Below are 72,089 nucleotides of genomic sequence, written 5' to 3' on the forward strand. Positions count from 1 at the left end.
CCATATAATTCCACTATATCATGCTCTGGATTTGTATTCCAGTGTTTTTCAAAAGTAACCCAAGTGTCACAGTAACATTTATTCAATAAATTCTTTTTCCTACCATTTTTAAGAATAACTTCATTAAAAACTAGATGCTCATAATCAGACTTGCAGAAATTATTTTGAAATTATTAGTAGAACTTCACAACTTTCATAAATATAAAATACTACGAATTAACTTTATTCTGAACAAACTCCATTATAGTGTTTTTAGATGAAAATCTTGCCTACCATGTCTTATGTTTCAAAGTTTTACAAGTGACCTTTAATGGATGCTGAGCATTGATTTGAATATGCTGATGAAATCACTTGGCTTGCAAGAAACTTGATAGAAAAATGAAACCTTAAACTATCAACTCTGTTTGAACAGATGATGTTTTTCTACCTAATGCACCAATATTCATTAAATAGAAGTATGTGCCCAAAGTTCAGGTATGAATAAAAATGAAATGGATTTTCTGAGTGCTTACAAGTTAATCTGCATTTGGTCATCGTTTCTCAACACTCTTATGATTTGCCCTCTGTTCTTCAATACAAAAGAAGCAATTAAAATAAGTCCCCATGAACCCAAAAGAACTTTTGTTCTCATTACTATTCATTTTTAAGCTAGAATTCTGTAGTTGGCTTTACGAACTTGCGTCATTGACTAATTCTAGGAACTCATTCTACTCCTTCTACTTCATGTTTCTTATCTCCTTAATTTTTCTCCCTAGATTGTGGATACTAAATTTAAATAAAATAATACTAGGAAGACTAATTTAAGAAGATTAAAAGAGATTTCTTTGTAATATTTTACCTTGCCTTTTCCTATACTTTTCTTTTACGTGTATCACAAGTGAAATAAGAGCAGGATTCCCTCTTGTATAAATCCTGCTTGTGTCCTACCTACAGAGTCACTAAATTCTCAAGGGATCTTTTAGACTCATGGCATATGCTCAGTCCTCTACTGTCTCTCCAGTTCACTTAGCCACCTCTCCCCTTCCTTCTGTTTTTCTCTCAGTGATTCCAATCTATTTAATCCCTTGAATGTCTGTAGAGTCAGACTCTTAAGAAGAGTAAGATACCTGTTATTTCCCTGCACACTGTTAGTGAAGACAGAAGCTTACTAAGGGGAAATGCATTTTACAAAATAATTGGATCATGTTTTTTATATTCTGTAAACATTATCAATATTTTTAATCATTCATTATTTGCATCTTCTGAATTGCTAAATGAGGAATTCATTAGAAAATAATTGTCATAAACAGTATAACATACAAAGTATTTAAAAATGATCTTATTTCAGGGAGCGAAGTAATTAGATGGCCCTGGTCAGATTCAATTTTATATTTTGCTATCTTACTCCATAAAAACTCACTTTTTAATGTTCATGTATCTGTATTATCCTAAGCTTATCTATGATATTGACTTCGTTTATTTTATGCATTTAATTTTATTCTATACGAACCTTTCCATGTAGCTTAATTGTCTTACTTGGATTGACTACTTATTATCATTTAAAATTCAAAATTTAGCTAACCCAGTTTTACAAAATTTTGTCCCGCACTGTGTTTCCACCCTCTATGTTCTCCAAGAACCGTGGGAAAAACAGCATTAGCCCCAGAGGTAGTTCCTCCCTGCAATGTACAGCAGAGTGGTTTTCATTTGCACACTCAATCTAGTACCAGGCAGGTGTCTGAGTGAGAGAAATTCTAGTTTTATTTACCTTTTATTGAATCTTTCAATTTTTCTTAATTAAACATCCAAGTTTCTGTCAAGAACTATGTAATTATATTTGTTTTATTCAGAACTCTAAGGTCTAGACAGCAATTAATCTCATACACACATATACATACACACAATGAAATACATATATATTTCATTGCTATTGTCTGGGGCATGAGGAAGAATTTTCTTACAAATTATCCAAATCTGCTCTCTTCATTTTTCCCTTGCATAGACAAATATATCCTACTTACTCAGTGTGAGACTCAAAGAATTAATTTGAGTTTACCTCTACCACCTTGTTCAGTTTCTGCACTGAAATAATTCCAATATACGAGAAAGATTAAGATTTTCATTTAAAATACAAATCAGAATATTTGGGTTTTTCTGTAACAGTGATAAAAAATACAAAAGAAGAAAATTGCTTTGTAGCCAAAAAACAAAAATGATAAATTCACATTTTAGTAATCTAACAATGTTGTCAAAATATGCAATAGATTAGCATATCACTTAGAGACCACTAAAATTACACTAATTTAAGTAATATGTGAAATAATAATGTATTTCAAGGCATTTTGCTAAAATGAGGAATAAAGTAGATGTTCAATAAACACTAAATGAATCTGATTTTGGGTTCAGAAAAAAAGTCTTACTATGGAAAAAATAATTTTATTTTTAAATAATTGGTCATTGAAAAGTACTGCACAAATACATACCAGGAACAGTTCTCAGCAATATTTTAAAATATGTTCCCTGGGATTTTTTTCAATAATTCAATTATGCTGCCATTAACTTCCCCTACATCTTTCAAACAATTAACTTTTTTCCTATTTGAATTATAAATTGAGTAAGATTTAGCTCCTTCTCTTTTCCTTAGTGATTCAAATTAATAGAGATTTATAAAAGTTTAGATTATTACATCCATTCCTCAACAGTAGGAATGGAAACTTAAAATTACTTCATCAACCCACAACATTCCTGCATGGGAACCAAAAAGAAGAAAAGGGAATAAGTTATACATCATAGTAAACACACACATACACACACACAGAAGAATAACTAGAAATGGTGTAGACTATTATTTGAGGATAGCTAATCCTAACATAGAACATGGTAAGAATCCATCTTTTAAAAACCTTATTCTTCACTATGATTTGTTTTCCTTCACTTTCATAATTTTTTTTAGCCAAACACTATATGAATTATACAAAAATTTCTGAATATCTCTTCCACTTCAACAATAGTGATAGGTAGATGGATTTTCTTAGCATAGTCCAGGCCCCCTCAAAAACACAACAAAACACAGGGGCAATCCCAAATAATCAGATGTATCCTTTGATCTTCATCAGAGGAAATGAAACACCTTTCTTCCTCCTACTTTGCACCCCTGTTCCCTTCTAAAATCCCACATTAGATGATCTTGTGTCATGTACTAAGCCATAGCCAGATGATTATAATTAAATAATCTCATTGTAACTAAAACAACACTCTGCTTCTTTCATCTTTAGAGACACCTGAAAGAAAAAGCAGGTAGGCTCACTCAGCACAATATCAATTAATTTGCTGTGTTCTGCATTTATTTCTTATTACACCATATGATATCCTTGTGTCACCCAGTAAGACTACTAAGGAGCTAATCGTTTTCCCCTTTTTCCCCCTACATCGTGAGTTTAAGGACTGAAAGACTTCTCATTCAATCTCAATAGTAAACATATCTCTTGTGAAAGATTTATACACTCTGAAATATACCTCTTTGCCTCACCTATTAATGCTATGTAATGAAACTCAGAGCAAAGAGGTTTTCCAATTTAATTAACCCAGGCACAGCAGTATATTGTTTGGACAAGACTGAATCTGTTTAAGTGTGTGAGGCAAATGATAAATCCACCCATGAGCTATAGTACAACAGAGATATGGTCCTTATGGGTGAGTATCATTCCTAAGTCAATGTCTCACCTTGACGTTTATTTTCCATAAGTTACAGGCTTACCCTTTGGACAACGTTATGAGAGCATTCATCTTCAGCAAGGTTGCAAGTCTTTGACATAATGTCTACCTTGGGCAATAAAGAACTTTAATTTCTGGGCGTGAAAGAATCTAAGCAAGAATGAACTGCATAATGTGAACATTCATTGCTGCGTTCACAATCAATAAACAGCCAAACATGGCATGCGTGACTGATATGTGCTTTGAATAATGTGTGCTTCCAGTGTGACAAAGCCCCTTTTCAAGCCATATGGCTGAATAATCTTTTCTTAAAAAAATCGCTTTGAGTAAAATTCATCACCTTTTCAAAAGTTATGAGTTGTGGGAATACTACATTTTATTGCCACTTAGGCTAACTGAATTAATTAATTTCGATTCATCTTCACTTTCTTATCCACCTGGGAGTTCTTCATCTTAATTCCTTCCTCTTTATCAATTTTTTAATATCAAAATATCTACAACTTGATCTAGTTCAAAGTGATTTGAATTGCAAGTTGGCAGAAAAAGAATTACCAACATTGATTGAGCATATTATATCACAGGATTACTTTATTCAGATTACTTTTTCATTGCCCCACAAGAAATATTGCCCCTGCCACACAGGTAATAGCGCTCTGTACTAACCCAGATTACATAGAAATGCATGTCCTAAAAAGATAGAGCATGACATCCTTTACAGAATTAGCTTTCCGTCCATATTTTCTCTCTAAAAGTATGTGACAAACAAAAAGTCTACACACAAAGACTGAGACACAGAACTAGATTTAGATAAATATCAATACCAAAAAAACTTTTCCACATATAGTAGAAAACAGTATTGTGTTGAATGCTTAGGCTTTAAATGGCTTGGGCTGTTATACTGGTGGATCACTTATTGAATGGCTTTTGGTAAGAAATTAATCTGTCTGTGCCTCAGTTTCTCAGTCTGTGAAATGATGCTTATTTTACCATTTCAATGTGAAAATCAAATGAAATAAATCAAATAAAGCACATGGGCTAAATAAACATAAATAATTGTTACTACAAAGCTTTGCATATTAGTAATTGCTAACATTTACTAAATATTTCCTATGTGTCAGGCATTGCTCTACGTGAGTTGAGTATTAGTTTATCTCCATTTGACAGATAACACAAAACACTGAAAAGTGGTATTACTTGCCTGTAATTCCATAGTTTAAAGGTGTAATGTTCAGTATTAAACTCAGACAGTTGGCTCTAGAATCTGCTGATGTGCTGAGCATGTTATATTGCTCTGAACTAAAATTTAAAAAAAATGTACAGAAACTAGAAAACAAATATGAAATATTTGTTTTCAAATATTAGCTATTATTACCTAGAAATTAATAAATTAGGATATTATAACTTAATAAGATTTTTTTCTGGGCTTATATATTTTTCAAAGTGTGATCATTCTTTCAAAACTAAGTGTATTTCAAAAACATAATCATCTTCTCAGTTTAAGAAGAGCTACAGTGACTGAACTAGGTTAACAAATATTCCATGACCAATAGTTTTCTTCTATTTATTCTTTTATTACCTTAATTTGAAGTAGTCTTTTATAGTTTGTCTAATATTTTTAAATGAGTTATATTTTTCATTAATATCTAAACATTTATAAATGAACTCTAGAAACATAATGAATAGATTAGCTTAAAATGTCAAGAGGAATTTTGTAAGACTCAAAATTATGAAAGCTAAAAGTAAGGAAATAAGCCTTTGGATAAAGAGAATTTTAAAATTTAAAATCATTAAGAAATGAACAAAAGAGAAGATCAACATGTTTAGCTCTTACAAAAAATATTGTGGATGTTAAGGTCTAGCACAACTTTAAAAGACAACTGAGAAATTAGAAAAAAATTAATCATAAATTGAAAACGATGAAAATTAATATATTTAGTATAGTTCAAAGCATACAAATGAATAATAAAACTGTAGGAATGGCATTAAATAAAATGGCAAAATACAGAATTAATTAACAAAGTCATAAATATAAATAAGCTAATATAAAATGAAAGGATAGCATATTCACAATCCAAAAATCCGAATAAAACAATAAAATGCCATGGTTCAATCAGACTGATAAAGAATAACTACTTAGTTTTTACTACTGACATTAAGAGTGTAAACAATTTGTAGTTCCACCAATGGTGCTGACATAAGATTGTATAACAGCATCAGTCATATTTGAAGTGTCTTCCCAGATTATGACCTATCCCTCTCTCTACAAATACCTACATGCATTCAGGGCAAACCCAATCGTTCCTAAGTATGGACCAACAGGAGCCAAGCTTGTGCTTCTGGATACTTCAATAGCCATGCCCCAAAAGAATATTTCTGTCATAAGTGTAGATGAAGAAACTCCAAGATCATTCCTTTGCCTACTTGAAAGTTTAAGATGATGTATGAGGTGGCCACGGATGAAGCACAGCCTAGGCTGTTCGGCAAAAGGTAAGAAAACAGAGACACAGAAGAAAAGAAAATAGAAGAGGCGGACAGCTGTGCCAAAAGGCTTCCCATTTCCCTGTGGAGTCGTTCCCTGTGGACTGACTTCCTTTTCTGTGAGTTCTAGAAAACTCCCATGTCCCCTGATAATAAGCAACTGCTTTTTACCCAAACTTTTCATAATATTTGAAAACAAAATCTTAAGAAAACGAATTATTTTTAAAATGACAGAAGTTTGTAAAACAAACTGTCTACTCCTACATCTCAGAATCTATCTTTAAGGGAGACATGCAAAAAACATCCTGTTATATTATAAAAATAAATCATTAAAAAATTTTGAACAGTAAAGCTAATTACATTCTTGTTTACAAAAGTAAAAAGCAGAAAGTAACACAAATACCAAAAATGATAATTTTTTTTTTTTTTTTTGTGGTGATGGGGATTGAACCCAGGGTCTTATGTATGTGAGGCAAGCACTCTACCAACTAAACTATATCCCCAGCCCTAAATGATAAAATTTTAATCTATACATACAATATTATGTATTAAAGTTATTTACAAACAACTGATAATAAAATTGATAAATGAATAGCTTACAGTATTGAGACGATTATAATGGAAACGTCTTTTTCTTAGCTTTACATCATTTTAACTCTATCATTCTAGTTTCCATTTCATAGAACAGGTGTTCAATTTTTTTCTTTTTCTCTTTTTTTGCAGTACTACAAATTAAACCCAGGGTCTTGCACATGCTAGATGCTAAGCACACTACCACTGAGCCACAACCTCAGTTCTTTTTATTTGATTTTTGAGGCAAGCTCTCCCAAGTTGCCCTGGCTGACCTTGAATTTGTGATCCTTCAACTTCAGCCTTCAGAATAGCTGGGATTACAGTGTTTGCCACAATGCCTACCTTAAACTTTTAAAATTATTTTATTAATCAAGTCTGTCTAATATTGCAATTTCATAATTTAAATATTATGCTAAATTACTAGGAAATATTTTTTATTTGCTAGACAGATTTGATGGTACTTCCATTACTTGATTGATATAATTTACAAAAATATTCCCATGATGTTTATATAACAATAGTAAAATTATTAAGGGTGATTTTCAAATTGTAAGCACTATAAATATCATGTAGCTTAATCTTTTTAATAAGTCATTCTCAATAAAATTACTTGCATTTAGTTTCCTTAGCATAGTCATTTATAAACATAATGGAAAATTATGTTTTTAATATGCTTAAAGCTGAAAATTACTAAAATTCTGCAAAAGTATAATAAATACTCTTGGTTTTCTGGGGTTGTGACTCAGTGGTAGAGCACTTGCCTATCCTGTGTGAGGCACTGGGTTCAATTCTCAGCACCACCTATAAATAAATGAATAAAATAAAGGTCTATCAACTCTTGGTTATCTAAATTTTTAATTAGAGTAGATTAATAGAGTTTAAATTCAGAAAGAAAAAATATTTCTTTTTAGAATAGTATTTTTTAGGCAAAGTCTAATGATTTAGACAATCTTTAACAAATTGTCCTGCAAACTATCAATTGATTACTAACAAATTGTTCAAGTTTTTTGAAGATGTATTCTTGTCAATATTAACGTTAAACTTAACCACAAGCGCCAATTCTAACTTATTTTGAACATTCCATAATAAAAAACTTCATAGTCTAATGAAGCATGACCTTCACATCAGTAATGTCTAATGTCTATCAGGCCACTTTTGCTATTTTATCCTAGCATATACACTATAAATAATATTGTATCCACTCAGTTATAGATAAAGAGCATGATAGTTAAAAAATCTTGATGCTTATATTTATATTTGAATCAACTGTTTTTGGTATTTTTTTATTCCCATATAATATCAATAAATTCAGTGTGAGAAGTCTGCATTCGATGCTATCATGGTCACTCCAGGCTCTGTGGTAGAATGGTCAAGACTCACAGTCTGGCTTAATGAGGATGGCCTGGTCCGTAACACACAGAGGTGCTGTGAGATTTGCTTGACATAGCTATAGAAATTGCCTTTGAATACTGTAAGCATCTAGTAAGAGCTTACTAAACATTAGTTGTTGATGAGTAAATTGAAATCAAGGGAAATATATGAACACTCATGTTCATCTTCTTTGCACATTACTACGTTTTACTCCTTTGTTTCCATTTTCCACTTCAATACAGTAAAAACTTAATTGCTTGTCACTGTTTTTCAAAAATGTGCATTGTTGAGCTTAAATTAGTAACAGGCAACTTATTCATTCTCATATTTAGTTGCATCTGCTTTTTTCAATAAGTGTTCTCCAGTAACACTTAAATATTCAAATTCTTAACATTATGTAGTATTTCTCTTGTTTTGTGTTATTTTGCAGGTTTAATGATAAGTTAGCAAAAAAGATAAAAACATGTCATATCTATAAATTTGTAATTATGTTGTTAGTGGTCAAAAGATACCTACTATTTTTAAATTAAGTGTAGGATTATTTCTTTAAGAGACACTTTTTCAAAGTTCTTGAGTCCTCTCCAAAATGTCTGGATTACTGAAGTTGTCAAAGTTTCAGATTTCTCCTGTCCCCTCAAGCTATCCCCCAGAACCAGCTTCCTTCTTGGGCATGGATATGTTTGGGTAAGAAAGGAAGACAGTTCGGGTTGATAAAGCAATACTCCTGGGAAAAGACTATTAACATGTATAAAGGGATTTCCTTGCAGTATAAATGCTAGCACGCGCCCTCCTGGTGCCTCAGAGCCTTCTTGATGTATATATGCAGGTAGGGAGAATTGAATCAGCCCTTTAATACAGTAATATAATAAAACCCTGATTTGGGGAACAGCGGTTCTTCTTATTTTTCTACTCTCTTGTGGGAATGAGTTGCCAATCTTTTACTCCGGCTGATACGTTTTTACCTCTGAATTCTGACGCTTCTGCGACTCTGCCTCTGATAATGCATCACAGTGCTGCCGAGTGCCTACCAGTCTCCAACCATGCCACCAATGTGATGTCTACAGGTACTGACCCCTATGACAATTTCCATACGGCTAGGCCTGAAGTTTTCAGAATGAATGCTTTGACTCTTGGAAGTAAATAATCTTTTGCTTCTTTAATATTTTCCCTTCAGTTTTATTTGGCTTAAGTGAAACATTAAGAATATTTTAAAAACCAAAATGCCAAAGATTTTTAAAAGAAAATATTAGTAAGGGAAATCATCTAGATTATTATTGGTTTTATTATAATGAAGAAAATCTCTTTTATACATATGAAAGCAGTGAGTATTTTTTTAATCTGAAAAATATTTGAGTTGAAACAGTTATGGATAAGAAAAACATGGAGTATTCTAAAATAGTTTAATATTTAATAGGTACCACTCCTTTTTATTAAAGATTTATTTGGTTTTTAAATCACATGTGGGACTGTTTAAAAGTCATAAACTTCATAGTAAATACAAATGAATAATTTCCAATGCCAACGACAACAGATTTTAAAGAATAAAGTAATTAAATGTTTTAATAAACATGTTTTAGCATAATATTAAACAAAAATCAAAGTTAGAAGTAATTAACACTTAGAGTCCATGAACTGAGTTAAATTTCTTAAGACTGAGCTCCGAAGAGACTAACCTGTAAACTAGATCTTATGCTTTTCTCATCTGTCTTAAATAGAAATTAAACTTAGGAATTCAAATATATTGACTCACCACAGTCAGCCAAATATGTGTGCTTTCCTACTGCATTCATTCCTTAACTATGTGGTAACACACAGCTTCGAAGTTGATTTATAAATGGATAAAATCTTGAATAGAGTATATCTCTTCCATTAAATAGCAATACACTATTCACTTTCTGCTTGTTCTAAATGGAATTTGCCTCACATTTAAAAATGAAATAAATTTTATACATCCAGAATCAAAATTTGAGTTCATAAATTTATGTTCTGTTTTAAAAGATTTAAGGTTTATCTTTCACTGTAATTTGAGAGTGTCCAAACATATATGTAAGTTTGACATTAATCTCCAGAAGAATTTTGAAGAATCTAGAGATTAGATATTTGGACTTTGATAAAAACACTCAATGTAGAGTTTTTTTCATCTACAAAAGGTTCTTATAATTTAACTCAAAATACAATATTGGAAGTATCCTCAACATATTTTTGAAAAATGTAACCAAGTGTTTTAATATAATTATTGTTATATATATTGGTTTATGTATGTACATACAGTTATTTATACTTTGTACATATACTACAAATTTATCTTAAAAATTGCCATATAGTTAATCATATATTTTAAATAATAAATCATTTTATAGATTGGAGATAAGAATGATACATTGCTTCTTTTAACTACAGTTGTATGAAGACAAATTAACCAGCATGAAAAAGACCTTTAGAATTGAGGTAATGATCTAGCAAAGGGATCTTATTTTAAGCTCAAAATCCTATTGATTCATTTGTTTATAAGCACAAGTAGAGAACGTTTTTAGAAAAGCAAGGATTATTCTGTCAAAGGGAAAGAGGTCAGGCCCTCTCTAGAGTGAGAAGCTTATTTATTTAAGAATTAAATAACAGAGTATTTAGTAAATTAGTTCATTCTTTATCTAATTTCAAAAAACCGAAGTCAAAAATTATTTAAAAGTTGGAAGTAAAATAATTCATTACCAGTAAAAATGCTAAAAAAACCTTAAAATGTTTTAAATTGATTTATAGTTTTTCTATGAAATTATATGTACCTAGTTGTCTAAGTAAGGAATTAGAAAAAATGGTTTTAATTAGAAGATTTGGGCATTAAGTGTGCTTATATTTATTTGTCTAAATTTTGAATACATAGTAAGATTTCGATGTCATTATTGTATTACAAAACAACTTAATTACTTTTGATGTCAGTTATAAAATTACTTATTCAGATATTTAAGAAGATTGCTCTATATTTAGACAAAATACATTTTCTTTTCTTCATGAAGAGACCTCATTTTTAATCACTAAGTCATATCTTAATTTATATGTATATACATATATATATTTATTTTTATTTTATTTTTTTTCCTTATTCGGTACCAGGGATTGAACCCAGGGGTGCTTAACCCACTGATTCACAGCCCCAGATTTTTTTTTTTTTTTTTTTTTGAAACAGGGTCTCACTAAGTTCTTAGGGTCTAAGTTGCTGAGGTTGTTCTGGAACTTGTGATCCTTGTGCCTTAACTTCCTAAGTTTCTGGGATTACAAACATGCACAACCATGCCTGCAGTCAAAAAGAAAGAGTATGGGTCCCTCTCTTTTCAAAGGATCCTAGTTCTATACTATATATCTCATTTGTTCAAGAAGATTGGTTTATGGTTTATTGGTTTATATCCAGATATGAGGGAAAAATGAGAAAATAAATAAAGAAACATTGACAGCTTAATAATCAATAGTCCTTGCTCTTAGTCAACTTGGTGACATGTCTAAAACTTGATAAAAGTTTAGTAATTCAGATTTTCTTTTACAATACACATTGACTCCATGAAGCATATAACTACGAATAAGATTATGTTTACACAGAGCTTTATGTGTACCTTCAATTGATAAGAAACTTATTTTCCAATTGACTTTATCATAAAAATGTTTGAATTAATCATGTGTGCATCGATAACCTGCATAAATACATCAAATACATCATACATTTTCACAGGTTTTATTGAACACCCTGAATGCAGTGGTGGTGTTATATTCGTATACACTGGAAGGATACTGTCATTTCCTCTTCTGTGAAAGGAAGTTGTTAGAAAAATAAGCAAATACGCAGACTATTCAAGAGTCAATTTCAATATTCATTCTTCCAGAGAAAAATCTCTAGTATGACAATGTTAAGAGACTCTTATTCTCCAGTTGTTGTAATGTCTATATTGGATGCAAGCTATGAGAATTTTAAAACTCCCAAAAGGCCAAGATCCAAACTGGTCAGTCACACCTTTGTGGGGTACTTGTAGCTATAGCACAGATTGCAAGATAATTAATGAAGGTTAGAGTTCATCTGATGACTTAGAGCTCATTACCAGAAGTGAACTTTGATTCTTAATTTTACCTACTCACTAAAAACTTCTTCCAAGTGAAAATAAATTATTGGCTTATAACTTTAAGAATTGCATAAATGTGTATCTTTGAAATGAACTGAATGTGTCTTGAATCCTCATACATTTTCTTACCAGTCCCGTCTATTTTGTCTTTGATCCAAACTCCTAAATGTTCTTGCACATATTTCTCGGTGACAACGTTGGGAAATACAGCAACAGGACTTCATTATTCTGTTCCTTCCTGTCATTATGGGAACCAGCCATCAACCTATGGAGTGATGGCAGGTAAGAAAAAGTACCTTTGTACATGATATTGAATTTGGGATAACTAATGAATTTTCTGGGCTTTTGGGTATGGTAATCAGCGTATAACATCAAATTCTCCTGATATCTTAACCTTGGAAGTTATTGGTAAAAGCCACCACTTATTTGAGATGTTCCCTGATCTCAGAGATCATAGGAGTTATTCCTGATTGCCCTATTCTACACAGTCCTAAACTGCTGTCCTTAACTCTTGTGTTTGCCTTGTATTTTTTAAATTTGAATTCACAGCTGTCAAACTGCCAATTGCCACCTGACGCTTTTGCAGGCTTGCCTTCAATTGTTATACAGTAGATAATAGCCTCACATTGCTATTTAAATTTAAATGTAAATTAACAGAAATAAAATAAAATTTAAAATCAAGTTCCTCATGTGCCCTAGCTACATTTTGGGTGCTCATATCAGCCATAACAGATTTGATGAACATCCTCCTCATCACAGTATTTCTTTTGAATATTTGGTCCATAAAGGTAAATAAGATACTGACTGAAAGCTGACAGTAATCTGCAGGGAATTTAGTGATAGCTCTTTGGGGCTTTGTCTACCCTTTCTGAGATGCTTGAAAGTGTTAAATGAGAATAAAATTAATGAGGTTATATACTTGTCTCTCTGGATAAGTGAAGCATCAGTATTTAAAGCATAATTGTTGATTTACTTATGCTCATATGAACACACCATAGCATGTTTTTTCATTAGAGTATTGTACATAGTATTTGGGTTCATTTTGACAAAATAATATGTGCAAGGAATTTGATTTAGATGCTGATTCCCCTGCCCTCCCTCCCTCTGGTTCTCCTTCTATTCCACTCATCTACCTTATATCTTCTTGATATCCAATCCCCTCTCCCACTGCCTTCTTTCCCTTATTTTGCTGACTTCTTATATGAGAGTAAATATTTGGCTCTTGATTTCTGAAATTGGTTTCACTTAGCATTGTTTTTTCCATTTCCATTCATTTACTAACAAATGTCATTATTTCTTTCTTTATGACTGAATAGAACTCCACTCTATTCATATCTCATATATCTCATGTATATATCTCATATTTTCTTGATCAGTTCATCTGTTGATGGGCATCTGGGTTGATTCCATAACTTGGGTGTTGTAAATTGTGCTGCTATAAACACTGAAGTGTCTGTATTGCTTAAGTATGCTACTTTGAGATTTTTTGGATAAATACAATGGAGTGGGATAGCTGAGTCATATGGAGGTCCCATTTCTAGATTTTGAGGAGTCTCCACACTGCTTTTCATAGTGGTTGTACTAATTTGCAGTCCCATCAGCAATGTCTGAGTGTACCTTTTCCCCACGTCCTCTCCAACAATTATTATTGTTTCTGTTCTTGACAATTGCAATTCTGACTGGGATAAGATGAAATTTGAGTGTAGTTTTGATTCACATTTTAATGATCTATAGCATAGTTTTTAAGGAATGGTAAAAATCTGGCTAAGAGATCTCATGAAAGAGCTCATTATTCATTTTAGGCATGATCAGGTAAAAGATTTTAATGGTTAATACAATGCACAGTTTGTTATGCATAAATTTTTTATTTGTTTTTTTTTCTTAAAGAAATTTGTTAATCTTCTATGTTATTTCTGCAGCAGGAAAAGAACAGCCATCAGTTACATTAAACTGTGTGTGTGTGTGTGTGTGTGTGTGTGTGTGTGAAAAAGAGAGAGAGAGAGAGAGAGAGAGAATTATACTGAGAAATTTCGGATGAAGGAATCATACGTTTAACTTATAAGTCTCTTTTAACTTACGTTTCATTATAATCCAAACAAAATCTGAAATGAAGAAACATGAATTTATGCCTATAATTTTGAAATAAAATGAAAGGAATACTTTACTTCACTAATCTTTAATTTCTCAAAGTGTCTCAGTTTAAGATGCAATAGAATGTTAAAACTTAAAGTATTTCAGGAAAAGATTAGCTTTTTTACATTCTGTCAAAAGCATTTCAAATAAACTAGCATCCTCACTTTCGTGGTAAAATGAACCCTGATATTCCTAATGATAACCTGTAAATCATGACTTCTCTTTCTAATAATTAAGAAATAGAGAAAGCCAAAGATACCCTTCATCTTCGAGAACTGATCACTTATGACCCATGTCCACAGTTAATCAGTGTTCATAGATGATGAGTACAGCCTTCTTCAGGGATGAACTACTTCCATTATAAAATGGTCAACTCTGGGCATTGAGCTGCTGCAGGTGCAAGTGGAACAATTTATTTTGCTTTCACAATATTTTGATTATGTAGGCAGTAAATGAGAAGCACATAGTGAAGTGCCGCTGTCTCCTGGAGGGAAGTTCATTGCCAGTGACTTCCAGGAACCAAGGGCATACCTTTTGTTTCTCTCTTACTCCAGCACAGAGGTAGTCTCTGCCTGCTGATAGAGGTTAGCACAAACAAAAAAACAGACACAGCCCAGGGGCCAATAATCTCTTGCCCAAAGATCTTTAGATCCTTGATGCTACCTCTTTTCTTCTACCATATCAAAGAAGGCCACTGCAGGCCCAGTAGGTGTGCAGCTGGCCTCAGAATCCTAACATCCATGCTGCTCCCAGGAACTGGAGCCAACGGAGGTGTTCACATTAGCAGTCAACAAGCAGCTCAAGTTTTGTGGGTACATGTTCCCTCAAGCAGGCACTCAACAAACCCTCTTTCACTAATCCTTTCTTCATCACAATTAAAAAGGAAAAATTCCCCTGAGAAAGCCTTTCAGTCAGATTTAAAGTCTGACTTAGTGGCTTCAAGAGCAAAATTGTTGATTTGCAGGTATCATTGTAGCCTTAAAATTAAATAAATTTTGTCACTGAGTGAAAAACTCACTATGGCAAGCATAGAGTTGTATTTGAATATTTCTGAGAGGAATATCATTAAAATGTGATATGCTTTATATTTTGTCAGAATGCCTGTATTTTGACATGTATATTCAGCATTAGCATTTTCTTCATGGCAGATTAAATCTTAAAGAATCTATATTTTCATGCCTTCATTCTCAGAAAAGCAGCACAAATTGTGTTATAAAATACAGGAATTCATAAATAAGAAAGAAAAGACACAAAATAAATAATAGAAATTCGGTTGTTATTTGAATTTTCTGAGGAGTCAGAAGGTATGAGTCAGTCACTTTCTCTCTATCCACAGAAGCATATTATCAACAACAAAGACAGATTGTATCATATGCTCTGCATGAAAGTGAAGCTCTAGAAAGAACTACATTTCAAAGGATGTGAAATTACTATTTTAATTTGTTTATTTTATTAGCCATACTCTGATGTTTTCATTTGATCATTTTATTAAATTAGCCCACAGAAAGGGAAGAGCTACAGCTAATACCTGTCAGTTTGGTATGGGGATTTTAATTATCAGATGAATCCATTGTACCTCCTAAATCCAGGGAAAGGCATAAACAGAATGACTAATTGGGAGCAACAGCCACACCATTAACTAATTACTAAACTTTCCAAGTCACATAGCACCTCTGAGCTTCAATCTCTTCATATCTAAGTTACAAGAGGTACTACAAATCTATCAGCAAAAAAATTGTATTGACTCAACCTCTCTGTTTTGATCTCTTCATAAATTCTTGCAGCAAAAATTCCTTCTTCTGTTCCTTCATTCCTAAGAATTTAGATAATTCAACAACCTACAATGCAAATAACAGAAAACAGAGAAATACAAGTACTACTCCAAATCTTCTCTAGATAAACACAGAACAAAATATTAACAAAAATCTTGAACACTGATGCTTGGGTATCTGAGATTGTGTTCTCCAGTTTCTAAAGTAGGGTGAAATTTATCTCAGTGGGCTGTCACTCTTTCCCAGGAGTCTAAGCAAATCACACTCCTATCACTGAATGTTAAACCTAGCATAAATACATGACAATGGCGAACCAAGAGTTGGTGTGATAGTTCTTGTTTTAAAGTTCAATTTTAAGAGGAAAGGGAAAAAATGTTTGGAAATCAACCAAAAGAATGAACATCCATTCTCTTTTGATGGGAAGTGGATAATAAGGGAAAGAATTATTATGGCTGAAAATGTCCTCCTCCCCACCTGAACTAATAATACTAAAGGTACTGAAATTATTTCAGCCACCAAGATGGAAAAAATAGTCTGCTTTCAACCCACTTCTTCATTTTTTTTAAACTTTTGCTTTTAAATTTCTTTTGTCCAGTCTGTTCTTTCCTCTCTCCCTCCCACCCTCCCACCTTCCTTCCGTCCCCCAACTCCTCTCTCTCATTTTATTTTAAACTAAATTTTCCCATGGTTGTTTAGAATTGTCTATTGCTGAGGGAAGTAGTCATTGCAAGGTCTTTTGCCTCTCAATCAATCACTAAAGGTCTTTCAGTAACAGTAACATGAATATTTTCCCTTCAAGACTACATGTTGGTGACCTTCTCCTTTAAGGAATCAGACAGTAAATATCTTACGCTTTCTAGTCTCTGTTGCAACTGCTTGATTTCCTTATTATAGCTGGAGAGCAGTCCCAAGCTACATGGGCATGGCTGGGTTCCAATTAAACTGAACTTATAAAAACAGGCTGTGGACCCCTGTTGCACACAGGTATTCACAGTGGCAATAATGGTGAAAAGATCACAATGAGGATTTATGTTTTGCTTTCAATTGTTTTGCATAAGGAAAAAAAGAGGGAATAAATAGAGATATTCAAATACATGTTAAGATATATTTCTGTGACAGAGTGGTATATATTAGTCTACTTCCCCAGTTTGTGCACCTAGCTTATAACCTGAGAAGTTGCCAGCTAGCCACATGCTACAGAAGAGCAGTTTGCCCCATACCATGGTATGGAATCAGCATCCTGCTAGGCAAGCCCTATCTCTGTCCCCCCACCGCCTGCTTTAAAAGGGTCACCTCTGTCCTTCACCTCTGCCAAAGAGAAATACAATACATATGTAGAAATCACAAGGGCTGTGGTGGCTTAATCTGCAATGTGAAGATCTGTTTAGGCTATGGAGAAGATGAGAATGGGTCTGAACTATTTAAACGTGTGCTAGCACACACTCCCTTTAGACACTTTGTCTAAAGACAATGTTGCTTTTATCAATGTTTCCAAAACTGCTTGTGAGACCTTTGCTGCACAAGAATAGCACATCTTTTTCTTTCTGTTTTTCTTCCTCAGTCATCCAGACTCAAAAAAGATTTGAAAAATTTCTTGCCACAAATACCATACCAATTACTCCCCACTTCCCTTAAATAGAGAAACATGCTAGAAATGGCACTTTGGTCATACTTGCAACTAGTATGCTGAATTGCATAAGTTTAGTTATTCTCTGTTATAACAGAGAATTTAAATGTATTGCACATCATGTCCTCATTCTTACTTTGGATGCCACACTCAAAGCATAGTATTTCTTGTGCACTTTTCATGAACTTCATTTAAATTTATTTTCTTTTTCCATTTTCTTTTTCTTTTTTATTTTTTAGTTGTTGATGGACTTTTTTTTTTTTTTAATTTATTTATATGCGGTGCTGGGAAACAAACCCAGTGGTTCACATATGCTAGGCAAGTACTCTGCCACTGGGCCACAACCCCAACCTCAAATTTATTTTCTAAATGTCCACTTTCCCACAGTATTTTTTAAAATTTTTTTTTTAGTTGTCAATGAATCTTTTTAATATTATTTATTTATTTATTTGTGGTTCTGAGTATCAAATCCAGGGCCTCACACATGCCAGGCAAGTGTCCTACCACTGAGCCACAACTCCAACCCTTTCCTGAAGTACTGATAATGTATAAACTCGTTTTAAATTTTCCTGGAAATAGGGATAATACACTTCTATTTTCGAAACTAATTATAATATTTTTGTCTGAAAGCTTTCGTTTAATGTACTCAAGTGTGTTTAACCCTAGGAAAAACCTTTAAAGGAAAGTCATTTAACTTACCTGAGCATAGACTGTTTGGAAAATGAACTAGGCAATTGTTTTGATGTGGTTTATTTGAGTGCTTACTAGAATTCTGTTTATTTACTACTGAATAGTTCATCATGGCACTGGAGGAAAACTATTTAATTTTTGTCTTTTTAAATTTCCTAAATTTTAAATTTGGGTGAAAAACACATGTTCTAACTCATTTGTTTGTATAAGGATAAGGAACGTGACCATATAAAATGAGCCCAAAGTATCATATAGAAGATTTGCAGTAGTAAATGATTATGATCAGAAAGATAAATTGAAAATAGTGATCAAAATTGCTAACAGATTCAGACCTTATGGTATGCTTATGTATAAGATAGACAACAACTTAACTGGGTAAGTTTGGTTTGTAAATGCACACATTTTTCAAAACTAATGTCTCCCAAATCTTTTTCATAACTTCGAAGCTGCCAAATTTATTTAATACCATTTTATTTAATCTCTTCACTTGTATCTTTATTTTTTGTTAGGAAAATGATATATTCTACTTGATAGGGGGTACACTTTATAATTACATGTTCTCATATAAATAATACAAGTCAACAGTTTGCTGACTTAATGATAGTTTTAGTCCTTACATACTGATATATTAATCAAAGGTTTATTTATTACATTATTACTCATGTCTTTGATTTGTGAATGTTTATGGATTTATGTATTTTATAAGGAGCATAACTCTTGATATATTTTCCACTGTTTTCAAGAATAACTATTGCACATATTTTATAATAATTTGCTTTTAAGTATTTTTATTCACAAATATGAGTACTTACTCAATATTTCTATACCAAAATGTCTTGGTTATACTTATCATTTAAAATAAACAGAAGTGAAATCTTTGCCAATAAAAATAGTAATGTACCAATAAAGAAAGAGAAAGTATTTTGGAATTTATTTTAAATGCCATACTCTCACCTATCCTCCTATATTGAGATAGACTCCGTTTTTCTAATGAAAAATGAATTGGAAAGCATTTTCTAAAAATATCAGAATAGTTTGCCATTTTTATTATCATTTAACAAACTAGTCAATGCTCATCATTTGAGTGATTACCTTTCATATCTAGAATTGTACTTCCTTTGCCATTTGTTTTTGATTTTCCTGAAATAATCAAGAAGTTACTCCATTCTATTAAAATGGTGTTAATAAATAAAAATGCTACTTGGGGAGACTGAAAGTAAGAAGAATTGAGAATTGAGGAAGAATTGAAACTGGTCATGAATAAGGGGTTCTAACAGACAAGACCGTGGCTTGTATGAAAACAAGGGGTAATGACAAATGACTTGTGCTTTTCTCTGTTTGCTCACAGGCAGTTTAACTCCTTGTCTTTACAAGTTTCCTGATCACACCCTGAGTCATGGGTTTCCTGCCCTCCACCAGCCTCTCTTGGCAGAGGACCCCACAGTCGCTGAATTCAAGCAGGAACTCAGGCGGAAGAGCAAATTGGTTGAAGAACCAATAGACATGGATTCTCCAGAAATCCGAGAGCTTGAAAAGTTTGCCAATGAATTTAAAGTGAGAAGAATTAAGTTAGGTATGTGTTTGTTAAGAGCAAGACAAATGACTTAATATGCAAATCCTACTCTGTCACTGTGAAATTTCTTATACTCTGTTCAAAAGTCTAAGACAGTTCTCACTGTGCATCTCTACTGTGGATTTAAGTTAGTCAATTTATGAAAATCTACAAAAAAGATTATTTCCTTGTAAATCCTTAATAGCCAAAACACATGTGTTTTTTTGCTTGAGTTTTGATTTTTTTTGTTTGTTTGTTTTTTAAGTAAAGGTGCTGTTTAAAACGTACCTACCTTAAGATTAGTTTGGGAGTACCCTTTTAATCTATACTTTATGTGAACATTTGAATAGACCATACATCCGTAGGGTTCAAAATTTGTTTAACAATGTGGTTAGTTTCTTCTGTATGTTTCCAGGTACCTTGAGCATATATGTTAGCACATATTCTTTCCTGCAGTTTTATTTAGAAGAGTTTTGGGTTTTTTTAGAGCTTCTTTTCTTGTGTGGATCTGTTGACCTCCATTCGATTAAATATACTACAATTTATTCAACAGATCCTCTTCTGGTAAAATTTAAGTTTCTTATCATCTGCTGTCAAAAACAATGCCACATTTACTAACTTTAAAAAATATGCATTTAACACCTACATAAACATACATATAGGAAAAATGTAAGAAGGAACTTCATTGATTAAAAACTCTATTTGTAATTTTAATAGAGTTTATCAAACTGCTCTCTACAGAAATCTACCAAATTTTACTACCACCAAGAGTGTCTCTTTTGCACCCTCACAATATAAGGAAGTAGATTTTTAGTAGTTTGTTTGTTTTGCTTATTTATTTATTTTTGTTACATGTCTTTAATGGTGTATCCTCAGCATCTATTACAGTGACTAGAATAAAGTCAATAATGATTGAAAAAAATTACACTGTTAATCTTTTGTATCTTTCAAACTTTCAAAACAAATAAGTAAAAATGGCATCTCACTGTAGTTTCCCTACCTTTTTTTTTTTTTTTCCCAATGCTGGGGAGGGAGCCCAGGAACTGTACATGCTGGGCAAGTTCTCTACCACTGAGCTACATTCCCAATCCCTCTCATTTTAGTTTCATTTCAAATTTCCCTTCTGAGTGAAGCATAGTCTTCACGTATTTGATAATCAGTTGTATTTTCTTTCCTGTGAACAGTCTCTTCAGTCTCTTCATTTTCTATTGAAGTGTCTTTAACATAATAACAATTAATTTCCATTAAAATTCATGAAGCAGTTTATTTTTAAAAGTGGGTTGAAGTGACAGTTTGAACCTCTGAACTTGTAGAATCAACTACAGAGAATTTTATAATGATGTTTCTTGATGGCATCATATGTAATCATTTTATAGATATAGGTTTATAGCTTTAGGCCCTGAAAATAATATGCAGTTACTACATGTAATAAACACAGCAGTAGAAATCTTTATAACATTCATTTTCAGTCTTCTGTTTATATTGCTGTGAATGGTTCAAATTACATGTTGATGGTTTATTTCAGCTTGTATTCTAGAAATGTTTGGGACAGTCAATAAGGATCTTTTGCTTGGAGATAGAAGCATTACCAAATAATAAAATAAATGTGCTTGAAGGTATGCATACAATGTATCATCATGGCTTCATTATAGACATATTTTTAGGGAAAGTACACATATATCTTAGTTTTATTTGGTACTTTGCAACAATATAGTTGGATATTTCACTCTTACACTTGGAATTAAAATATCTATGACTTACCATATTTTATGCTTGATATATTAACGGTTTTTTTTATCATATATCCACCGGATATTTAATAGTCATGATAAAAAGATAAGAATACTTTCTTATAAATTGTTTATAACACACCCATCCAACTTGACTAAATATTATGAATAGCACATGTTCTCATCTGAATTCTTTTGGCTTCTAGAGAAAAGTAATTCATTAACTATAAGGCGTATTCTTTGAAGTACTGGACAATCCTATACAGATCCTTACTAAATAATTTGAATTGTCAGAAATATATAATTTTTAAAAAGTAATAGTTGACAAAGAAAGATGCACAGATATGTGTGATAATGAATCAAAACTGATGCCCTTTAAAAAGCTGAAGCTAATGATATTTATTGCCCTTTCACAGGATACACCCAAACAAATGTTGGGGAAGCCCTGGCAGCTGTGCATGGCTCTGAATTCAGTCAAACAACCATCTGCAGATTTGAAAACCTACAGCTCAGTTTTAAAAATGCATGCAAACTAAAAGCAATATTATCAAAATGGCTGGAGGAAGCTGAGCAAGTAGGAGGTACTAAAGCTAAGTCCCTGAAAACTGTGCTGAGGTTTAATCTAAAAGTATTCACATTAATGCTACCAGCAAGAGTTTTGAGGCTCCCCTCTCCTTTTCTCTTTGAGATGAAAAGTAAACATCTTGTTACATACAAAAAGAAATAGGAAGGAAGGAAGGAAGGAAAGAAGGAAGAAGGAAGGAAGGAAGGAAGGAAGGAAGGAAAAAAGGAAGGAAGGAAGGAAGGGAGGGAGGGAGGGAGGCAAAGACCAGTGCAAAGGAAGTATAGAAAAAAATTATTGAGGACAGAATAAGCTATGTAAGGAAAACTTTTAGATAATGTGACATTGGAGTAAAGTGGTGAAATATTCGAACACACCCAGATGTTCTACATTGCTGGTTCTACTGGACTTAACAGTCATGAATACCTTTTACAGCCTAATATTGGTGTATGCAGAGCATTTGTATACACCAATCTTCCAAATAAATAACATAAACAATTGCTCAATGAACAATTTAACACAATACCATTTTCTAATCAAACTAATATCAACACCAGATATAGAGCAAAGTTTGAGAGCACTTACAGCCATGTTTGGACAAAAGTAAGGTGAGGATATGATTTATAGAAAATTGTCTTTGCAAAGATAGCACTTATCTCTGTTTTGACTTTTTAAAAAATGGAATGTAAAATAAAATGGCAAAGACTGCAAAAATTTCAGACAAAAATGCAGAGTAATTTTATTTTTATTGATTCATGAAGAAAATACGAAATCCAAATATGATAGTTTGTTTTAAATGACTTTGTAATTGTCTCTCTTCTACATTATAGCTTTGTACAATGAAAAAGTGGGAGCAAATGAAAGGAAAAGGAAACGGAGAACAACTATAAGGTATTACTTTTCAACATTATTATAGGAAAAACAGATATTTTACAAATGTAATCAGCATTTTAATTATAATGTAGGTGCGATATACCATACATATAAAATGAATAGAGGTAACTAAAAGATAGATTAAAAAACAATTTAAACACTTAATAGTGAGCAATGGAAATCTGGTAATTTTTAACAGTTGATGTAAAAATATGTATTGATTCAAAAACATTTTAGTTCCAGAAGTTTTGGATAGAAACAAAACCCAAATAATCACTTCTAAGAGAGTTCTAAGGGAACCTTTCAGAAAATGGTTATGCTCTGAGGATGTTCTATCTGACTAAAAATGAGAAAAACTAGCCATCACCATCAGTACTTGAGTCTGTAAAGTTCAACATGACATCTTGTATTTCAACCCCAAAATAGTTTTTTTTTTTTTTTTTTTTTTTTTTGTAATTTCTGTGTGGCACACATAGGAAATGATAATGGAAAGGTTTTGATTTGATTGGTTAGTTGTTTGCAAGATATTTCATTTATTAAAAATAGCCCAAATTTGGAGGGGGACGGCAATATTTATGAATGACTAAAGCTCATTTCCTTTTCCAAGATCTTGGTGCCCTCCTGTGGCCAAAAATGGTATAAACAGAGAAAGGCTAAGACTCCAATTTTTTTTTACCCTGACTTCAGTATTGCTATCTGGAATACAACAAACATCTAAATGTTGTATTTGCAAGTGTTTTGATAACTTTAGAGTTCTTTTTTCATATCAATATATAGAAAATTCAACTTAATTTTGTTCTACCAAAACATTCACTAAAATCAACATTATCTCACTCTCACCTTTACCCTTCCATCCTAGTATTGCTGCTAAAGATGCTTTGGAGAGACACTTTGGTGAACAGAATAAGCCCTCCTCTCAAGAGATCATGCGGATGGCTGAAGAACTGAATCTCGAGAAAGAAGTAGTAAGAGTTTGGTTTTGCAACCGAAGGCAGAGAGAAAAGAGGGTAAAGACAAGTCTGAATCAAAGTCTATTTTCTGTTTCTAAGGAGCATCTTGAGTGCAGATAAGAGTTCCTATTGTGTAACAGTCATTTTTTCCCTACTATTTTTCATTTTTTTTCTCTTTTCCAGCAAAAATAGAAATTAGGTACTTGGTTGACTTCAAATTTATTTTATATCTATAACTTATACAGCTCTATGTTTTTTAAAAAGAATCCAACAATTTAAATTAAATCATTTTATTTAAAACAATTGTCCTCAGAAAGGAATGTACATTTTAAACAAAAGACACTAACTGGAATAAAACAATGAGACTCCCCCCCCCCCCCCCCCCCCCCCGGTCTACATACATGCAAACACAGACATCAGTTTGTGTATGTTTTTTTAGGGTATTTTTTTTAAGCCGGATTATTAGCTTTGTCATTTTTAAATCAGTAACATATGTAATGAATATGACCAAGGAAGATCCAACTAGAAGATTCATTAACCAATGTTCTATCACCAGAGATGTCTTAGAATTTTATTATTGCATGTAGGAATAAACTCAATCAGAATTGATGCCTTTGAATCTAATATTTAGGGCATAAAGGCCACAAAAGTCTTTCAAAAGATGTTTATAGAAGCATAGAGGTAAAATCTTTTTATTTTCCCCAAACATTAGCTTTTTGATGTTCAGCAATAGAAAATACATGGGTAAGGAGTGTGGCTCAGTGGTAGAACACTTGCCTAGCATAACAGGCTCTGGGTTCAATCTCCAGCACTGCAAAAAAAAAATTTTTTTTTCCTACGTGTGTGTGTGTGTGTGTGTGTATAATTTAAGCTATATTCGAGCCCCAAACTATTAGTCCATAAGCAGCAATAGGGCAGTGAAGGTACCTGGCTTGTTTGCTGTTATTTACCAGTGCCTGGAACCTGTTTGCTCATAATAACCATGTAATGTTTGTCAATGAAGGGATATACTGTTAAGGGTGCTGTCTAATTTAAAAACAAAATGTATTCTTGAGATCTCACAATCCTGAAAATCATCGGGAGTCTTATAAAAAAGAGACTGTCACTTTTGGTAAAATCAGTTAGAATCTAATTATTGATAATAAAGTTTGATATTTTGAGCTTTTCAATTCCAGGAATTATATCTCAAAGAAGATACTTATTTAACTTTTAAAAATGAACTTCTTTGAACTTGCAAGTAGAAGCAAACTGTAATGTGATATAAATGTATAATAATGATTTTTAAAAAATATTTTGAATGTTTGCTGGCAAGATTGCCTAACTTATTTTATATATCAGTGGGAAATTGCTGACATAGAATGCTTACTAAATTATTCTGTACAGCCTCTTATTTTTTATATTATTAATCACCTAGAATAAGGTCATTTTATAGATCGTATACGTATATGTACAAATAATCACCAACTTTAATATATTACTAATAAACATAGATGTTACCAAGAAGTTTTCAGTGACTTCATGATCCAAGCTGAAGCACACATTTAGTACCTAAGAAGTGTTAGATTTGACACTTAGGAGTAAATTCCAAATTATTCAGCCATACAAAAGTTTAATTTTCTTCTCTAGGTAACTCAGTATTTTGTCACCTGCTTAAAAAACACATTGAGGAAGGGATTCTAGTTTTCAAAAGAATCAGCATATATGTGTATGTGTATATATATATATACACACATATACATTGAAATTACATATATGCACTTTGAAACCTTAAAGACACAAAATGTAATGCAATATGAAACTAGGTTAATGATGTTTTTGCATTTTAATTATGGATCTGCTGGTAATGTTTACTTTATATAAAACAAACATATATGTTTAGATTTTATATACACACACACACACACACACTTCATAATCATACCTTTATCCATGAGGTCTTACTTTTCAAATTGAGGTAAAACCAGCACTGGGAACTAATTTTACCCCCCTCCCCAAAGGAATTACCTCAAAGGAATACTTGGTATGTCTTTAGGAATTCAGTAGACTCATCCATTAAAATGGAGAGCTCTGTTAATCAATTATGTTGATACATTAAGCTTTATGTAGAGGTGGTTGACAAACTGATTCATGTAAATTTATCTAGTCAAAGAAATGTTTTTAGCATTGGGGGATGGGAAGATGTGTGCATTTTCAAGTCCTTGAGGGACCATGGATGGTGTTTGGGGCACCTGAAATTAGATTTCACAATCCTTGGTTTGTTTGTTTGTTTGTTTATATTATTTTTGTTATACATGACAGTAACTCAATTCAATTGACTCTTAAAGTAACTAGGGTTAGAAGAATGGCTGTAAGTTCTCTTGTGGACTCAGTTTCTATAAAGAAGATATAAGAAGGTTTACCTTTTTCTGCAGTTGAGAAACCTTTCTGTGCAAAGTAATAACATCGAAGGAGAAAGTCACCCCTTCTCTTACCTGGACAAATCTTGTTGACTAAGGAGTATCTAAAATAGTGGTATATATTTAAATTAGGTCCACAAAGATCAGGCTAGAAGTGGGGCAAGTGGATGATCAGGAATGTAAATTTGGCTAAAGGGGGAGTACAGGTTCCTACTGGCATTCAAATGAGAATAACAAAATACACAATCACTGTGCAGGTCAAATAACATACAGCTCACACAGGGCTGGCTTCCTTCCTCCATTCCAGTGTCAAAATCCTGAGAACCTTTCCACTGGCCCCTGCCATAAGCAGACACTCATCTTAAGAGCATAAAGTAGTCTGTGTAACACAATCATCTGACAGATGGTCACTCTGTTTCCTAATACCAGGTGTTATTATCATGTGTACTGCCATTTTCACCCCCCAACATTCCAGTTCTCTGGTCCTCTAAAAACCTCCTCCATCCATGACTTTTATATCTGGTAACAAACGTGACATTGTATTGCCTCCCTTTCGGTACCAGATTTTTGCTGTATTATTCTACCCTCTTTCTATTGGCAACCCCTTGCAGCTTGAATACAAATGTTTAAAAAAAATCCTATTACCAAAAAAGGGAAGTTACAGAGAGACAGGGTTGAAAAAAAAAAAAAAAAAAAAAAAAAAAACCTACATTCATTAAGCTAAATCTATAAAAATTCTTACTTTCTATTCTTTAAAAGTCCAAAAGGAATTTTCATATTTAGTGAGAGTAATATTACAGATTTATAGTGATTATAAATATGCCACCCAAAGCATTTTATATATGTAGCCAAGTCAGAATCCAAAAGTCTTCCTCAGTATTCACATTTGACAGAAATGAAAGCAATCACTAAGAATTATGAGCTTAAATATAAAACTTAAAAATGTTTAGTCCTTGGAAACTCCAGGAAGGAATTACAGACTAATTTAATATGAAACCATCACTTCTTAGGCTTACTCCATTCACAAACATCAATCCTGTACCAATTGTTAGTGCTTAGAAAGACAATTTGTTTTGTTGTCAAACTGTTGTATAGCAGAGTTTTCTACATTCCTTCCAAGAAAATAATAAAAATCATCCTTTTGAAAATTACCAAACATCATAAGAATTCTAATTTTAGCAGAAGCCAAAAACAGAGTAAAAGAGATTTTTAAAAAAGGGTAACAGTAATAAATCTTTATTCAATTTTTTTTAACAAAATAATTTTAAAAACTGAAAGCCCCCACATGTAAACAAGAAATTAAACAAAGTTAGATGGCATTATTATGTACATTCAAGAACCAAAACATGTTCTGGGTAAACATTCCATAATCCAGTAAATTGTTTTCACTCATGTCTCTTCAGGGAAATTGTGAGTGTGTACTTAGTAAATATAGAATGCTTGATGGATTCTAAACTTAGATGGCTTAGCTTTCTGTTCCTTCCACCAATCCACATGTTACATGTATACTAATCCTAAAATGTGACTTTGCCAACATCAGACCAAACGTCCACCACCCCAAACAAAGTAATCAAACAAGTTAAACATAAATTCCTTCAGAGTTTTTGTAGTAGGATGTGTCAGAATCCATATATTGTAACATTATTTCTCAAAACTAACCTAATTCAAAATTCTAACTAATGTGGCATCCTTCATGTTCTCTTATTCTCTATATACATAAAATACCATAAATTATGCTTTAGAGAATGCTAACATAGTAATACACATTCAGGCAGTCATTTCTGACAAAGTTGTTTATTAACCAAAAAAAAGTTAAGTTTTATATTAAAAGTTTAGGTCAAGTATTGTCATAGTAGTTGTACAGTTGTACTTCATTAAGAATAATGCCTTCAATTTACAGGGCTTAATATACATTAATTCAATTTAAATTAAACAGAAATTAAACTCATGTGGAGAAAATCTTGGTTCTTGGAAGAAAAACCAAAATATACTATATGATTCCTATGAAATGTCATGAATTCAGTATCTTTTTTTCTATTATATTCAATTCACTTTTATAAGGCTTAGAAGAGAGCCTGGATTAATTATTAAGAGAGGTCTCAATTTTAGTTTAAAATGAAATTCTTTTCTGCCAGGTAAAATAATTTAAAGATGAGCACAATATGTTTGTGCTATTTTAAGGCAGGTGCCAAGCACATTTTGAAAGGTAATAAACTTACCAACTAGAATGTTCTCCCAAAAGAAAAAAAAAGAAAAGAAAAAAGCTCATGGCAGTTTTCAACAGATGTTTAAATAGCACTGTTCTTTTTGATCATTTAAAAATACTTTGGCAGATGAACTGCCTATGGTCATAACACATAACCATTTACAAAGGACAAGCAACAGATACAGAATTAACGGTATACTTTTAATATTTTTACAAGTCTTTTTAAGTTGATGCCTAGTGGCATTTAACAAGAATTTTGTATTTAGTGTAAAAAGATTAAAACATAAACAGACACTAAGTAATAGTTATAATTTTTCTATGCCATGCAGAAAAGAAATCAAGTTTTACACATCATCACTCCTAAGTAGTTCTAATTAAAATTCAAACTGTTCCCATTTTTGCATCATTGTTATTCTTTGGCAAAAGACTCAAAATGGCCATGGGTTAGGAAACAACTGTTCACTCATGGTTTTCATTTTTGCAAAATAAATGTGTTTTGTAAAAGGAATCTGTACTGTGCTTGCTTTATACTAAATAAGTACGCAAAAATATCATGACTTTTTGATTAATCTACTCCTAAGGCTTTGAGTTGCCGTTCAATCTCTTCATCGGAGATTGTAGCCTTTGAAGTAGAGGCAGATGGTAAACTTCGGGCAGCTGATGGAGCTTTGGCCATCTATAGTGAGGAAACAAAAAGAAAAAAAAAATGTTCATTTGCTAACATTTGGGCTAGAATATAAAGGACATGCTGCAAAGTAATTTACTTTTGAAGCAAATACAAAAATACATTAACACTAACGGACAACCTAAAACACAAGAGTGGCAAAAATTATTTTCATCTAAGAAAAGAAGATGTTCATACCTTTCCAGAGATTTCAATTCCAATTTCATCAAGAACTTGATTCACAATATCCTGGCTTTCTTCTTCATCATCAGAGCCGTCAAAGATGTCATCAAGGGTGTCATTAACTTGGAGAGAGGGGGATAAAACAAAACAGTTACTTTCAAACAGATTTCAGGACAGTTTTACATTTTTAGAAGACAGTACAACTATGTGTATATATTTTTTACATTACAGAAGGCAAATTTAGGTCAAACAATGAAATACAAAAGTCACTTTGAAATGTCAGTGAAGTATATTGATAAACACATTCCTAAACCACTAAATTTAGAAAAATGTTAATTTCTAGAAAAATTAAACTGTAATAAAATAGGTCCACTCTAATTTTTTTTTTTAATCTTATCTTTAGGGCTGGTTGTATAAGTGCAGTGGTAAAGGGCTCACCTAATGTGTGAAGGCCCTGGGTTCAATCCCTAGCGTGGCAATAAAGAAAAAAAAAAAAAAGAACTTTCATAAAAACAATTATATTTTTAAACAAAACCCATGTGATATTCACAAGGCTTAAGGTCTTTAAATATAATCCACAAATTGTATTCATTGAGCTGGTAACTGTTAAAGCTAACCAGGCAAGAATCAAATATCCTGTTGGTTAGTACATGGGTGACAATTTACTCTTTTTATACCTATATCATATTTTTACATTTCTTCAATATATACTCAAGATATAGGCAAAACATTCTAATAAGGTCAAAGGTCCAACAGTTTATTGAATTTGTCCAAGGAATAATGTTCAATTTAACCTTTCAAGATTATTACTGCTATAATCCTGCTTTTCTCCTTCTCTGCCTAAAATATTTATCAAAAGCCTACTATATAGAGGGCAGCATGCTGAGTTGAGGGGAAGGAATGTTTAAAGGCCTGGGATTATGTCTCATTTGTCTTTCACACTGGGCACCTGAGTGGCATGCAGTACAAATATAATGGAAAACTAAGGAGAAAAATGAAGACCTTAGGTAGTTTACTCTTGGGTGGAAAACAAAGCAAAATAAAATACATTACAGTACATGGAGAAATAGATGCTTATATAGTTTCAGAGGGAAACTATTTACATTCAGCTGAAAGGAATGTGAGAGATAGTCCTTAAAGCTTGCCTAAGGTTTAACCAAAAAGAGACACAGACAAGTGAAGCAATCAGAACATATACAAGGAAGAGTATAAATTCTTCAGTTTGATTGGGATTTGAGGTGCATGAATAAAAAAGGAAAAAGATGAAAAAAAATTAAAGAGGTTGGCCTAGAAAGGTAATGTAGTTTGATCTCCTTGTAACCACCTTGATAAGTAGGCTCCTCATAAAAGACAAAATTTCTACTATTGAAACAATCCTTGTCTATGGAATGCTTATAGCAGAATGTCCTCGTTTAGGATGGCAATAGTGACAAACCTATAACCTATGGGCTTATGAGCCATGACTTCCTGGAAAACGTCACACATGATAGTTATACATCTGGGGAATTAACGCATTGGAGTTATTTTATAACCTAAATGCTCCCCTTCAACACAGGTTGATAAGCAATTTTATCTGATGCATTATCTATTATTCTGTATTATTATTGATCAGAGAGCTTGTGTCTGACATAGGAAGAATAGATATAGGGAATCATTTATGTTGTCCCAATCTTCTTCCTGCTTTGCTTGTATCCTTGACATCGGTAATAAAGCTTGACACTGGTTATGATATCTGGTCTGCGTGAACATGATTTGTAAAGTTGATTTTTTTGATATGTTAGTTCAACAGTACAAATTGGAAAAGGTTAAAGAGCTAATGAATAAGAAAAAAATCACAGAAATATCACTTCTGAAGAAAGAGTGAACACTTTTAAGACATGAATTAGTATCAGTTGCTCCATTCAGTACCCATGCAATAGAAGAAAAAAGTACTTGACTTCTCTGGGGCTCAATATTTTCACTGGCAAAATAAAAGGGCGTGACTGGAAAATTGCTTTTGATTTATGATTTTTTGGGGGGGTGTTACTTTGTGGTGAGCAGGAAGTCAATGAAAGAATCTGACAAGAATACTCCAGAGGTAAATTTCTGTGCTACCGGGGTGGTGGGAAGTAATAGGGAGGTGGGGAGTGCAGATCAAAGTTTTTAAGGGCCTGAATGAAGAAACCTTAAAGAAATAATGAAAGAAGGGGATAGATGAGAACACAAAGAAGAATACTTTCAGAAAACTAATCAAAGATATAATGAAGATTTCCCAAAGACCTTGTTTCTAAAACTTGAGTGTGGACAACTTTTGGAACAACTTGGCAATACAAATTCTCATTCAAAAAAAGGTACATTTATTTCTACTTTCAATTTATCTCTGGGTGAATTTTGTTAAAGTACTTTATTTACTAATCTATTCAAAAAACAACCATAAATTACTGCTATTACTTCATACTGATTTTTAAGGTACTAAAATACGAATGGAAACAACTATGATAGATATGATAGGTAAGTAAGGGCTTGATTCTTTTCATTATAGCTTAATGGAAAAGTTAATTCCTCTAAGACCTGCTCACACCTGTGTCATCACTGGAAATCACATGCAAATGTTAGATACTGTGATCATTATATAAATGATAATTCTCTCAGTCATTAATTACTAAAAATGTTTCAAAAGCCTTGAAAAAAAAATCACATTTTTCAAAGGCTTGAAGTAAAAACTAAAGAACTCTGGATCAAGATACACATACAGTATCATTATACCCTCAGAAAAAATATGATATTCTGAAATAAAATCCTAGAACAACAGTGAATATGGAAATAGTAGCATTTAAGATACTGTTTTATAAACCAAGTGCTGTCAAACTAAAATGCTGGCAGATACGCTGAGCTAAACCAGCATATCCCTATATAGTTATAAAATCACCAGGAAGTAATTTTTTCAAAACAATGACGCAAATTTTTGACATATAAGTAAAATTCAATATTGACCAGGGTGTTGTAAGGAGTTACTCATTCATTTTTTACCAAAAAAAAGTTGGTGTAGTCTTTCTGTGAAGAATTTGGTACTATGAACCAAAAGCTTTATAAAGCTTAGTCAATACACTAATAAGCTTTAAGAAATCAAACACATATACACTTAAAAAGAAGAAAACTAAACATTAAATGACATTTTGTGAGAGAAAAGAAGAAGAAAATGGTTCCATTAACTTTACCTCTAATACATACAGCTCTTTTATGGTATGAGAGAGTTCATATAATTCTGAAACTACTAGCTTATACAAGAGTTATTTTATGGAAAACATTTTTCGGTATGCTAATCAATAAAGTAAGACTGTTGAAGCCAGTATGTAATAGAAATATGGTCTGACATTTTATATTTTTTCCCTCAGTTACACAATAAGAGCTCTGTGCCTTAAACATGCCAATGAAAAAGTATATTGAGTTATGCAAAAAAAATCTGTCTATATGGTTGCTCTATCATCCTTTGTTTCCTCATTTGTGCCTCCATGAATGAGAATATGAGACTGCCAGCAAATGCACTGGGCTAATTCAAAGATGAGAAAACTGTACATTTCATCATAACTTCTGAAACTTACTCATTTCTTCTGTCATTTCCATTTTCATGTTTTCCTTCTGGAAATTCTGCATTGTTTGTAATGTCTTTTGTGGATCCATTTTCTTGTTAACTGCCTGCATTGTCTGTTAATACGTGAAAAGACTAAAGTTAGCTACATAATTATGAAACTTTTACCATGGAATGCCAGGCACTGTGACACATGTCTGGAATCCCAGCAACTTGGAAGGCTAAGGTTGGAGGATCACAAGTTCGAGGCCAGCCTCAGCCAACTTAGTGAGGCCCTAAGCAACTTGGCAAGACCCTGTCTCAAAATTAAAAAAAAAAAAAAAAAATTAAAAAAAAGGTAAGAAAAAAATACTTACCATGAAGGAAGTCCAGAGGAAGCACATCACATAATCACAAATAGACAGGCTTTTAAAAGATATACATACATCCTGACATTCTAAAACATAGTGCTGACTATTCTAGAAAAAAATGGAATATTCATTTTAAAACTACATGTTTAACATCTACATAATAAAGGTCAGTGTAAACTACTTCATTTGAACAGTAGGCGAAAATTACACAGCAAAAACATTATCAACATAAAACTCATTTCTATTCTAAGGGGAAAATTACACTTACCTGTTACAGGGCAAGTAGGTCATGTTTAAATTTAAAAGAATTTTAAAGTTTAATTATAATTTTAATTAAAAATTTCAATATGTAAAAGGATTAGAAGTTATACTAGCATAGATACTTAGGCTATTAATACATTTTAAATCATAAATACAAAAAATTAGTTTGCAAAAATATGTGAAAAGAATTCTTTTATATTCTTAATTTTATTAAAAGAGATTATTGCTGGGCATGGTGGTGCATGCCTGTAATCACAGTAGCTTGGGAGGCTGAGGCAGGGGAATTGAGCACTAAGCAACTCAGCAAGACCCTGTCTCTAAATAAAACCAAAAAGGGCTGGGGATGTGTCTCAGTAATTAAATCCCTATGGGTTCAGGGTTCAATCCCAGGTACCAACAACAAAAAAAAAAGATTACTACTCTAGTATTGCCAAAATTTACATATGTGATGCACTATATATGTAAGAATATATATTATATAGTTAATCTGGCATATTAAAAGATTATTATACATTGACAACATAGTGATATCAAATATATAAAGGAAAAACAGCTTATTCTCACACAATCTCTACTCACACTGTGGCCAAAGTAATCTTTGAATATGCCATTGTATTCTACTCATCCAGTACTCCACTGCCCTCTACACCTAACTCTAAGAAACCTTTTCATTGCTCTTAGTGTTAAAAGTCAAATTCCATAACTTACCAATGAGATTTATCACCAGCTGCAATCTGTTTAACAAGAGGTCTCATTTGACACTACTGCCCTCTAGGCACATGTTGATCTTTTATTTCCTTAACTATGCTATAATCTCTCCTGCCACAGGACCTTTACATAGACTAGTCCGTCGCCTGAAGTGGTCCTTTCCACCTACTTTCACAATCAATACTTCACACTGCAGTTATATGCTACTTTCTTAGGAAAAGAGCTACTGACACTCGAGATTAGAACATTCTTGTTAAAATCCATCACCATAGACAAATTTTATATTTGTTGGTTTAAATTACATTACTTTAATTGTAACTTAATTGTTGTCAAATGCTAATAACATTAATAAGGAGGATGATGATAGAGTAACTAACACTTGTATAATTACACTGTAAGCCAGGTACTATTCTAAGCATTTTACATATAATAATACTAAAGTTACAGAGAATGAAGGCACAAAAAGCTAAATAATTTCCCCAAGATCACACAGTAGTTAAGAGAAATGAGATCTGAACCCAAGCAGAGCTTTCATTCTTAACCACCGTACCTACTACCTCTTGGAATGGGCTACCTTTTACATAGACTGTAAGTTCCCCAAAGGTGAAGCCCTTGCCTGGTTTTACTTTCTATTTTATGCTCATCATCTATTGTAGTGTCCACATGGAGAACCTAAACAATATTTGGTAAGTTAACACATTTCTAAGAAATTTAATTAAGAATTATAACCCAGACATTTCTACATGGAAAGCCCACATGAGGTATGTATTCCTGGTCTATGAGTTACAGAAAATTAAAAGATGAATAATTGTTTCCCCCTAACAAACACTACTGCCTACTTATGTGATCTCCAAAATGATCTTCTTCCCAAATCAAAAGATATTAATTGTCAATCTGTCAGACCAAAACAAGGAAAGTTCTCAAGTTTCCTCTTAGCTCTTAACTTGTGATTGTAAAATGACTAAGATCAATCAAGAGTAAGTTAACTGAGAAACAAAACTTCTGCTGAAACTTTCTCTATTTTTTATAGAATGTGTTACTATACTTCTTGTACCTCATAAATACATGCATTCTATTTTGTTTTCTGTAGTCTAAGAAACAATTACAATCAATTTTCATTATTTGTGGATTACATATGTATGAATTTTCCTAGTTACTAAATTTTATTTGTAACTTCACATCAATACTTACAATACTTTAATATGGCGACATGGGCTGAGAGACAAAAAAACTGAGTCACCCAAAGGGTAATGACCTGCCTTCTTGTCTCAGCTTTCATATTGTAAACCAGTGTTCTTTTTGTAATGTCTTTAGTATTAGATTTTTCTCATTTTTTCACTTTTTATTGGTGATTTTGCACTTTAAAAAGTCCCTAAGCATAGTACTAATGTGCTGTCTAGTGTTCCTAAGTGAAGAAGGCACAGCAAAGCCTTACTGAGAAAATGCATGGTAGATAAGGTTTGTTTATGCAAGTGGCATAGTGCTATTGACACTGTGTGTTAATAAATCAACAATATATATTAAATAGGGTGTCTTCAAACAGAAACACACATAAAATAAGGCTGGATATAGGTTAGTCAATGCAAATGTTGTGGAAAAAAGCCTCGCAGGAAGCTATCCACAATGTTTCCCATAAGAGCAATAGTTCAACATTTGCTATTTCATTATTCTGGAATTCACAGACTATAACTACTGATAATAAAGAGATTCTACTGTTCATACCATTTTCCTAATATGTACCTTATCATTTTCTCTGGATTTTTTCCCTTTGGCTCTTAATATTCATACTCCCCCTTACCTACATCTAACACTTAGAAAGTCCTTGAAGACCACCTAGGTCTTCTGTCCTTTGGCCCACCCTACCCAAAGATCTGTGCAGTTCAACAAAGCTTCATACAGACTGAGGTATGGCAGCTAGTTTCCTACACAGACATATCTTATACTCCCCCAACTTAACTGCAAAGTCTGGAAAAAGAAAGTCTTTTCCTAAAATCTCTTTTGATTACTCATAGTGTCTGATTCATATCAAGGATCATTATTTATTAAATGATTAAAATACTCAAGATTTTAAACTCTACAGTGAAAGTCATATGTATGTGTTAAAATATATGCTATGTTACACACACACACATATATGGTTAAAATATAAACTCCTGGAAAACATTATTTGATAAATCCTTTTGACTATATATATAGTATATATATATAGTATATATATGTATGTATGTGTATATGTAAATATGTATGTGTATATATATATATATATATATATATACACATACATACTTATACATACACACACACCAAAAGGTGTTTGGAAATCTGACTTGAATATTAACATTTACATATCTTTGATGAAATTTGGATACAAAGCCTTGTACTGACCTTTGCTGTGGTAGACATTGCTCCAGCCATCTTCATCTGGGAATTCATTACTTTTGTTTGTGTGGACATAGAAGTGACCTTTGAACTTACAGCAAAAGTTCTTGTTTTCTGTTTACGCAGATGTACAAGCTGTTTGGCTAAAACTCTGCAAGCTTCTTTATTTCCAATCTTTGCCATTTTCTTAATTTCTAATTCCTAAAAGGGAAAATAAGAGGAGGGAAATAAAATCATCAAGGAGTAATTCTGAATGATTCATTTCAGAAGAACAGATCCACGATAAATAATATATCCTTTCACCCTAAGAGGAAAGAGGCTGTCATAAAAGTTATAGAGAGAAAGTAATTTGAGAGGACTATTTATTCTACATGTCCACATGGGAAGGGGAGAACTAGTACCTTCATCCATGAATACAAAGCAAGTCTACAAAACGGTAGATACATAGAACACAGGAAAAAAGGTTTTAAAAACAAGTAAAAGAAGGTAAGAAGAACAGTGGTACAGTGCAGATATTGTGGTGACAGATTTAAAGATAACAATATAGTAATAATATAGATAATTGAATTACATGAACAGTCCATCTTATACCTCAATTAAAAGGGCAAGTGTCAGATTAGCTAAAGAAGCTAACCCAATTACATGCTATCTCAAAAACCAACTTTAAATATAAAAGCAAGTTTGTACTAAAAAAGGGAAAATACAAATTACATAAATATCCACACAAGTTTGCCAATCTGGGGTGGCTATATTAATAACAAATCAAATACACTTGAGAACAAGGAATATTATCAGAAATTTTTCAAAAGCATTTCATTATGATAAAGGGAAAAACACAGATCTCAAGGCAATCTTAAATGCATATGCACTGAATTAACAGTGCTTCAAAATACAGGAAGCAAAACTAACAGAATTGAAAGAAGAAATAGACAAACACAAATATCATAAGAGATATCAATAACTCCTCTCTTAATTATATACCTATAATTGTTAAAATTACAGTAGTCCCTCCTTAGCCACAGGGGAGATGTTCCAAGGTCCTCAATGATGTCTGAAACTGTGTGGTACCAAACCCTATACTTAGTATTTTTCCTCTTGTACATATGTATCTATGATAAGTTTTTATTAAGATTGAAATTATACAAAGTACATTCTTTAACGACAAATAAACTGGAAATAAATAATGCAAATATGTGGAAGGGAAATCTAAAGCAGAAATTTAAAAACATGGTTCTTAGTTAAGTCATAGCTAAAAAAATCAGAGTGAAAACAAGAGAGTATTTTGAACAATAAAAATGCAACATATCAAAATTTGTGAACTACTGTTAAAATAGTTCTCAGGAAATTTATAGCATTAAGAACTTCTATTTTAAAAAAAAGAATTCAAAGTAATAAAAATAAGGAAATACATAAATAGGCAAAGAAATTATAAGCTAAAAAAGAAAAACCAGTACAGAAAATCAGTGAAAACAAAAACTGTTTTTTTTTTTTGTTTTTTTTTAAACAAGATTAATCAAAATGATAAACCACTTGCTAAACTGGTGAAGGAAATAGCCAGGGCAGACAAAGAACACATAAATTATAAATAATGAGAATGTACAGGAGGGCATCACTTCCTAACTTAACGATGCTAAAAGGTAACAAGGGAATATTACATACATCACTGTCTTTACATTTTAAAATTTAGTAGAAATTGACAAATTACTTCCTATACTCAAAAAAAGGTCATTCAACATAGCAGATGGCCTAAGCCACTAGATATCTAGTTAAAGTAAAAAATAATTTGTAGTTTACAAAGCTAACCACAAAGAAAATTTTGCTCACAGATGATTTTACTAATGAATCTATCAAATATTTAAGGATCTCATACACAAATATTCCAGTAAAGAAAAAGGTAAAGTAACACGTGCCAGTTCAGCATTTTTTTTTTTTTTTTGGGGGGGTCCTGGGGATCGAACCCAGGGCCTTGTGCTTGCAAGGCAAGCACTCTACCGACTGAGCTATCTCCCCAGCCCCGAGTTCAGCAGTTTTACTCTTATAGCACCCCCCCAAAAAATATATATGTACACACACACACACACACACACACACAACCCAAAAAGAAGACTAAAAATCAACATCTTTCATGAACATGAATGAAATATTCTTGACAAAGTTTCAGTAAATTGAAAAAGTTGAAAATACAGGAAAAAAATGCATCATTATCAAGGAGTATATTCCAAGGAGCAAAAAGCTGTTCTAACTTTCGAAAAATCAATGTATTTCACTATCTTAACAGACTAATAAAGAAAAACCACACAATAATTTCAATACATGCAAAAATATAACAAACGAAACATTTAATAAAATTCACTCCTGATAAAAATTCACAGCAAACTAGATAAAAATGAAATTGCACCAGCTGGAAAAGGTAATGATACAAAGTCTATAATATCAAACTTAGTCACTTAAGACTGAATGTTTTCCCTCTAAATTTAGTAAAAGGATAAAAAAATGTCTGTTTACATCACTTCTATTCAATATTTTACAGGAGGTTCTAGATAGTGTAAAAAGAAATTGAATTTGTTCTTAAAAATATATAAAATAAAATTTAGCATCAAAAATGAAATATTTAGGGATAAATATGACAAACGAAGTACAAGACCTATACTTAGCAGTACAAAACACTGCTGAGAAAATTAAAGATCTAAATAAATGAAGACATAAAATATTCAGGGATTGGAAGACCTATTATTGATAAAATGTTAACTCTTCCCAAGGGTTTACATATTTAATGTAATTCCAATCAAAATCTAATTGTTTTTTTTAGAAGTTGACAGGTTTATTCTAAAGTTCATATGGAAATGTGAAGCACCTAAAATAGTCTAAACAATTATGAAAAAAAGAAATACAAAGTTGAATGATTAACATTTTTAAACTTTAAAATTTACCATCAAAAATACTGGTAAAAACAGTGTGGTATTGGCTTAAGTGTAGTCAGAATAGCATAGAGCCCTGAGAAATGCCCCTACAAGCTTGACATGCTTTTCCACAAAGATGAGAAGGAAAAGATGTCAGAAACAAATTATGTTGGAACAACTGAAGTTGCACATGCAAAAAATAAACCTCTAACCTTATTTGACACCATGTGAAGTTTAATTCAATATGGTTCCCAGTTTTAAATGAAAGAACTAAAACTATAATAATTCTAGGAGAAATGTAAGAGAAAGTATTAGTGCTTCTGGGTTAAGCAAAGATTTCATAAGACACTAAAATACTAGCCAATGAAGAAAACAATAATAATAAAAAATTTTGCGTATATATACCACAGTTTCTTTATCCATTTGTCAATTGAAGGGCATCTAGGTTGGTTCCACAATCTAACTATTGTGAACTGAGCTGCTATGAACATTGATGTGGCTGCATTATTGTAGTACGCTGACTTTAAGTCCTTTGGGTATAAACCGAGGAGTAGGATAGCTGGGTCAAATGGTGGGTCCATTAAAAGTTTTCTGAGGAATCTCCATACTGCTTTCCAGAGTGGCTGTACCAATTTGAACTCCACCAGCAATGTATGAATGTGCCTTTTTCCCCACATCCATGCCAACAGTTATTATATTATTGCTTGCGTTCTTGATACACAATGGAATATTACTCAGCCATAAAAAAATAAAATTATGGCATTTGCTGGTAAATGGATGAAGCTGGAAAATATCATGTAAATGAAATAGGCCAAGCCCAAAAAACCAAAGGCTGAATGTTTTCTCTGATAAGTGGATGATGATATATAACGAGGAGGGGTGGCAAAGGGGAAGAGAAGAATGAAGGAAATTTGGGTGGTGTAGAGGAAAATGGGGTGGGAGTGGGTGGGGGATGGAAAGATAGTAGAATGAAACAGACACTATTACCCTATGTATATGTATGATTACATGAATGGTGTGAATCTACATTGTGTACAACCATAGAAATGAGAAATTGTACCCCATTTGTGTACAATGAATCAAAATGCGGTCTGTTAAAAAAAAAAAAAAAAACTCTTTGGTTCCCCTAAAACATTCAGGAAAAAGAAGGAGAAGACTAGAAACTTATTTGCGAACCATGTACTTAATAAAGCACTTATATCCACAATATATAAAAAACTACCACAACTACATAATAAGAAAACAACCTGGTTAGAAAACATGGGTAAAGTACTTCAGTAGGTACTTTGCCAAAGAAGACTTATGTGACCAACAGGTACATAAAAATATACTGAACATCATTTGTAAATTAGACAATGCATACCTACCAGAATGGCTAAAAAAAAAAAAAAAAGGTTATCAACTCCAAGTATGGAGAATGAATGCAATTCTACATTGCTAGTGAGGAAAGAAAATATTAGAGGTACTTTGCAAAATAGTTAAACATATAGTTACCCTAAGACCCATTAAACTCGCTCTTAGGAACCCCCCTCCAGATGAATACAAATATTTACACAAAAACTTCATTTGATTGTATATAGTAAATTTATTCAAAACAACCAAAAACCTGGGAAAACCTTAAATATTCACAGGTCAATAAATGGATAAACAAACTGAAAAACATTCACATAATGGATTAACACTCATCAACAAAAAATAATTAATTTGAATACATGTAACAATATTAATTAGTCTCAAAATTATTATGCTGAAAATAGCCTTATGAAAGCTCAGATATGATTCTATTTTTATAAATTTATAGAAACACAAATTAATCTACATGACAGATCAGTATTTGCCTCACTAAAGAAAGGGAGATAGGAGGAATGCACAAAAGGGATTTCAAAAGGCATAAAAAAACTTTTGAAGACACCGGCTCTGTTCATTACATAAACTGCAGTAATGATTTCAGGTGTTTACACACATATCAAACTGTACATTTTAAATACGTACAGTTTATTGCATGTCACTTACACCTCAATAAAGCTACTTTATAAAAAAACATCTGAAGCAACATATATTTAGAAACATCAATATATAGATAAGCCAGATCAACCGATTTATAAAAAATGATATTCATTGCCACAGATACACTGATCTTTAAAATATCATAAGACACCTATGACTTAATGCAATTTTTCTATAACTTTCTTGTTTTCTGTGACAATTTTATCTTTGCAGTTAACTAAAAAGAAGGTAATTCTGATTTTTTCCTAGACATTCATGATTTTCACAAACTGAAGAATAATTTGATTGTATATTCAGAAGAACACACAGAATTCTGATGAAAGCAGAACACAAATGAAAGTACACAGAAGTGCAGGAAAACATTAAATGTCATTTCGAAGTGAAGTAAATCATTTACCACCTGCCATGTGCCTTTTTCCTAGTTAGTTAATGATTCTGACACCAATTTCCAAATTTGTTTGAAAAGTTAAACTGAAATTTAATGTTCTACTTACCAGCTGTTTTTCCTGCTTCTCTAAAGCTGCTCGATCTCTGATTATAGCCCTCTGTGTACCTCGTAACTCACGATTCTGTTCCTTTATTACATCTACAAGAATCACACACATAAAAAAAAAACCTGAATTCATCATTGCAAAATTTTTTCAATACCATTTAAAATACTGAACTAAGAGATTGTAATAGAAAAAAAAAAGTCTTGCTTTTGCTTTACTAGATGTTAAATTTTTTCCTTCAATTTAATATATTAAAAATTACTGAAATAGTAAATCGTGGATTATAAATATTGATTATAAAGAATTGACAGAAGAATGCAAATATGAAACAGTTTGAGTTTTAACCATAAGTATACATTACATCACAGTAAAATACTCCCTTTAAGTATTAATTAGCACATAATTTTATATGGCACATACATATCACACACACATAAATCATTTTCAACTCTTACTCCAATGCTATATGAATTTCAGAAAGGAAGGCATGTCATGTATTTTATTAAATCTTTTTTTCCCCTACACTAAGTCATAACATTGTAAAACAACAGATCTTTCAATGAGGCAGATGTGGATTTGAATCACACCTTTATCACTTTATTATACAATTATATCTTGGCAAAGTTAGTTAACACTCTAACCTTTGTTTTCTTATTCATAAAACAGCAATTGTTTTAAGGATAGAAAACTCACAGAATGCTCTGATATGCTGTACGAGTCCACTCAATCATAATGTCTTTCTAATTTACCTCAATTCATTTGGATTCTTTAGTTCCACCTATTGAAAAACTGAAATATAACCTAGGTTTGATGGGCTATACTTTGGGTTAAGTTATCTTAAAAGGAACGCAAATATCAATGTTAATTTTGCCAAAACTGATTTCTTACTGTCAGGAATCTTGTTAAGTGTTTCACACATATTGTACAATCTGATGTTCACAATGTTATAGAGTTGATTTTTCTATTATTTTACATTTAACAAACTGGGTGTTAGGAAAGTTAAAAAACTTGCCAACATCACATAGGTGGTATAAGTGATCACACATTTGGCCCCAAGCATTCGGTCTCTTGAACCAGCCATATTAACCACTTCATCAGAGCAACTTTTTAATGAAGAGATAGATTAAAAATAACAAAAACAACAAAAAGAACAGTCTCTTAAAATGACAAACACCTCACACCATGTACAAAAATTAACAACCCAAATATAAGAGCTAAAGTCATAAAATTCTTAGACTACATTGGAGTAAATTTTCATGGCCTTGGTGGAAACTGGCAATGAGTTCTTAAATTTGATATTAAAAGCATAAGCAACAAAAGAAAACAAAAACTTATAAATTGGACTTCATGAAAATTAGTTTTGTGCCTCAAAAAGGACATTATCAAGTGAAAAGATGACCTACAGATTGAAAGAAAATGAATGTAAAACACATATTTGATAAGAGTCTGGTACTTGGGATTTATAAACAATTTTTATAACTCAAGAACAAAAGACAACCTAAATTTAAAAGGGACAAGGGTTTGAGTAGACATTTTCCCAAAGAACATACAAAGGGTCAACAAACAACAAAAAAGATCTAAAACATCATTTGTCATTAGGGAAATGAAGAACCACTTCACATCCACTAGAATGGTTATAATTAAAAAAAAAAAAAAAAAAAAAAAAAAAAAAAAAGGAAAACAAACTGTGTTGCCTGGAACCTCTGTATGCTCATGGTAAGAATGTAAAAAGATTTGGCTACTGTGGATAAGAGTTCAGTGATTCCTCAAAGATTTAAACATAAAATTACCATATGATATAGCAATTCCACTCCTACACATTTATTCAAAAGAATTTAAATAGGAGATCTCAAAAGAACAGAAAACAAATGCAAAAATAGACAAATGAGATTATATCAAACCAAAATGCTTATGCAGAGCATGAGAAACAATTAACAAAATGTAGACAGCCTATAAAATTGGACAAAATATTTGCAAACTATACATCTGACAAGGGGTTGCTATTCAGAACATAAAAAACTCCAAAAAACTCATGAGCAAAGAACAAAAGAATAAAAATAACACAATTTAAAAATGCACATAGACCTAAACAGACACTGCTCAAAAGAACATGTGGTCAATAGGTATACGAAAAAATGTTCAACATCATTAATTATCAGGGAAATGCAAATTTAAATAATAATGAAATATCAACTCACCCTAATGAGAATGCTACTATTAAAATGACTAAAGATAAGTGCCTGTGAGAATGTGAAGAAAAAGGAACCCTCAGACACCCTCAGTGGGGATGTAAATTAGCATAGTCATTATGGAAAACAGAATGGATGTTCAAAAAATAAAAACAGAGCTACCAGATGATCCAGCAGTCTCACTAATGGGTATACATCCAAAAGAAATGAAATTGCTAGATGCAAGGGACATCTACATGCTCATGTTCTTTGAGTACTCACACAAAGAGTAAATAATATACAACAGCCAAGAAATGAAAACAATCTGAGTGTCATCAACTGATCAATGAATAAAGAAAATGTGGTACATACACACAAGGAAATACTTTCAGTCATAAAAATAACGAAAGCCTGTCATTTGCATCAGTATGGATGGAAATAGAGAGTATTAAATGAAATGAAATATGCCAGTATTAGAAAGACAGGTACCACATGATCTCACTTGTATGTGGAATCTAAAAACGTTGTTATCATAGAAGTTTAGGGTAGTATGGTAGTTATGAGAGGCTGGGGAGTATAGGAGGAAGGAAGAGATTGGGAAAAGCTGATCAGTGGGCAGTTACAGTTAAATAAAAGCAAGAAGTTCTTATGTGCTAGTACACAATATGGTAACTACAGGAAACAATATACTATACATTTCAAAAAGCTATAAGAAAGAATTTGAAAGTCTTTACCATGAAGAAATCATAAGTGAGAAGACATACATGTTTTCCCTGATTTAAATATTATACAATGTGTACATGTACCAAAATATTACATGGTTCTCCATTAATGTGTATATTTTTTTATGTTCATATATGTCAGTTAAAATAAATTTGAAAAATTGAAACAGGAACTGAAATACTTCTTCATGAATGCCTACAGCACTATTCATATACAAAAGTAGAAACAATCCAAAAGACCATGAAGAGATGAACAAATAAACTGTATTATATACATTCAACAGAATATTATTCAACAGTCAAAAGAAATAAAGTAATGAAATGTACTACAACATGGATGCACCTCAAAAACATTATGCTAAATGAAAGTGATCACAACAAAAGATCACAACTAATGATTACATTTAAACCACATAGCTAGAGTAGGTAAATCCATAGTCAAGCAGATTGGTAGTTGCCAGGGGGTGGGAAGAAGAGAGAACAGTGAGTCATTGTTTAATGTGCCTACTGTGAGGTGATGGCAATGTCTGATCTAGACAGACGGTAGTCAACTAACCACTGTGAATGTACTGAAAGTCACTGAACCGCCTACTTTAAAATGGTTAATGTTATTTGAATTTTACCTTTACCACAACTAAAATAAGCCAGTATTCATTGTCCTTTTTTTTAGTATAATCTGTTAACTATTAGTTATATTAATAGTTATTGTTATTAAATTGTTGCTATAAACCAGTCAACTGCAAGGGCTTTTTTAGTGAGAGTTAAAATAAGATGGTAAAGCTCTTATATCTTATCTATGAGAAATCTATTTTCTCTCTTGTAGTGACCCTGTTTCTCCCTTGGGTTTAGGGTGGGCCTCTACTGCTCAAGATTTACTTGAGTTCCATTCTTGATATTGGTTACATAAAGAAACATATGTGCAGGGGTGAAGGGAAATCTCCACTCCGCTTTCTAAAGAGTCACTGGAACAAACTAACAAAGATTAAATAGGAGAAAAGGCGTACACAAATTTATTAACATAAGAAACAGGAAAAAAAGTCACAGTATGGGGGGGGAGGTTTACAGGAATGGGGTTACGTAGTAGCTCAAAACTATTTGAACTATTATTGCCCACTATTTAGAAATTTATATATCTCTTTGGCTATAGTGGAAGTGGAAAACAGGGAATGACAAGGGAAGAATAAATTACTTTTAGGGAAACACTTGGACTGGGAGAAAGTGTGGTTGGCATGCAGAACACTCTGTAATTTGTAAATAAAATAGAGGATGATGGTATGTGACTAAGTGTGTCAGCAGTCTCTGGTTTCTTTTCCTATGATGTGGGTTTAATTAATGGCAGCTTAGACAAGGGATCCAGAGGTAGCTGTTTTCTTCCATCGAGGTTCAGACTATAAGTAGACAAGAAGATAGCCTCTTCCAGTGTTTGCTGCTAAGTTCTTTTAATTTAAAATAATCAGCATTCCTTGGTGCCATATTTTGGGTACAGTTTCTGGAATTTTTCAATAGCATATCTACAATGGAGATGAAGAAAATCGGAGCCTTTTCTCCTGCTACCAACTTTCCTCTCCTAAAATTACTAGGACTTGATAGAAAACAAAGACAGAGTAGATGGTTTTATAGACAAATACTTACGAAATGTTGAAATTGAAAAAAAATTTTTCTCTGCTTCAAGATATCTGTGAATGTTTAATATAAATATATATTGCAAGTCTCTAAGGTGAGAATATATTATAGATTATTTGTCAAATTTATTAAACCAAGAATCCCTTTTAAGAAATATCTATAAACATTTCCTAGATACTACTGTTTCATGAAGCACTGATTTGGATTCTAATGTAAAAATTACAGGATGTATTAGTTTGCTAGAGTTAAATAAAAATTACAGGAGGTCATTGCTTTGGATGAAGTTCCTGCACTAGGTCTCAAAAGACTGTACTAAAAATCAAAATGGACTTACTCTTACTACGTCTCATGTCACTAAATGTAAACTGTTAGCTGACTTTCTAAGAAATCAGGAGAGGCAACAGTCAGATTTCCAAAAAAAAGTGAGTTTCAATGAAGTTCTCTAAGTTTAATCTTCAAAAAGCAACCTGAAGTGACCTGATGCTAACCAGGCAAGTTATTATTCTATCTCTCTGTCCCTGCCTTCCTAGGAAAGTAACTCTGAAATGACCAATCTATTCTTTTATTTTTTGTTTTTGTTTCCTGTTGTATCAATAAAACCAATCTCTTTTGCTGAGTTTTACCCTGTTTTATGAAATGAAATGCCATCCAATTCTAGAATCCCAAATAAAGCCGATAAAGATCTTTAAATTTGTTGTGGTTATGTCCTTTATCCCCAGCACTATCATAGCAAAATATCACAAACCAGCAGCTTCAACAAAAGAAATTTCTTACACTTTTGGAGGCCTGAAATACAAAATCAAAATCAAGTGCCACCAGGTTTGGTTTCTCCTAGGCCACTGTCCTTGCCTTTTAGATGACCACCTACTTGCTATGTCCGAAGATGTGTGCCGTTTCTGGTGTCTCTTCCACTTCTTAATCAGGCCAGTCATGTTCAATCCAGACCCTACCCTTACGACCTCACTTACTTTTAGTTACCTCTTTAAAGGTTCTATTTTCAAACACAGTCACATTTGGGTTTAGAGTTTCATCATACATTTGAAGGTATAGAACAAAAGTTAGCCCATAAATTAAAAACTCTTTCCTTAAAATATTACAATCAACAACCAACAATGAAGAAAACTAAAACTCTCTTTCCCCCTATCTTTCAAAGCAATTATCAGCCTCTTCATCTTCAACACTCAAACACACCTAATTCACTGCTTCTGGACTAAGTTCCCTACCTTGCCATTGCCAATGGGTTGGTATGAAGCCATTTACCACTTTGCCTACTATTTTGATAGAAAACATGCTCTAAATTTAAAACTAAAACTACAAAAAAACTTCTGAAGTACAACCCCTTTGTGTTACCAAGGACTCCTAAATTCACCTAGTAAGAGGAAGTGGCAATGCAGTGTTAGTGATGATGGTCTTCAGTCACAACAATACTACTCAGGAAAGTGAAGCCACTATATTGATAAGCTAACTGTGGTCAGATAATTGATATAGGTTTACACAACTGCTGAAAGCCTTGATTGTTAAGATTTAGAATTCTATCTATACACATTTTTTAATGATTAGGTTACTAAAATTAAAAGTATAAATTTGGTCTTTGTCATGAGTTCCTGACACAAAGGGTCCAAAACCCTTGGAATAACCTAAATAAAAACAAATGCTTTTTTATCTTTCAGAATAAGCCCCTTCCCACCACACCTGAGTATGTTACTGTTATTTGTGGATGGGGGTAAGAAGTGGGATAAAAATGGGGCTGGAGACCAGAAACATCAAACATTTGACTTTCAATCCCTTTTCCTCCCTGTACCTCAAGGGTGGGAGGATTCCAGAGACTGGGATACAAAACTCTTGGCCAAAGAGATTCAGAGTTTCCTAACCTCAGTGAACACACTAATGTGATGGGAAGGTGGCACACCCAGAGTGGGCATGGAAGCTCTGCATTTCTCCTCCAGCTCTGTATCTCTCCTCCAGCTCTGCATCTCTCCCATTTGACTGTTCCTGAGTGATATTCTTTATAAAAAAACCAGCATTTGTAAATAAAGCACTTTCCTGAGTTCTGAGAGTAGTCCTATCAAATTATCAACCCCGGAGAGAAAGCTATAGGAACACCTGGTCAGAAAGAAGCATGGGTGGCAGGCAACCTGGGACTTTCAAGTAGCATCTGGGGTGAGGCAGTTCTGTTAAACTGAGTCCTTACTCTACAATGTCTATGCTAACTCTGGATAATTAGTGTCAGAATTAAAATAATTGTTGGACACCTAGCTTTCCAAGAATCAAGAGTCCAGACTAGATATAGACATCTTTATTTTTAAAAAAAAGTGTTATGGCAAAAACAAACATAAAATTTAATAAAAGTTTGATTTTACTTTTCTTAATTTTATATAACTATGTGTACATTAACTATTACTATATATCATAAAAATAAAGAAAATTAACTACTGTATGTTCCACAGCCTCACACTTGTTAATAGACCTATTAATATTTAAACAGTTCCAAGCTATAAACTCAGAGCATCTAATGTTACATACTAAAACAATCATAACACTTTAAAACATATTATGGTAAGTAGAAAAAAGATAGTAAAACGTCTTTTCATATGAGACAAAAGGAATAGCCTATAAAATAAATAAATTGCTCTTCAATTTTTCTTAAGCAGACCCTATGTTAAAAGAACATTTAATGATTTAGTCATCGAGATAATTCAAAATGGATAAAATGAAAAAAGTAGAGACATATTTAATGTTTTTAAGGTCAAGTTGTTTTTCGACTAGATTTATTTCTTAGTAGGTCTCACTTCATCCCAAGACTATAAATTCTTCAAAAGCAGGAAAAGCATATAAGAAAAGAGATTCCCTAAATTCAATTACAAGGGCCAGAGGATGGAGGTGAGGAGAGATAGAGGAAGTTAATCAACAACAAAATAACAAAAACCTCCTTCAAAATCCTGTAGAAACTTATATCAAATCCCATCACTATCCCCTAGGCACCACCACATTCTGTTTACCATCCCAACCAATCCAAAAGCGATAATTATTTCTTCTTATGAATTGCCTTCCTATCCCAAAGCTTTCCCCAACTCACATTATTCCAATTCTCTTATCTAAATCAATATAAAAGTTATGCTAATTCCTCAAATTTTTATTATAAAATTACTCTTAGCTCGAGGTCTAGTGGACACTCTTCCAACTGCTCTCTACCCTTGCTGCTGGAAGTAGTGGCAACCTGTTCAGGACCTGGTCCTTTCCTAGATAGCATGTGTAAAGGCTCAAAAAACCCTTTGATTTCAAAGATCTAAGAGTGGCTTGATAACATTTATTTATATATTTGTCAGTATTTTCATTTTTTACTTGATGTTAAACACTCTATCAATATGCTATACTTAATGATCTAAGAGAATACAGTTGTAATGAAATGTAAAAGGATTGGTCTAAAAAGCACATTTAACATGTTCCTTTAAAAAGAAAAATAAAATGTATCATCAAGAAAGATGACTTGCGGGGTGCCATCCATGGCCTGCAATAAAAAAACAAAAACAAAAACAAAAACAAAAAAACCAAACTTGGAAGAACTATCAGGGAAATCTGGCTTCAGGTACTCACAATTATGGAAAATTGTTTGAGACTGCCAGAAGTACGTGGTTACCCTGCAGATTGGTTCACCGCCGGCGTTTGCAGACCCCAGATGTGCCCATGACCCGCTAGAGCCAAATGGCTTGTTGAACTCCTCCCCATCCTGTTTCTCACCAAAGCAGCTCCTCCCAGTCCGCCTTTGATCCGTACAAACCAAGCTCGGGCTCCGTTTTTTGCTAGAGCCAGTCCCTTGTGGACGGCTTCATCGGTCATACCCCTGTTTCAAATGATAATTTTGCTCCTGTCTTTCTTTATGATAAATAAATGTCTTAACTATTATTTCGCTTCCAGCCCATCACTTCTAGAGGAACCCTTTCCCTCGCCCACACAGGGTGTGCGGCGAGAATGACTCATGATTTAACATCGGTAAAACCTGAACTATGAAAGAATATCTTTTTTTTTTTTTTTGGTGCTGGGGATTGAACTCAACCACTGAGCCACATCTTCATATCTTCAGTCCTATTTTGTATTTTATTTAGAGACAGGGTCTCAGTGAGTTGCTTAGCGCCTCACCATTGCTGAGGCTAGCTTTGAACTCGTGATCCTCCTATCTCAGCCTCCCGAGCCTCTGTACAACAGGCACACGGATCACTGAACTAACCAGCTAATTCTCTAAGATGTTAACTAATTAACATTTCTTTAGATTTACCCAACCCAGTATACCTGATGACCTCCAGATAACATCTGAATGTGCAATGCCTCTCCTTGTTTTTTAATCCTATGTATGGACTAACACAAAGCACATAAATTGTGGTAAGGTAACATGTCTGTTTAAAGAAAACACAGTAACTAGCTCCAGGAAATCAGAGTCAGTTTTGATGTTCAGATTAGGCCAGAGGAAAAATGGAGACATGTCTTGGATGAGGAAGACACTGTTCAGCATGCAGCCTCTTGTTTACTGCCTCACTTCCCTTCCTTTCCCACCCTATAAAATCCCTTTCACTACCTGAGTTCTCCAAAATAGAGCTCTGATGGACCATAGCCCCTCTATCTTATCAGGGCCAGCCTGAATGAACTTGATTCGCTGGCATCATCTCTCATCTCCTAAGTACTGGCTTTCAAGCAGTGAGCAGCAGGACTTGGGTCCAATAATATAATTTCTTCCATGGTGACAATAACAGAAACATGTAAGGGATATTACTGATACCTAGGAGAGAAATGGAATGCATGCATGATTCCTGCCCACACACTGCTTCTTTCTCTAGGCCAAAAAAAAAAAAAAAAAAAAAAAAGCAGGAACTTAAAAAAAATACTTCAGCACTACATCAACCTTGTGGGGCTGTTGAGAATTATTTCAGAACATGTGATAATACAAAACATTCAAATGTGAAAATATTAAAGGTATATGGATCTGATATGACATTTTCTCTCCTTTACCATTCACTCAGTGAGATAACAAGGGTCTGGAAATAGCCCCACCCACCACACTTTTCTAGCCTATGCCAAGTACCACACTTAGAGAAAGGTCAGTCAGGCCAGCTCAGGCATTAAATGTGTATCTCAAGCTTTACAGGCTCTTTTTATCAATGAAATAGACATGACAAGATCAAAGACTTAAGTTTTCCACTTTAAAAAGATACACTGAAAACTCTTTCTGCCTTCTTTGGTTCTAAGTCAATTAGGTTTATTTGTTTAAAGTCAAAAATTTTAAACAAAACAAAATAAGCCAAACTCCAACTTGAATTATGGCTTAATTCCCTGTACCTTGCTCATTCACATATAATTTGCACATTTGAGAATTAAAATTAAAAGCAATTACCAACCATATAGGAAGAGTCATCAGTTTGTAAGTAATACAAGTTGAAGTACCTTTCTTTTGGAATAAGGGAAGAGGCCTGTCTCAAGTTTGCAGAGCAGTTGAGGATTACTATCTCAGGAGTGCTGAGGTACATCTGGAGAACTTGTGGGAACTCAACCTGGTCTACTAGACAACATCTGCTCTACTGAATTCTGTTATGTGACTTACTATGAGGACATGGATGGACTTAAAGAAAACAAAAACTAAGTCACATTTTCTACTTGTAAATGTATTTCTTTGATAAAAATCATTTTATCTCTATAATTTTATTGCCTATCAGTTATCCTGATTCTAGCCAACACATGAATAAAACAGAAACAAAATATTCCTATATCCTGCTTGATGGGGAGTTTTATTTTAGACTTTACCTATAAACTCTGTAACAGCTGGCATCAGTGGGAATAGTAGGTATGTGGTACTGTTATCAGCATTAGACAAACTCCAACAGTAACTATGGATAGAAGAAAAGCCCTGAGTAAGTGTTAGTTTGGATAAAATAGGTTGAAGATGCAAAAAGCAGAACCTGCCTACAACAAAGAAGTGGAATACTAAAGATAAAGTGAGAATGAAGCCCTTTGGAAGCATAAGAGGAAAAAAAAAAAACCCATGTTCCATTTGATTTTGTCTGACCAATAATCTCAAGTCATTCAAACCTTGAGGAATTCATTCACACAACTTTATTATTATTATCAAAATGTCAGTGTTTTCAAGAGCTGAACAGATGCCAGCAAAGCTTTGGGTCTAATTTGGTCAATGGAGTCATGAGAGGAATGGAGAAATAGAGAGGGAAGAAATTTTTCTATATAAATATCTGTTCTGAAAGGATAGAGAACTTTTACTAAGAAAAATGCTCTAAAGAGCATACTGTGCTCCTCAATTCTACTTTCAATTACTTCTCTTTGGTGTGCCAAGAAGGAAGGAGCAAACAGAAAGTAACATGTGAGTTTTTATACATTCAGAGCACTAAGGAGATAAATGGCTTTCTAGGGAAGATCTAGATATTGTATATGCCACCATAAGAATGTTGTCTTTTATTCTGGAAGAAAGACTACACACTTCTGATGGGAATTCAGTTTGTGTGGCTGGTAGGTTTTTATTTCCTCTTATCATCAATGTGGCACCACAACTGACCTCTTGACAGGAGCTTTGCCCCAATTTAGTCAAAACTGCACAAGACTGGATTCTAGACAACTAGCCTATATGGCCTGATTTGTCTTCAATGAAACAAAACCCCAAAAGTGTTGCTCCTTTACTTGTGTGTAACATTTCTCAAAGTATCTCTAAATCTGCACCAAGGCTCACATTGGGTGGCTATGTGAATGTAGAGACTAGTAAGCTCTAGATATGGAAAACACTTCTTTTGGTTAGTACATACTGTTATTTTAACGGTGTGGTCTGGTTTCTAAATTATAAATTACTTTAAATACATTTTAAAATGTGCTAAAGACTCTCTAATAATGCAGGAAAGACAAAATAATCATAATGCAACTTTGGAAATGCAGAAAAATCTACTTTGGTTCTAACGAACGCAAATAAGAAAGGAGATGCTAAACAATGGGAACACAGGGAGTATCTTATTTATTTAACACAATCTGAAGAAATATCAGAGAACACTTTCTGGAGAAGGCTTTTGTCTCAGATGGTTCAGGCTGAGAAGAGAAAGGAAAAGAATTTTTTTAGGAATATGGCACCATAAGCAAAAAAAATGTTAGAGTAAGAAAGAGTATGACATACAGTATAAATACCATCACTGCTAGAGAGTAAAGTGGCCAGAGACAGGACTAGAAAAAAAGGCAACAGTCAGATCAAGAAGAACTATGCATCTACAATTAAAGAGTTCACACTTAATTCTGTTGGTGCCAGAAATTCAATAAAGAGCTTTTTTGTTTGTTTGTTTTTTGTTTTTCGAGGAGCAGCACAGATTTAGGTTTCAGGTCTACTAATCATACAACCAACTTTGCAGATAAAGGATTTAAGGGCTATGAAGTTGCAGAAAGGAAAGGCAGAGAGGTCATGCAGTAAAGTGCAACATAAGTAGAACCTGAATTAGAGCAAAGAATTGCAGGACCACAGATTTACATGTATCAAATACTCGAGGCAAAAAAAAAAAAAAAAAAAAAAAGGCAGGTTTTGGTAGTTAGTGACTGGGTAATTAGCTGAAGGAAGAGGGCAAAAATCAAGTAATCAAGTTCTGCCCATTCTGGAAGAAGAAAAACCTGGGAAGGATTTTCCTACACCACTGGAGATTGAACCCAAGGGCATATTCCACTAACTTACATCCCCAGTTGTTTTTATATTTATTTTGACACAGGTTCTCACTAAATTGGTGAAGATGACTTCAAATTTGCAATCCCTTCCTGCCTCCACCTCCCAAATCACTAGGATTGCAGGCATATGCCACCAAGCCACCTTGGGAAGGAACTGATTTAAAGATGAAAAGTTCTACTTGGGATCTCTAACTAGAGATGCTTTGAGACATCTATGTGCAGATATTCAGCAAATTGTTGGACATACAAATTCTAGGTATTTATATCTAGAAATACTATTTTGGAATACAACAGTACATAAATTGTAAATAAAATAAGAGTGGACAGTGCATCATGCAGGGATAGCATGTACTGTTAGAACAATGGGATACCAAAATGAAAATCCACAAATATTTAACATACAGGTTTAACAAATAAAAGAGAAAAGAAAAGATGAATAAAAAAAAGTAGTGGTCAGTGGAAAATTAGGAAAGTGTTTTACCATGGAATCCAGAACAGAGACTTTCAAAGAAGAAATTATCAGGATCAAATATAAAACATAGGCCCAAGAGATGATCACTAAAATAAGTGGCCACTGGAACTGATGATCTAAATAAGTGATGAGGTCCTAGCTCTTCTACTTAGTAGCTTTATAATTTGGGATAAATTAGTCCCTTTCCTCTTAGTTCCTCATCTATATAATGGGGACAATAGTGGTGCTTATAGGCTTTATGAGAATTAAATAAGATAGTGCATGCAAAAGACTGGCTTAGAAGAGGACCTCAAGTTTGTCTTTATTGAACATGTCAGATAAAAATTATAAAGTGCTTAAAGAAATTCACTTGTTTTTTTTTTTATCTGTGCTGGGATCCAACCCATGACCTCTCACTCATCTACCCAGAGCTACATCTCCAACCCTAGAACTTCCCCTTTTAAAAGACATGGATAGTTGTGCATTTATGACAAGTCCTCATGGAATCCTGATTTACAGGTTCATAATTAGCTTCAACAAATAGGTCACTATTAGTCCACGGCCGGGGGCGGGGGGGGGGGGTGGAACACTGTAGATAAACAAAATAACTCTACATATGTGTGTACGTATTTTACAAGTCAGTAAAAGGAAAGTCAAATACTTGATTGTAATTTCAAATTGGAAAGAATCTTCCTCTTTAATGGCATTGAGATACACCTCTCATTAATTTCTGGAACAAAGTATACACTGAGGAGACTTGTTCATCTTTGTGTCAAAAATGAATTAAACATAACTCTGAATAGTAATAAGTGCTGTAATGTTGTCTCCCTTTTTAATTTACATGTGCAGTCGTCTTTAATGATATAGTATATAACTCTCCCAGCCAATCCAAAGAGATGAAAAGATTCAATTATTCCCCAGATCCACAAGCAGTTACCTATTTCCCTTATATATCAGAATTTCATTACTGCTGTAACAGACAAAAAGTCAGCATACAGTAAAAGATCTTATGATCAATAATCAACATGCCTAAGAATCTGAGAGACATACATAAAAATACATTAAATTTCATAATATATAGCCTCATTACTGCTAAGAGTGCTATCACCTTTTCAACAAACAAAAAACTTCCCTTTAATAAAACAAGGAGTAAAAACATCAGTAAAGCTCTGTATTAAAGTAATGAAAATCCAGTCTATAATTAAGACGTAAGTAAATGATTTGATTAATAATTTAAGAAAACATCAAATATGTAGCTTGGTAGTTGTAGTAAACATATATGATGACCAAATTACATTCAGTAATTCTACACAAAGTATTTAGTGATACAGTTCTTGGCAAAAGTCCTTAAGACTTTTTTCCCCCTGAAAATAAGTCTATTAAGCAAAAACATTCCTTAGAAGGATTAACTAACTGAAATTGAATACACGCTAAAATACCCTCACTGCACATCTTCATTGTCCTTTTTCCTCTCCTCTGTACTTCAAGTACAATAGTCACTAGATTGCCAAAAGCACCGGAAAGCACAGAACTGAGATGTATGCCTTCAAAAATATTTGGCAGATATTAAGCAATTAAAACTAAGATGTTTATATTCTACTATTTAAAAATGAATTCATTTTGTAACATCAAAATAAGAAAAAAACATTTTTTGTTTAGTATTCTCACTACATAAAAATCATCAAGAAAAAAATTCTCAATGTACAAAACTCAAAACAATTAAAAAAAAAAAAAAAAAAAAGATACCACCCCTCCTCCAGTCCTGGGAGTACTACAGAATAATTGAGTATTGGCACCAAAGCACTGAAAAAAATAAAGTGCTATGTTAAGAATTAAAGAGTATTCTCAAGAAAAATAAACACAAAAAGCTTTCACATAATTGTATTACATCATATACCAAGTTAGTAGCTATTCCAGATATTGTAAATGGTACTTTTCAATTAGTAAAAAGTCAATGAACTGAAAAAAATTTTTTCAATTACTCAAAATAAGCAAAGAATGCATTATTCTGTATGAGAAATTAGGGGTAAAATGGAATGTGTTGAAATGAGGGACAGAGCAGCAGGGTAAAGATGATGTCTTTGTTATCTTCCCCAAAACAAATTTGCTGGCATTGGAACAGTCAACACAAAGGAAAGAAGGAGTTACCTCCAAGTCAAGACAGCACTGTGGTTGTACCAATCACTGTCTAGCTACCACTGCTCCTTTTGTGGCAGGGTTAGACCCTTACAAAGAAGTGATTCTTTGGTTTGAAGGAACAACAACTTAGTCTCAACATGTAATGGGAAACAATTTTTAAATAACTTGAATGAATTTAATACCCAGTAACAGCAATGAAAATATCAAGATTTATCAGTGCTGTATAAATGTACATTATAAGCATTGCATATGAACTCAAAACTTGTATGCTCTGGTGCATTTTTTCTTAAGCTGATACTGAGCTATATGTATGAAACAACATATGAGTCGTTCCAATGTAAACTTCTATAAAAATAATATATAGTACATCCCCTACTTTACTTTGCAAAAGATAATCACAAGGGAGAAAAATCCATTATGAAAACTAAATCCAGGCACTTCCCTAGTATTTCTTTTATATTTCTACTGGAGTCAATCAAGTAACATTTGTTTCATATCACTACTCAGGGGTGTTCCTAAAGAGACAACTGGCCCAGACCCAAGTTCATTTTGTAACTGGAGTCAGTTACCACTTCCCCCGACCCAAACACACAGGTTTCCTATTAGAATACCTGAAATAGTACGATCCTAAATTTAAGGAGTAACAAATCAAGTAGAAGACACCAACAAAAAATTAATCAAATCACCCCAAGTCTAATGACATTCACAGGCCAGCAGTACCCTGCGTCCTCTAAAATGTTCAAAACCCTCCTACAGAAAATAATTAATAATAATAATAATAATAATTAAAATAATAAAGGTGGGGGAAGTGTCGGAGAGAGAAGTCAGATTGCCCAGGTGAGCTTGAGGTGGGTAGAGTCAGAGAAGGGGAAGCAGAAAAGTGACGCAGACAGGGCGGTCACCTGTGGGGCCACTTGACCGAGCCCCGCCCCCCAGGGACAGCAGCCAGAATCACAGCCAGAATTGCAGCCGGAAATCCCAAAAGATGCCGGGGAAACACAGCTGGGCCCTGTAAGTCCAGCCTGGAACTTACCATCCACGGTTTTCTTCTTGAAGAGGGACGCCATGGTCAGGGACTGATCCCGGGCGGCCCGGCTCGGCCCGGTCCCGCCCGACCCGAGACAGGGAAAGGGAGAAGAGGAGGGGACAGGCCTTCGGAGGGCTCGGGGTGGCGAAGCGGCTGGGCAGGAGGAAGAGGGCCGGGTCGCCAGGCAGGACCCGTGGAGGGCGTGTATCCGCGAGGCTACAGCAGCCGCGTCGCGGGGAGCTCAGGTGACCGGGAACTAAGACACTTTTTGGAGAAGTCACTTCTAGGCGGCGCCTGCGCATTCTGCGCGCACGCCTGCGCACTGCGCCTCTGAAGCCGATGCCTCTGCCCTCACTTCAACGGCTGCCCGCTCCTGGCTCTGCGGGGATGTGGCGGGGCGAGACCCCGCTGGCCCAAGGCTGCGCCGGGATCTGACGGGCGCGGCCAGGGCTCCAGCGCGGGTCCCTGCTGACTGAGGAAAGCCTGGTTTAGCGCTTTCCGTCCCGCCCGGGGAGGCTGGAATGAGGGGTCTCTAAGGTCCTAGGGAAAGTGCGGGTCGTCAGGGGACCGCCTGGGCCCGTTCTAAGTTGATTTATGACTGTCCTGTTGCTGCCGGTATTAATTTTTTTCTCACAAGGAAAAGTAAGAGGGCCGGTGGGAATGCTGAGTTCAGTGCTCCGTGGTTGCCTTTGGAGTTCACGCCCTCTGCTGCAGTAGCTCGCTCAGCGATCTCTTCCCACTGGGGGACCCGAAGCCTTCCTGTGTCGCCCTTGACCCCCAGGCTCAGATGACTGGGTGTGGGTCTCGGGATCTGATGTTCAGGATTGGGGGTGGCGCGGGGAGGGAAGGCATGAGGAGCAAGTTTCTTTATGCAGCACCTTGTTTAGTGCTTTTTCCTGGAAACCTGCATAAAAATCCACACATTTTTCTACACAGGTTTAAATATCTACATCTCTATTTCTTTATTTCTTGCAATTACTCAGGAAAAATTCATAACTGTACAGAGGACCTATTAGAATGCTACACAGCTATATATTAGTCTTTGATATGGAAAAAAATCCATATCATTTTGAAGGAAAAGCATAATGAAATATTTAAAGAATACTTGCATCTCTAAGTACAAATATGGGAAATACAATCTTGTATTTCATATCTCTTTTTAACGTATTATTTCACTATTCAGAATCTTAATTTTGCTTTGAACTTATTTTCCTCCTAATTTACTGCTTAGCAACACTGCCTTGCACAGGATAAAAATAATAGCTATAGCTTGGGGTATATAACTCACTGGTAGACAGCTTGCATAGTATGCACCAGGCGTGGGGGTACAATCCCCAGCACCAAAATTAAAGTAACCATAGCCGTTTGTTTGTTTGTTTTAAATAGATATGACTTCCTATATGGAAGTCACTCCAATGATAATAGTATCACTCATTTCTGGATTTATGAATCATGTCTCAAGAACTGTTAAGCATTTGGGAGCTTAAAATAAATGGGAAGCTTGCCTTCCCATTTATTTTCTCTTTGTAAAATACCAAAGCCCTCATGGCCAATGAAAATCATACTGTTGCTACTAAAATTTAACCACAGATATGCTCAAGAAAACTTTCTTAGAATGACAGTAATATGCAAAGATAATCTTGTTCCTGAAGTTATTTAGGTATCTTTGGAAGAGGAAGTAAGGAAGCATTAGGGGAAAATGTAACTGAGGTGATAGTCTACACCCAAGGCCTTGCCTTTCCTGGAGTAAACTCTATGGCAAAAAAGCAGATTGCCCTGGCAGCCTGTTGTAATGAATGGCACAGAGCTGTGCTTGAAGGCATGAGAAGCAATAAGCTGTTATGTGTGTAGAAATCGTACTCCTCCCTGCTGCATTCACCCTTGTTTTATTACTCCTACACAATCCCCCCCACTGACCCAATTGTAACAGTTGGGAAAATGCCAAAATACTTAGCAGCAACCATATGGAAGACCCTCCAAAAGTGCACAGCAGGAGCTAAAGGCAGGGCTTGTTCATTACAATAAAGATAAAACAGAAATATGTACTATTTAAACTCAGCACTCTAATAGCTTGATTCTCCCATTGGTTGGAGCCGGCTGACTGGCATCCATTCTGATAAATTGGCGGCCAGACTGTACCCATACATATTTTGTATATCACCCCTTATATGAAGTGCAAGATACATTTAAATAAAGCTGAAATGTGGTACCCAAGAAGTAGTAAACAAGAATAGGATACTGTTCATTTAATTAAAGTCTCCATTGTCATGTACAAATTTGCTGAATCAACAATACACGTATATAAGTATAGACGATAAAGAAAACATTTTAATTTTATATCTCATTAAGAAGTAATGAACTAATGTCCTGTGGTCATATCTTTATAACCTGACACTCTTCCTCCAGATTGCTCAGTGAGAAGTATTTATTACATACCTGGTGAAACATACCATGCTATATGTTGGGGATATGCCAGTGAAGAAAGAAGTACCATCCTGTCCCTTTAGTTCTTACCTACCTTCCTACAAATTTTTGATCTTTTCTTGATTGTCCATTGCAGATTGGAAGGCTTTGACTCAGCATAAGAAAAGACTTCTAAAAACATGCTATTTTAAAATGAGATGAATACTGTGTAAGATAGTGAATTTCTTGTCACTGAAGCATTCAAGGACTAGGTTATTGTAGACAGTGTTTAAAGAATCAAATCCTTGATTAGAATATTAATAAGGTTCCTTTAAAATCTGAAATTATATAATAAATAAAATGTAACTTAGGCCAAATACCTTGCTGTGCAGTGTTTTAAACCCTATGATAATACCACTGGATCTTGTTGGCTTTACCTATAAAAATATGGTGAAACCAAATAATATAGCAACCCACCATTTCAAATCATCCCAATTCATTGGGGTTCATCTCTGTTCTGCATCTTGTTTCAACATAACATGCAGAGTGTTCCTCTTAGAATGATATCCTGTTATTGTTTGGCAAAAAGAGATCAACATATTCTCTATACTTACATCAGAGAAACATACGCACGCGTGTACACACACACACACACACATACACCTGTTCTACTGGATAAATTTCCATTATAAATTCATTAAATGTCCAGATTTTCACTACATTTTGCCCCTTCTGATTATTTCCCTTCATTTTTGTGTCAGGTAGAACATATTGTTAGATGTGATCCTAGGATTATGTGATCTATTACCTCTCTTGTTCTATATACAATTTCTTATAGCACACCAATCGCATTAGCATTTTTGACAACAGTTTCTTTGAATCACATCTAGTTTAGTAAAAACCTTTAGCACTTTGGGGGAGGAGTACCAGAGATTGAACTCAGGGGCACTCAACCACTGAGCCACATCCCCAGCCCTATTTTGTATTTTATTTAGATGCAGGGTCTCACTGAGTTGCTTAGCACCACACTATTGCTGAGGCTGGCTTTGAACTAATGATTTTCCTGCCTCAGCCTCCCGAGCTGCTAGGATTGCAGGTGTTTGCCACTGAGCTCAGCTCCTTTAGCACTTTTGAAAACAATATTCCTACTCAGTACTCCCCATCTTATACTTGATTAATGGATAATTTTAATCCAGCTACATAATTTTCATGCATCATCTAGAAACACCCATTCATCTTTGTATTGATTCACTTATGAATACCTTTGAGGCATAGTAGTTATCTATGAATCCGTTTATATAAAATCAAGATTTTATGATTAAAACCTTCACCTTTAAGTCCATTTTCAAGTTTTTTATAATCTTTAATAAGATAGGAACAGTTCTGCTGATATAAAGATATAATATGCCAATGCTATATTCACATTCTATGAGTTACAGCAGCCATAAAGTTAAAAAATGAGTTGAGTTTGGCATAATTCATTCTTGGGGAAACATGATTCACTCCATATACTCAAAGATTTTTTTCCAAACACTAAAATATAATTTAATCCTCTATTGAAATTTGTTTCCTGGAGTATTCCATTACATCCTCCTCTTTGAAAACCAGTTATTTGCTATTTCTCAGTCTTTTTGAATCTTGGATTATAATTTGAACAGATGTCCTTTTCTGCTCTTCTGGCTCTGGAAGGCAGGCCATATCAAGGTGAGTGCTGATGTGGACAGAGGCTGCTGGATCTACAATCAGTTCTGCAACTTTGTAGCTATTATGTCTGGGCAAGTCACTGAAACTCTCCAAATTTATTTCACCACACCTGTGATGAGGAAAACATGTTCATAGAGCTTCATGTAGCACCTTCATATAGCTATTCCAAGGATTAAAAATTAATCTGTATGGTCCTGTGTATTGAACTCAGGGCTGCTCTACCACTGAGCTACATCCTCAGTCCCTTTTTATTTTATTTTGAGACAGGGTCTTGCCATGTTGCTGAAGTTGGCCTCTAACTTGAGATCCTCCTGCCTCGGCCTCTTGCATCCCTGGGATTACAAGTGTGCGCCACCACGCCCAGCAAATGAATGAATACATATAAGACACTTAGAGCAGTATCTGACACAAAACATCTCAGTCCTTCTGTGCTGCTACTACAGAATCCTACAGACTAAGTAATCCATAAACCAGAGAAATTTTTGTCTCATAGTTGTAGAGAGTGGGAAGTCCAAGATTGTTGAGACTAATGACATGTTAACTAACTCAGGCTGACTCCTTACTCCCTGGTGAGTGAGCAAGATCAAGGCCTCCCTCAAAGGCGGCTTCAATAGTTAATGACGATAAATTGGACCACCGTCAGGGATTGGTTAACAACAGTTCCGGGACTGTGATCAGCTGTGCTTGCCATATAGTCCTATGGGACTCTCACCTGCGTGAACCCCCCAGGCCTTGCTGACCTTTAAGCTGATTGGTTCCCGCCTAACCCCCACCCTACATAAAAGCTGTGTGACTTCCTCAATAAACGAGACTGCTGTGCCTCGTGGGCTGACAGACCTCCCGGCTCAGGTGTGTTTCCTTTGCTGCTGACACTCATCATCCTATTCCGCCCATATTCTCCTTAGGTGGGCCCTGAGGAGGTACATCAGACCTTGTTGCCTGACAGGGAGCAACAAAGATCAAGGCACTGACATATTTGGTGTCTGTGAGGGCTGCAGTTTGCCTCCAAACTGGCCCCTTGTTGCTGTGTCCCTAAGGAGGGAAGAACACTATGTTTTCACATGACGACAGGGACAGAAGAGGGAAAAAAAGAGGCAGCTCCCTCAAACCTCTGTCACAAAGCAGGAATCCCGAGCACATGGACTTTGCCCTCATGACTTACTCACCTCCTAACTCCTAACTCCTAACTCTGGGAATTGAACCAGGGGTGCTCGCCCAGTAGGCCACATCCCCACCCCACCCCCTTTTTTTTTTTTTAATTTTAAGATAAGTTCTCCCTAAATTGCCCACACTGGCCTGGAAATTACAATCCTGCCTTTGACCCCCCCCAGTAGCTGGGATTATGCTCAACTGGACTCACCTCTTTTTTTTTTTTTTTAATTGTTTGTTCTATTTAGTTATCCATGACAGCAGAATGCATTTTGATTCATTGTATACAAAAGGGGTACAACTTTCCATTTCTCTGATTGTACACCATGTGGTTGCACCACTTGTGTAATCATACACGTACATAGGGTGATGATGTTTGTCTCATTCTACCATCTTTCCTTCCCCCCACCCCTTTCCCTGCCTCATTTCCCTCTACACAATCCAACGTTCCTCCATTCTTCCCTTACCCTCCCCTCTTATGTATCCCCCCCTGGCTCACCTCATAATATTATCACATTGGTGACAAAGTTTCAACATCTGAACTTTAGGGGAGAAATTCAGATCACAGCACATAAGGAACGCTAAAAAGGCTTTAGTTGTCTGCATTATCATTCCCACCTTCTTGCCTTTTGTATTTTCTCAAGAATAATCTCTTCATTCTGAAATTTACTCCTCTACTAGAGAAAACATAAAAATTATTTATTTCTGATTCTGATCCCAGTTATCTGCACTCTATTAGCTAGATCTCTCTCCTCATTTCCTTCTCCTGAAATTTAAAAAAAAAAAAAATTCTGTTTATATTGTCCTTGAACCTATTTTTTTTTTTTTTGTAGAAGTTTACTTGTTCTGGGATTATGTGTCTACTTTTGACATTTATTTGAAAGCTTCATTGCAGTTTGGTTTGTGTCCATCCTTTCTCCTTAACTCCAGCTTTAAACCTCTTGAATCAGAGGGAATGTCCTTACAGACCCTTTAGTAATTTTCCTACTGGAATATAAATACCTTTAGTAGCAACTTAATGCAATAGCATTTTTATATTACCTATAGTTCAAGATTTTTAATGACAGAGGGCAAATATTATTCAGTATATTCATATTGACCTGACATGATTTCAAGTCTCCATATGTCTGAAGGAAAGTGAACATTATCAACATTATCTATCTCCATGAGCAGCACAGATCTAGAGAGCCTGTTTCAAAGTCAATAAATAGTTCTGTTTTAGCTCTAGGTAAGGATTTAATGTGTACATTCCTGTTTTTTTGTTTGTTTTGTTTCATTTAAAGTTCAAATTTTGGCATACTGAAAACTATTTTACTACCTTACACCATTTCCCCCCTTATATTCAATAATGCTACAGCATTAATAAATGTGATTGTTCAGGGCTGGGGAGATAGCTCAGATGGTAGAGTGCTTGCCTTGCAAGCACAAGGCCCTGAGTTCGAGCCCCAGTACCACAAAAAAAAAAAACACATGTGATTATTCAAAAATATAAATTAAGACTAACACGACAAGTTGTATAGCATTTAATTTTTTTTCTTTAGAGATATAGAAGCACAGAAAAAGTCTTTCCTTTCTAAGTGTCTTAGTCCATTCAGATTACAGAAGTAAATACTTAGATTGGGCGATTTAGGAATGACATATTTATTGTTTGTAATTCTGTGAAGTTCAACTTCAGGGTGTCCTCAGTTTCCATGAAGGCTGTTCCTTGTAGATGTTACCTTCCAGGTGCCCTCACAATTCTGAAGCAGCAAACAAGCTTTCGGGCCTCTTTTTGCAGGGGCACTAATCCTACCCACAGGGGTAGAGTTTTTGGGAGGTGAGTGGGTCACCAGGGCTTCACAAATATTACAAATTACATTTCAACATGCAAATTTGGGGTAATGAAAAGATTCAGATCACAATAATAGATAATGATAGAGTGAAATTTTTTTCAAATTATATAGTTAGTGAGGTGCTAGTGTCAAAGTATGTAAGGACAGACCCACCTTTTATTCCTTTCTTCCTTCTCTCTTTCTTCCCTTACTTCCTTTTTATGTTTATTTATTTACTTGTCTACTTTTGCAAGATCAGAACATGACAATCAGTACATTGAGGTCTACCCATCAATAAGTTTGTTATCTTCAAGACAGACTCCCTAGGTTGTTCATACTTCATAGTCAACAAAGTAGGCTCTTTGTCAATGTCGTTGTGACAATATCTAGATAGGTCATGTGTTCAGGGGATAAGCCAGTGAAAAGTACGGACCTGTCTGGGGTTTCTCTGTCCAGTACTCATTCACAGAGGAATAGTCTCAGGGAAAGGCTAACTAAAAGCAGACCCTGTGAACCTTCCTTTCCTGCCCCCATCCCTTTTCAAGCAGCTCAGCCCGTGTGCCATTCTGTCAGCTTCTCCAAATTCAGAGCAGGTAGGCAGTACTGTTTTATCTGACCTAAGAACAATACTCAAATAAGGTTATCTTAATCATATGTATAATTTTTATACATCTTGAGCCAAATAATGTATGCAACATTTCCATGTTTCAGTATGTGAGCCTTAACATTTGGATTTTTCCCCATATCTGTATGCATGCTTTAACAATTCTAGAAATTTATTTCTTTTCTCTTTTTGTCACATTTTGCTCTTAAAAATATATGCCATAAAGAATGAGTCAGACTATTGAGACACTTAGTCAATGAAAAGCTAAATGAGTACCCTAAATGTGTATGGCTGCACATCATTGGTTTTATAGTCTAAAAGACTTCATGTGTTATTTGCTATATGTAGCAATATGATCCTTCTTGAAAAATAAACTAAACTTTGCCCTGAATTCCTCTCAGTGTTAATACAAGTTGCACATGACTAAATCAAAACAGAATTTGTGCCCCCTGGCACAACACAGCATATGTATATATTTGCTCTTCAATTGAATAAGGACTCTAGAGTGCAGAACTACTATTACACAAAATAGAAATGAACTTAAACATGGGGGTAATGGGTTTGATTCTTCAATAAAATAAAATTATAATAGCTATCACACTTTATATTTTAAATGAGCAGAAATTATATAGGGTTCCAAATGTTAGATCTTGGCAAATTAGCAAGTATGAATAATTTCCTAAAACAAAGGCATCACATTTTCTGTACAAGTAATGTGAAATTTTAATAATGAGACCCACTTCAAGCCACACTTAAGTGACCTTCTTTTCATTGTTTTATTTAGTTATGTAATGAATCCTTAGATTGAACACAATATATGAAATGTGTTGTGCTAATTAGACAATTGGAGGTATCTAAAGTGAACAAACCTTGGATTCTGTTCCAAAGAGGCTAAAAGTCTAATAAGTCACTGGAGGAACATCAGGAATTAAATTCCAAGACATGATATATAGACATAAAACTTGGAGTCACTAACAAAATTATGTAATCAGTTGAATTTCTGAGTGCAAATTTTGTTTGTAAAACTTTCCAATAGTTGCTCTATAAGTGATATATTTTATTTAGAAATATATCTTCATTTTTAAATGTCTGTTTAACTTTTAGGCAAGGAAATACTTCAGCAACTAAAAGACACCAAATATCAGATGAAAAATTGGAATAGTTTGAAAATAATTTTAATTATTTTTGTTAAAAAGCAATATAAGAATATATTAAATGTATAAGCCTGATTAACAGAACTAAAGCTCAGAAGCCTGAACTTACTGATAGACACAATAGTAATGATAAGTAATATCTGAATGTTTGTAATGATTAGATTCTGGGCACATACTGTATCATATTTTCGTAGTTTAATATGAAAATTGCTTATCATCTACCTTATTTGCAAAAATTACAATTTAGGGAATGCAGCATCATTTTCTAAACAGGTAATAAAAATTCAAATTTGAATACTATCTTATGTTATAAAATTTTAAGGTCATTGTTTATAAATAAAAACTTGAGCACTCAGTTTATTTGAACCTGGTTGATAGTATGCATTTATGCCCACTTGTGGGTTGCTCACTGCCTAAGACTAACCTTTTAAAGGTACTTGTGAAAGAGTAAAAAAAAAAATCTAAAAATAATGCATAAGATCCCTGTGATATAATAATCAATAATCAAATTTAGTTATAGCCTATTCTATGCATGATAAAAAGTGTTCTAAAGAAATATTCAGACAGGATTTCTACCAAGTTAAGAAAGATCTATTTTGGATGAGGATACAAGTAACTAATATTAAGAAGATTAAATTTGTAGTTTAGAAGAGCAAGTTGAATTGTCATTTCAGAACAGACTTTTTGAGTTAAAAGTTTTTTTGACAATTGCTGCTGCATTTGGAGATGTGGAGAGTCTCAAGTACAATTTTGGGTTTATTTGGAACAGGATATTTTTAAATGAGGGTAGCTGTTCAGAAGTTTTTATCCCTACCTCTCTCTTGAATATCTTTTCCTGGTTTCCTACCAAAAGATGCTCTATTATTATTTTATGACTGCTGTGCCAAAGTACTAAAAACTTAGTGAATTAAACAACCAAAAATGTGCTATTGTATAGTTATGGAGGACAGAAGTACAAAATAGGTTTCACTGAGTGACCATCAAGTTTTCATGAAGGCTATGCTCCTTCTGCAAGTTTGGGGGCTGATCTGTTTCTTGCTTTCTCCAACATCTAGAGTCTGCAAAGATTTTTTGACTCCTTAGCCCTTTCTCCATCTTAAAGCTAGCCAGGTAGAATCTTCAGATCTCTCTCTCTCTCTCTCTCTCTCTCTCTCTCTCTCTCTCTCACACACACACACACACACACACACACACACCCTCTTTCTTCTTCCCTTCTTCCACATTTAAGGACTCTTGTGATGATTTTGGGCCTACCAGGATAACCTCCTTTAAGGGACATCATTGTGTCTAACATAGACAAGACTAAGTTTTTAAATAAAGTATAAATCCATTTACCTTGCACAACATTCTTCATGGTGTTTCAGTTCTAGATGACTTTCCCAGTGGTAACTAACACCTTCCAGTGTAGTTATGAAGAGCATGTTGACCTTATGGCATTATTATGCTATTCTTTGCTACTCCGTGACCCCTGTTTAGATGTGCTGAAAAGCTTAACCTATCTTGCTTGCATCTCTCAGATCCGTCCTAATAGATTTCTAGGAAGGAGGTTAAAACACATTTGGTTAAGTCCTAACATGGAATTTTTCATTGGAACAGACTTGGTTTAATGCTTTATTTCAAAGTCTTGTGGATCCAGTGCATTTATATTTAGTAAAACTTTTATTTAACTGATATTTAATTTTGGATGTGAGCTGCATTCATAGCATTGACTATCAAGTTATTGAAAATGCTTAAATAACTGATTACTTTTTTCTTTTATTCTTCACATAGATCACACTTATAAAGAGCCAATGAATAGTGTTCTTTTAAGAAAAAACATACAAATAACATTTAGCTTTTAATTAAAATACATTCAAAATGTATATTTGGGCAACAACACATAATTTTTATTGTAAGAAAAATAAAATATGCAGAACTAGGCCAACATTCTCAATAATTGTAATCATTTATTTAGTCATTTGTTCATTAACTTATGCTACAGTTTTAGACATTCAAGGGATTCTAGAGGTCCTCTATTCTAAGCCCTTCATTTTATAAATAAATAAGTCAGGACCTATGAAAAAGAACTGACAAACCTCAGAGATGGTCAGTAGAAAGTCTGCAAATAGGATCTCATATGACCTGACTCTTAACCTCTCAACCTCTCAAGCTAATACTTGTCCTAGACTACAAGTCTGTTTTTTGGTGTTTGTTTGTTGCAGTACTGGAGATTGAACCCAGGGGCAGGGCAGTCCATCACTGAACTATACCCCCAGTCGTTTTTTTATTTTGAGACAGACTGACCTCAAACTTGAGATCATCCTGCCTCAGTCTCCTGAGTAGCTGAAATTACAGGCATGTTACTGTGCCAGCAGACTTATCTTAATAAATAAATAGGGAATGAGGAAAAGATGAGATCTAAGTGGGCAGTCTCTCAGAAATGTATGGGCATTCTCACAGTTCCCTCAAACACCATCTGAGGGTATTCTGTTGGGGTATTGGGATAGGAATTAAGAGAAGGTACAAATATTTCTATTGGACACATTCTACATTGCATAAAAATAAAATGGCAGACATTTGAACTCACTTAAATTTCTGGTATCCCTCAGAATATGGTTTTTAAATGGAAAATAAATTATGATAGCTTTTATGTCAAAATACTTTTTCAACATAGGGCAGAAATGTTGGCTAGATAAAAAGTTATATAAGTACAAAACATAATATGATTAATTTCAGTCACTTTAGTGATAACTGATATTACAAGGGAGCGTGTATTCTTCTTCTACATTTTGCACCTAACCAGTTATGTACAAAAGCAGATCTAAGCCCAGGGTTGTATTACCAAGGGAGGTTGGAGACTCCCTCCTGGGGGGTCATAAATATAGTTTTCCATCTGCCTGAAACTGTTAGGTGAAACATGCCTGAAGTCAGGGGCTGGATCAGATGATCTCTGGGGGTCTCTTCCTGCCTTTTGAGTCTTTGAGAGAAATTTCTAATCAGCATGTTAATGAGTACTTTAAATTTGTATTCTGCTTTCCTTGAAGATAATTACCAGAAACACTAAGTGGAGAATAGCATTTCCGCATGCCTGCTTAAAAGAAGAAGAAATAAAGAATAAGAGGGATTCTGCTTGAAAAGAAAAAAGAAAGAAGTAATAAAAATGTGACCCACTCAATATCAGAGAAGGTAACTACCTGGGAAGATGATATGGTTCAGTGGTCTTGGTAACATCTGAGAAAGTCCAAGGTTACTAGTTCTGTTCCTTGTTCTCAAGATGTCTTGCTGTGTGACCCAGGGCAAGTCACTTGACCTTAGTTTCCTCATCTGAAAACACAATAGCCCAGGAGTTGTGCTTGATTACCCAACTAATATCCAGTCACAGGAATTGAATGAAGAATGGAATTTCATTTTGGGCTTCAACACTACTGCAGCAATGACAGATGGGGATCACGTGAATTAGGTTAGCCCTTGCGCTTCATTAACTGACAGAAAAAAAATCTGAAGGATGCGATGTTAAACTAAACTTTGAAACCCTTTTAGGAAACCTTCATTTTACATATTCTATATAGAGTAAAGATTTATTTTTACTCTCGAATTATGGAAAGTCAATTGTGATATTATCCTGTATGTTCATTTTATCAAGTTACTTCAAAATGGGTGCTGGAAGAAATGGAATGAATAAATTAATACTTGATTAGGACATTATCTTTTTTTCTGTACTTACTTTTTAAGGGGGAAACCTTTTTGTCAATAGTGAAATACAACTGTTTTATTAATGTTGAACAAGAATATATCAGTCCAAATGATTTTTCTCTCTTTGTCCTACTTTACCAATCTTAATATAAATTTGATTTGAATTTTCATGTGTTTCTTGGCACAAAATGTGGTTTATGCTAGGTGACTAAACTAACAAATTTCCAAACCTGATACATAGGGTGAATGCTTAGCTATATATTATTTTCAAGAATGCATTTTTTTCCCTAGAGATTATTGTTTGTTTTAATAAATGTGCCCTAAAGAAGAAATCAAGTAAGGAATTAAACTTATGTATAACACAGAGGACAATACATTCTCAAATCAGTTAAAAATTATGTTTCTGGCCAGGCGTGGTGGCACATACCTATAATCTCAGAGGCTGGGGAGGCTGAGACAGGAGGATTGCAAGTTCAAAGCCAACCTTAGCAACTTAGCAAGTCCTAATCAACTTAGCAAGACCTTGTCTCAAAATAAAAATTAAAAAATTAAAAATAAATGGATAAATAAATAAAAGGACTGGGGATGTGGATCAATGGTTAAGCACCCCACCCCTCGCAGCCCCAGTTCAATCAAAAGTACCAAAAAAAAATTATGTTTCTGACACACCCTTTAGAGAAAGAAAATTACAAATTTTAAACAAAATAGAAGACAAAGAAATGAATGACATTATGTCTAAGGCCAAGCTTGGAAACCTGAAACATTTTTATAAGAATGTATCTTAATACTGGGTAGAAAACATTACCTTTAGTTTAATATACTATATATTTCCATTAAAGAGAAAAGACCCAAACCCATTCTAAAATCCTAGTTGGCATTTTGATGTGAGATTGCAATTACAGTCTCTTTTTCATGAATGTTAAAGAGAGGGCAGGGATATCAGAAAATACTGCTCTACATGAGGTTTGGGGAACCATAAATTCTGATTTCAACTCCGCTATTTAGCTTTTAGATGGCATTATACCTTAGTCTCACCATCTGTACAGTATGAATAATCATATTTTGCCAAGTCACAGGTGTGTTGTAAAGAATACTCAATAAAAAGTAACTCTGAACATACAAATGTTCTGGGATCCAAGACAATAAGGAAACAAATGGTCAAGAGGTACAAAACAAAAGAGTTGACACTCTAATGAAACTATGAGAATCACATTTAACCTGAAAACAAAAACATTTTCTAACACTATTTACTTACCTCATTTTCAAGTGATTGTGTTTTATGCACATTCCAAAATCTGTGAGGAACAACAAAGGACAAAGGACAAAAATAGGTTCTGACCCCATAGTGTCTTTTGGTATCTCCTTTCCCCCACTTTAGTGCTGGTGATTGAACCCAGGGGAACTCTACCACTGAGCTGCACCTGCAGCTCCAGCCTGCCCCCCTGCTTTTTTTTTTTTTTTTCTTTCCCCCAGTTGGGGTCTCCCTAAATTTTCCAGGATTGTCTCAAACATGCAATCCTCCTTCCTCAACCTCTCAGTAGCTGGGATTTCAG

The 72,089-nt window shown here is 33.9% G+C and overlaps 2 protein-coding genes across 2 annotated transcripts; one reads left to right on the top strand and one right to left on the bottom strand.

The window, feature by feature from the left end:
- The first annotated feature begins 9,037 nt into the window (after positions 1 to 9,037).
- On the top strand, positions 9,038 to 24,351 carry Pou1f1 (POU class 1 homeobox 1). The gene is made up of 6 exons (XM_047565356.1): positions 9,038 to 9,179; positions 12,351 to 12,500; positions 19,789 to 20,013; positions 22,139 to 22,303; positions 23,115 to 23,175; positions 24,017 to 24,351. The coding sequence occupies exons 1-6, from the start codon at positions 9,038 to 9,040 to the stop codon at positions 24,225 to 24,227; spliced, it is 954 nt and encodes a 317-aa protein (XP_047421312.1). The 3' UTR covers positions 24,228 to 24,351.
- A 4,545-nt stretch (positions 24,352 to 28,896) lies between these two features.
- Chmp2b (charged multivesicular body protein 2B) lies at positions 28,897 to 58,327 on the bottom strand. The gene is made up of 6 exons (XM_047562995.1): positions 58,046 to 58,327; positions 42,224 to 42,315; positions 36,829 to 37,023; positions 33,138 to 33,240; positions 29,572 to 29,678; positions 28,897 to 29,385 (listed from the first exon to the last, which is right to left on the bottom strand). Exons 1-6 carry the CDS (start codon positions 58,077 to 58,079, stop codon positions 29,275 to 29,277), a joined length of 642 nt encoding a protein of 213 aa, XP_047418951.1. The 5' UTR covers positions 58,080 to 58,327; the 3' UTR covers positions 28,897 to 29,274.
- Positions 58,328 to 72,089: the final 13,762 nt, after the last annotated feature.

The sequence above is a fragment of the Sciurus carolinensis genome, chromosome 9 (genome assembly GCF_902686445.1).
Source record: "Sciurus carolinensis chromosome 9, mSciCar1.2, whole genome shotgun sequence".
Classification (NCBI taxonomy): domain Eukaryota; kingdom Metazoa; phylum Chordata; class Mammalia; order Rodentia; family Sciuridae; genus Sciurus; species Sciurus carolinensis.

What these genes read in the sequence shown, in the direction of transcription:
- Pou1f1 (XM_047565356.1), top strand. Translation starts at nt 9,038, where the DNA reads ATGAGTTGCCAATCTTTTACTCCGGCTGATACGTTTTTACCTCTGAAT. An exon ending in AACCTATGGAGTGATGGCAG is followed by an intron (nt 12,501 to 19,788) that starts GTAAGAAAAAGT and finishes GTTTGCTCACAG; the next exon opens with GCAGTTTAACTCCTTGTCTT. An exon ending in AGTGAGAAGAATTAAGTTAG is followed by an intron (nt 20,014 to 22,138) that starts GTATGTGTTTGT and finishes GCCCTTTCACAG; the next exon opens with GATACACCCAAACAAATGTT.
- Chmp2b (XM_047562995.1), bottom strand. Translation starts at nt 58,079, where the DNA reads ATGGCGTCCCTCTTCAAGAAGAAAACCGTGGATG. An exon ending in GGAAATGACAGAAGAAATGA is followed by an intron (nt 29,679 to 33,137) that starts GTAAGTTTCAGA and finishes CCTCTCTCCAAG; the next exon opens with TTAATGACACCCTTGATGAC. An exon ending in GAATTGAAATCTCTGGAAAG is followed by an intron (nt 29,386 to 29,571) that starts GTATGAACATCT and finishes TCCTCACTATAG; the next exon opens with ATGGCCAAAGCTCCATCAGC.